At 41.1% G+C, this 61,304-nt stretch overlaps 3 protein-coding genes across 4 annotated transcripts; 2 read left to right on the top strand and 1 right to left on the bottom strand.

Moving 5' to 3' along the window:
* The first annotated feature begins 1,862 nt into the window (after positions 1-1,862).
* GRPEL2 (GrpE like 2, mitochondrial) lies at positions 1,863-13,677 on the top strand. The gene is made up of 4 exons (XM_036749757.1): positions 1,863-1,900; positions 2,122-2,275; positions 4,578-4,659; positions 9,042-13,677. Exons 1-4 carry the CDS (start codon positions 1,863-1,865, stop codon positions 9,395-9,397), a joined length of 630 nt encoding a protein of 209 aa, XP_036605652.1. The 3' UTR covers positions 9,398-13,677.
* A 2,890-nt stretch (positions 13,678-16,567) lies between these two features.
* On the top strand, positions 16,568-28,158 carry PCYOX1L (prenylcysteine oxidase 1 like). Of its 2 annotated transcripts, none has more exons than XM_036748238.1 (6): positions 16,568-16,791; positions 18,418-18,624; positions 20,446-20,620; positions 25,279-25,490; positions 25,706-25,846; positions 27,099-28,158. In XM_036748238.1, the coding sequence occupies exons 1-6, from the start codon at positions 16,713-16,715 to the stop codon at positions 27,758-27,760; spliced, it is 1,476 nt and encodes a 491-aa protein (XP_036604133.1). In that variant the 5' UTR covers positions 16,568-16,712; the 3' UTR covers positions 27,761-28,158. The 2 variants fall into 2 exon arrangements, with proteins under 2 accessions (XP_036604133.1, XP_036604134.1); XM_036748239.1 differs by lacking the exon at positions 16,568-16,791 and adding an exon at positions 17,102-17,219.
* Positions 28,159-34,270: 6,112 nt separating this feature from the next.
* On the bottom strand, positions 34,271-53,063 carry IL17B (interleukin 17B). The gene is made up of 4 exons (XM_036749756.1): positions 53,022-53,063; positions 52,207-52,290; positions 37,886-38,214; positions 34,271-34,517 (listed from the first exon to the last, which is right to left on the bottom strand). Exons 1-4 carry the CDS (start codon positions 53,061-53,063, stop codon positions 34,271-34,273), a joined length of 702 nt encoding a protein of 233 aa, XP_036605651.1.
* Positions 53,064-61,304: the final 8,241 nt, after the last annotated feature.

The following is a 61,304-nucleotide window of genomic DNA, read 5'->3' as shown; positions in this document are numbered from 1 at the left end:
CCCTCCTATTTAGTCATCCAAGCTAATGCCTAGCTGAGTAGGAATCTTTATAGCATTCCTGGAAAGTGAGATCTTCTAGCCATTTCCAGACCATACTGCCTGCACTTCAGCAATCCTCATACCCCCTGTCACAGAAATCTGGGGTGCTACCTCGGAGACACTGGGCTCTGCTAGGTGAGGTTTTTCCTTTTCTTACCCAAACCCAGGTCTCCATTTACTTGCTGGCTGTTCCCAAACCATTCTGTCGCAAGCGTGAATCATCCCCCACCTCAGTTACCCCCAGTTCTTTTTCATGTGTTGTTCCCCCAGTGGAATGTAAGCTCCTTGAGAACAAAAACTGACTTGTAGTACATAGTATGGGCTTAACAAATGCTTTATTATTCATTCATTTGGCCTCTGTTTAAAGATTTCCATTGTTAGGAAATTTTATTTGTTTTTAACTTGAGATAGTCTACCTCGCTGTACCATCAGTTCTCTCCTCTGGGGCCAAGCAAAACAACTCAAATGCTACCTTTCCATTCATTTTCTCATTTCTCAGTCACTTCCTGATCCCTTGCAATCTGGCTTCTGACCCCACTTGTCAATTAAAACTGTTCTCTTCCAGGTTACCAATGATCTCTTAAGTGCTTAATCCATTGCCCTGTTCTCAGCTGTCATCCTTGAAGAACTGTAGCTTTTGATAATTTTAGCCATCCCTTTCTCCTGAATAAACTTTTCTCCCTTGGATTCTTTGACACTGTGCTTTCTGGTTCTCCTACTTGTTTTACTCTCCCTACTTAGTCTCCTTCACTGAATTCTCCTGCCCACTAAATGTAGGCATCTCCACAAGGGTCTATCCTGGGCCCTTTTCTTTCTTACTCAGTGATCTCATTAGCTCCCCTGATTTCAATGATCATTTCTGTGATGATCAGTCTCAAATCTGTGTATTCAGTGATAATCTTTCCTGATAGCCAGTCCTTGAAGATCTTCACTTAGAATTCTTAAAGACATCTTGAACTCAACATGTTTCAAACAGAGCTCATTTCCCTCAAAATCTATCCCTCTTCTAAAGTTCCCCATTTGTATTGAGGATACCACCAACTTTCCAGTTACCAAAGTTCAGAACCTTGGGGTCATCCTTGACTTTTCCCACTCCTTCAACCCCCATATCCAGTTGCCAAATCTTCCCAGTTCTACCTCTACCACATCTCTCCTAGCTATTACTTTTCTACTCATATAGGTCCTGCCCTATGTTCAGACTCTTCTTGTCTTCTCAGGACACTTGCAGCAGCCTTTTAATTGGTCTTCCTGACTCTAGGCTCTCCCATCTTCAAACCACTCATCATATAACTCCCTTGTTTGGCATTTAAAGCCCTTTACAATATGTGTTTAACCTAACTTTTCAGCCTTATTATGCATTACTCCCCTTCATTTACTTTCTCTTCCACCCAAACTGACCTGATAGTGGCAACCCTATATAACATGCCATCTTTCCACTTATGTCAGTATGAAACATTCTCCTTATTTACCTGTACCACGTAGAACTCCTAGTTTCCTTCACTGCAAAGGTAAGGTACTACCTCCTACTTGATGCCTTTCCTGATTCTTATGCTTGTTAACACTTTCTCCCTCTCAAAATTACTTTGCATATATTTGTATATATGCTGTATCCCCTCAGGAGAATGTAAACTGGAGAGCAGTGACTTTAATTTTTGTCTTTGTCTCTGGGCCTAGCACAGTAGTTTGCACATAGTAGGTACTTAATAACTGTTTATAATTGAATCAAAACCCAGATGGCTTAAATATGGTTAAGGAGTACAGCTGCGCATTGTAGAATTGCATCATTATATTGAGACAGCAGCCCAAGAGAGAGTGGATAATCTATGAATTATGGAGCTGAGGTGGTCTATGGACCAAGAAGGTATAGGAAACATAATGCTTCAAAACGAAATTAAGTAATTTTAGTAATGGAGAAAAAACCCTAGGGCAAAGACAAGAATCTCTTCAACCAGTTTCAAATAAGGAGGGAGGCAAACAGTTCATCAAGTGCTTAGGCCCACCCAGGGCCAGGTCTTTCACACCCATCTCACCTTGGTTTTGACTCGTTGTTTGCTCTGTCCCTTTTCTGTGCATTCATGTCAGAGGCTGGACACCTGCCTTCAACACAGCTGCCCAGAGTAGTGCTGGAGAAGACTGTGGCTCTTCTGATCCTCCTGTTGAGCCAGACCACTTATTGGCAGAAGAAGCTCTGGAACACAAAGCCCGTCGACTGCAGAAGGAAGTCCGGGATTTAACTGTGAGTCTTAAGTAGGATACTGTTGTTATCCATTGTGAGCTGAATGAAGGTTTACTGCCTTTGCTCACCTTGATTTTGAGGCTTGCTTTTTGTTCTAATTAGCTGCTCACAGTTCTCTTTTAATGCCTAGAAGAGCCTTTTCTGGGATTTGAGCTATTTTGTGAGCTTTCAGCAAATCACTTCCCTTAACCTCAACTTTCCCATCTGTAAAATGGGGATAATAATCTTTGCCCTATTTATCTCACAGGCCTGTTGTGAGGATCCCATGAGATACGTAGGTAAGGTTCTCTAAGATCATTAAGTATTACGGAATCATAGGAGTCAAACTAAAAAGGGCCTTGGAGTTCCTCAAGTGCAACATCCTCATTTTATAGATTGGAAAAATAAGACTCTTAGAAGAGAGGTGACTTGGCCAGGTTTCGACCAGGTGTCCAATTACAGAACTAGGATTTGAGCCCAGCTCTTCTGACTCCAAATTCATGGCTTAGGCTGCTCTGCTGTTAGACTTGAGTCCCCTGTCGATTCCCATGGCCAGCCTTCTGGGCATCTTCCTGAGATACCAGAGTGTCTCATTGGTCTGAAGTCTTCAGCACAAAGAGGCTTAAAAAACTAGATCTTATTCTTTAAGTTTATCTGTATCATAAAAGCTTTTCTATATGGATAGTGGCAGGGGCCGGAGGTTGGGGTTTGAGAGGGAAGAGGGTTTAGAGGTAACATTCGTGTTTAGAGAAATACTATCCCACTCATACCTAATGACCCTGGGGCAGTGGGGATGGACCGAGGCTATCAGAATAGAAGTTGTTATTAACAAGCACATTTAGGAGTAAATTTTTACATAACCAGCCTTAACTTCTCAGTTATTTTTGTTACGACTCACCTTTCATTTCTCATGCACTTCTAAGGCATATTACCTATATGAACTCTGGCAGGGGTGAGGGAAGGATGATTTTATTTTTAATTAGGAGTTTATTCTATCCATGTGATCAAGTGCACTGGTCTTGGAATTAGTAAACTTAAGTTCTAGTCCTGATTCATATTCTTACTAACTATGGGCAGGCAGCTCGGCCAGCCTCTCAACCTCATCATCCTCATCTGTAAAATGGGGATATTATTTGTAATGACTATCTATCTCATAAGGCTTTTGGGAGAATTGAGATAAGATATATGTGAAGTACTTTCTAAACCTAAAGGGTTATACGAATTTCCAATATAATAATTATTACTACTACTACAAAAAAACCCTCAGTTTTGTTATGAGGAACACACTTTATAGATCTTAAATGCCATAGAAAAGATGCTATTGTAATCAGAAACTATTTTAACATTGCAGTTTTTTTCAAGATTATAGGATATAAAGCTAAAAAGGGATCTTAGAGTTCAGATGAAAATCTTCATTTTCCAGCTTAAATACCTTACCCATGATCATTCAAGTGTCAGGGAGACAGTGGTATAGTGGGAAGACGGGTGGTCTGGAAGTCAGGAGATCTGACCTGGAGGATAATATTCATTAATAATTGTATATAGCATTTCCAGTTTTGTGAAGTGCTTTATATTATGTCATTTGCTTTTCAACTTGATTTCAATTTTTGTTTTTGGGATAGGAATTATGGATATTATTTTTGCCATTTTAAAGATAAGAAAATTGAAACTCAGAGAAGTTAGTTATTTGCCCATAGACAAATAACAACCAAGTGTCAGAAATAGGATTTGAACCCAAGACTTCCTGATTCCAAGTCCTGGACTTCATGTACTACACCAAGGAAGATATGAATGAGTTTTGGGCTGCATGGGTGGAGAAAGTTTACACGTTGATATGATTATGGCTCTTCAAAGCAAGAATTAAACTTTGAATCCAAGTCAAGCCTCTCAGGTTGTAGCTCAACAATCCATTTTCAAAGGCTACACAAACATGAAGTGTTTGATTATGCTTTTGACAGGCCAGTTGGCTTCATCTCTTTTTGAAGTCCCAATGGTAAGAGGTAATTGAAATTGAAAGGTCTCTGCATCTGGGAAGTAGGGTAGGCACAGGATACCTGGTGAACTTGTAATCCGGTGGAAGCACAACCCTTAAAAGCCAGAGTGGGTTATTTTGAGCTTATTGGATAGACCAGTGTTGCCACCGCTTTAATCCTCTGACTTTGGAAGGCCCCACATATTGTAGCCATCACTCGTGGAGGAGACAGGGTTTGATGGCAGGGCTGCTAGGGGCGGTCGTTCATCCTGGGAAACAGTACATTTAGGCAGCATCTGACGGCAAAAGGGGCGCTTGTCTTTTGATCATTTTGATGTTCTCGTTGTGTAGGAAAGATACCAGAAAGCCCTGGCTGATTCTGAACATGTACGGAGGCGCACACAGAAATTTGTGGAAGACGCCAAGATATTTGGTAGGTGGCAGCATTGTGCATAATCATATACCTTTCTGTTTAGAGCAGCTCATTGGTTTTGCAATTCACGCAGAATAAAGTCAGTGAGGTTTTCTAGCAGACTGTATTGATCTAGGATTATTTCCATTCTACCATTTATGCTCTTTGTAATATTTGATTTGAAAAGAATTCTGGGCATCCTTAACTATAATCTCCCTGGATTTCATTGTGTAACATCTTATGGTTTTATTTTAGGTATGTGGTGTCATTTGTTCTTCTAACAGTTGATGATGACTAATTGCCACCCACTGTTTGAACAGAGTACGTGAACAGTCATTCCTCTTACTGATTAATCATGCCCCTTCTTTATACATTCAATGCACTTTAGCCCACACTTACCCCTCTAGCATCTTGTTTTATGTTCTACCACGAATCACTGTGCTATAATGGAAATGGTAACAGAAACATCTGGCTTCTTTTTGTAATTCTGCCAGACTACTTGCTGTGGTGACTTAGGGCAAATCACTTAGAACTTTAGAGCTAGAGAAGCAGGAAAAGGTAAACAAGAAAGAGAAATCATAAGGGACTTACTAAAGTTGAACTGTTTTGTTTACATTCCTACATGGAAAGATGATCTGTATGATTCATGAGACCTCAATGTCATAGTAGCTAAAAGGAATATGCACATATATATGTGTATACATATATATACGTGTGTGTGTCTATGTATGTATATATGTAGGTGTGTGTATATATATGTGTGTGTGTGTGTATATGTATGTATACACACACACACACAGAGGGCACAGGGTGAGTTGAATATGAAGGGATGATATCTAAAAAAATAAAATCAAATTAAGGGATAAGAGAGGAATATATTGAGAGAGGGAGAAAGGGAGAGATAGAATGGGGTAAACTATCTCGCATAAAAGTGGCAAGAAAAAGCACTTCTGTAGGAAGGGGAGAGGGGCAGGTGAGGGGGAATGAGTAAATCTTGCTCTCATTGGATTTGACCTGAGGAGGGAATACCATACACACTCAATTGGGTATCTTACCCCACAGGAAAGAAGGAGGAAGAAGATAAAAAAGGGGGGATGATAGAAGGGAGGGCAGACAGGGGGAGGAGGTAATCAAAAACAAACACTTTTGAAAAGGGACAGGGTCAAGGGAGAAAATTCAATAAAGGGGGATAGGTTAGGAAGGAGCAAAACATAGTTAATCTTTCACAACGTGAGTATAGTGGAAGGGTTTTACATAATGATACGCATGTGGCCTATGTTGAATTGCTTGCCTTCTTAGGGAGGGTGGGCAGGGAAGGAAGAGGGGAGAGAATTTGGAACTCAAAGTTTTAAAAACAGACATTCAAAAACAACAACAACAACAAAAAAGTTTTTGCATGCAACTAGGAAATAAGATACACAGGAAATGGGGCATAGAAATTTATCTTGCCCTACAAGAGAAGAAGGGAAAGGGGGATGGGAGGGGAGTGGGGTGACAGATGGGAGGGCAGACTGGGGAATGGTGCAACCAGAATATACGCCATCTTGGAGTGGGCAGGAGGGTAGAAATGGGGAGAAAATTTGTAATTCAAACTCTTGTGAAAATCAGTGCTGAAAACTAAATATATTAAATAAATTAAATAAAAAAAATCAGAAAAAAAATTTAAAAAAAAAGAACTTTAGAGCTAAAAAGTACCTCAGCAGTTACCAATCCGAATTACACCTGAATTATAATCCCCTCAACAGCATAGATATAGACACCTCCCATCTCACCCCCATTTTCCAATTCTGACTCTGAGAACAGTAATCAAATGAACATCACAATTCTTGGAAAGGATATGCCAACTATTTTACCTATAGTTCAGTGTTGATTCCTTTTGACTTCCAAAACAGTCTTCTCTAGCCACCAGTTCCTTGTATATGTTGTCTTGCCTATAAGCTGCTCAAGGGCAGGCAGGGACTGCCTTGCTTGCTTGTATTTTTATCCTAGTACTTGTCCTTATCCCTTGTCCTACAATGTTGAGATATTAATAAATATTTATTCATTCATTCATAGAGCATCCCACAAGTGAAGTTTTAGCTTCTACCTTAAGGTATCTAGTTATGGCAACTCATTACTAACTGCAAAGTAGCCTACTCTGCTTTTGGACAATTCTTCTTATTTGAAACGTTTTCTGTAAATTGAACTGAAATCGGCCTTCCTATAATTATTGCTCATTAGTCATAATTCAGACCTCTGGGACCAAGCAAAGCAAATTTGCTTCTTCTTTCTCAAGAACATCCTTTGGTTATATACCCCTATAAGTCTTCCCCTTTCAAGGCTAAACATCCCAATTATCTTCACCTGGGCCTTACGTGGTGTGGTTTATGGTCTGGAATTCCCTTAGTACTTTTCTTTGGCAGAGCTCCAATTTGTTAGTCACTTTTCCTAGAATGTGGCCCCCGTGACTGAACACGGTATTCCAGATGTGCTCTGACCGGGCCAGTGCACAGTTGGATTGACACATCTGTCACCTTGGACATTATCCTACTATTAATGCAGTCTAAGATCACATTAGCACTTTTTATAACTGGTATCAGATAAATGAGGGTTTTATACTAGATGATCTCTAATGTCCCTTCCAGCTTTAACAATCTTTGAATATAATAATGTGATGATAATAGGAAGCTTCAGTACCCTACTATCAGAATACCATAAATAAAAGTCACATCAAGATGAGCTTAATAGTTAGATGTGTTGAAAACTTAATGAAAAATTATAATATTGCTTTCTTTTCAGATTCATATTGAGTATTCACAACAGTTGATCGGTTTCATGGTCATAGTTGTCTGAGGCCAATTTAGGGCAAAGCATTTCACATGTGGAGTGTGTTGGTAATCAAAATGGGGTCTTAGCACGCAGTTCAACCAAGTGCCCTTAAAGAGTTTGACCTTTATTTCCTTGATTAAATTTGGATAGCTAAATTAATAGTTAAATAAATTCTAACAGAATTAAAAGTACAAATCAATATGATAAAAGATGCAAGTTTACACAGATATTTTATAAATATCTTACTAAATTGTACCTGAGTTAAATGATGAAATTCTAAAAAGAAAAGAATATCTAAATATTAAATCACAATTTGCGTAAAGTAGCTAAAGCCATACAATGCTTGAATTATCTGCATTTAAGGAAATTAGAAAAGGAATAAAATAATGAAGCAAAGAAAATGAAGATTATTAAGATCAGGGAAGAAAATAATGAGTTGGAAAACACAGGAGTTGAAATACTCTTTAAATTTCCTCATTTGTAAAATGGGGATTATGCCCATAATACTAACTTCACGGAGTTGTTGTAAGGTTCAGAAGAGATTTAATGTATATCTATATCTATATCAATCTATACACACAAACATATGCATATATACATATATGTATATACACACATACATATTTGTGTGTACATATGTATATATATATATATCTTGTAATACTTAAAATGTTATAAAAGGAAAGAAAGGGAAAATATTTTATTTATTAAATGTCTACTATATGCCAGCTATTGTTCTAAGTACTTTATAAATATTATCTCACTTGATCCTCTCAACAACCTCAGGAGATAGGCACTGTTATTGTCCCCATTTTACAACTGAAGAAACTGAGGCAGATAGTAGTTAAGTGACTTGCCCAGTGTCACACAGCTAGTTAATTGTGTGAAGGCAGATTTGAACCCAGGATTTCCTGATCCCAGTCCAGTGCTGTATCCCACTGTGCTACCTATCAACCAGCTATTATTGGTACTATTATTAGGCAAAGAGGCAATGAGAGAGCTGTCACCAGAGTCAGGAACACTTGAGTTCAAGTCCCATCTCTGTCACATATTGGTTTTGTGGTCCTGGGTAAGTCACTTAGTCTCTTACTGCTCCCAGGCATTCTGTTAGATTATAAATCGCAGGGAAGGTGCTCATCTGCATTGGTAGAGAGAGTTTTCCACCAAGAATTTTCTACACCAATAAAATCCCAGTTCTACTTTTAAAAAATAGCCAAAAAAATATTTTGATAGAGTGAATAAAGCACTAGATTTGAAACTCAGTCTGGGTCCTATGTCCTATGTCACTTATCCCCTGACGCATGTTGGTACTCCTTACTCTCTTTGGAGTTAGTTCCTTCCAATCTCTTATCAAAGAAATTACCCTGGATTTAGTATCAGAGTACTTGGGTTCAAAATCTGTTTCTATTACTTATTATCTTGGGTAAATCACTTAAACTCTTTGCCCTTAGTGTCTTGATCTGTAGAATGAGAGGGGTAGACTTGCTAACTTCTAAGACTACTTTCAACTCTAAACAGACTGGGTTCGGTGAGTGTGTAACCTTTAAGATAATCTAGTAAGTCTACATTTTGCCGTTTGTTTGATTGTTCCCCAGGGATCCAGAGTTTCTGCAAAGATTTGGTAGAGATCGCAGATATCTTGGAGAACGCCACCAAGCATAGCTCTGGGGAAGCAGAGCCAGGGGAGCAAAAGCCGACCTTCAAGAAGGTCTTCGAAGGACTCTCCCTCCTCCAGGCTAAGCTGCAGAGTGTGTTTGCTAAGCATGGTCTGGAGAAAATGACCCCCCTTGGTGACAAGTATGACCCATATGACCATGAGATCGTTTGTCACATACCAGCTGATGGGGTGCAGCCAGGCACAGTGACACTTGTTACCCAGGATGGCTACAAACTTCATGGTCGAACCATAAGACCTGCCCAAGTGGGCGTGGCTGTTGAGACACAGGAATGATGGGGTCTGGGACCAGGGTAAATTAACATTCTTCTTGCACAGAACATAGCCCCTTGGGTTTCTTTATTTATTACTCAGATTTGTATTATAATTGGGTTGTTTTGCCTGATCTATTTTGAGTTTAATCTATATAGCAGAAAAAACACATTCTTGATTTGGATTGAGAGTCTGAAGACATGCATTTTTATTTCATTTCTGACATATAAAGCTCTGTGACAATGATGAGTCATATTACTTCTGAGCTATAAAATGAGGGGTTTTCACTAAGCAATTTCTAAGGTACTTTGCAGCTTTAATTTTATGATCATATGGATAGAAATTCAATATTATGACTTTACTTGCTTTAATGTAACCTTTCCTTTGACTTCATCAGAAGCCCTGTCATTGACCTTCTTTAAAATATATGTTGAAGAAAGTTATTTATTAATAACGGTACACTGGTGTCTTTCAGGTGGAAAGACAGGATAATATGGTATGTGTTTCTAATTGAATTTAATTCTGTGATATGTCCCACTCCCACCTTTTCTTACTTCCCTATATTCCTTAATAGCAATTCAAAATTACCTTAATGGAAAGTATACTGGGCCAGGACTATGTAGACATGTTTGTTACATATTCTGCCTCTGTTATGTTGGCCTTGCATAATTCTCCTCCCCGGTGAGCCTCACCCATAAACTATGGTGGTCAGACCTTTAGATCTTTAAGATCACTGTTGGCTCTGATAGTATATATTCTAACCTATTGATCAGTTGATTAATTTTTCCCCTCATAATTGCTTTGGCCTGTTCTTCCCCCTTTTATTTCTGACAGTCTTCTCTAAGGTTCCTACCAGTGCTAATATTTCCATTTGATAAAAAAATAATACATGGATTTAGCTGAGTGAATTTTACCTGACTTTTACTTAATAATTCAGTAGATCTGTGATCTCATACAGGTGAATATTTCCTCCATTACTACAGATTTGCAACCCATAGCTTTCTGTTTTTAGTCATAAGACATTTAAAATTTTTTCCAAGTTTTCTTTTTTTATAAGTTTTTAATTGATATCTTCTGTTTTTAACATCATCATAATTTTCCCCAGTATTGCTTTCCCTTCCTCTCCCAGGTTGTCATCCCATGTAACAAATGATAATTTTAAAACAAAAAAAGAAAAAGAAAAAGAAGAGGGGAAAAAATCAGCACAACTGATCCATATATTGAAAAAATTTAAAAATGTGCAATGTATAATATCTTTGAAGCTCCCACCCCCATGGAGGGATGAGTTGGGAATGTCCTCTTGTGTCTCTTTCTTCAAGTCATGCTTGAGCTTTATAATTTTGTTACATTCACCTTTGATTTTTTTGCATGTGGTTGTTCTTATAATTTACATTGTTGTAGTTATCAAGTGTATTGTTTTCTTGACTCTACTTCGTTCACCCTGTATCAGGTCACATAGATCTTTTCATGCTTCTTTGTATTCATCACAGATACCATTTCTAACAGCACAATAATATTCTGTTACATTCATGTACCACAATTTGTTCGGCCATTCCCCATTTGATGGTCATCTACCTTGTTTCCAAATATTTTGGTGTATATGAAGACTTTTCTCAATGGAACTTGCCAAAATGGAAAGTTTCACAGTTCTATCAACAATGTATTTATTAGTACGCCTACTATTCCACAACCCCTCCAACATTGACTATTGCCATTTTTTGTCATTTTTGTCAGTGTACAGGACATAAGGTGAAACCTCAGACCAACGCATGTCTTTCAGAAGTTAATAATCATAATTATCTTAGAAAAGGTTGCAGGTTTTTTTTTCATTTCACTCATTTCATTGGGTTAAGATGCAGAAGGCAAACTTTTATGTGAGCTAGTCTACATCACTACCAGAGAAAATGTGGACTCAGTCCCTGAAAATATTGCAGCTGTGCTAAAAACCTCTTAGCATGGTTGAGGAATGCAAACCCAAAAGTTGGAAGGGACCTTAGAGGTCAGTTATTCCAACCCCTACTTGAAGCATGAATAGCCTGTTCAGTATCCCTAGCAAAGTGGTCATCCAGTCTCTATTGAATACCTCCAGTTACTTGGAACTCATCTCTTTACTTTTAGAACTGTCCTAAAACAGAGTGGGCTACCTCAGAGTAATAATTCAGGCAAAGGCTAGGTGGCCATGGAGTTTTTCAGGCAGAGCCTGTACTAGCACTATTGGGAATACTGTAAGGGGTTATGGGTTGGGCTAGATGCCCCCTGGGGCTCCTTCTACTTTTAAGCTTCTAAGTGCTTTTTTTTTTGGAAATAAGGTTCCTACTTGAACTTCTTTTACTATAGGTTTTCACAAACTTGTCCTGTTTCTGACCATTTCTCTTATGTCACTAAAGAACAGAATTAGATAATCAATCACAAGTCCTCTAGATTAGGCCAGGTCATGTGACCTGGATTCATGGAAGACATATCATGTGAGCCTAGTCGTAGGATTATGGGCTTCATTTCTTCAGCTTGGAATCACTTGTTGTGTAGCGATGATATGTCTAATCTGGACTTATATCTCTCCAAACTTAGCCTGCTTTTAACTAAAAATAATTTGTTGCAGTGTTGGGTCATAGGAAACTTATTTTTTTTTCTTTTTATGTAGTTTGTTCTTCCTTAAGGATATTAGATTGATAATACTAGTAACTCAGACTGAACAGTTCTGATCTCAAACATTTAAATCCGTTCTTACAGCCAACAGTAGTTACACTGCTTCTTTTTTCTTTGCATGAATTTCTGAGCATGTGACCCTCTGCCAACTACACCTTCTCTGCTGGATGGGGCCATTTCCACAATCTGTTCAAAGAATCATAGATATTTTGGATCTGAAGGGGCCCTAAAGCACATCTGATCCAGATCTCTCCTTTTCTAGAAGAGTAAATTAAGGCCAAGAAAAGTGAAATGACTTACTTAAGGTTAAACAGCTAATGAGTAGTGGAACAACGACTTGAACTCAGATCTTCTGATTTTTCCATGGTACCATTGGTGCCTTTATTTTGTCTTTAGATACAAGTTTCAGTATCTTTTGTGGCATTAAGACCTAATTTTTAAGGATAATATTGAAGGTAGAAGGTCTAGTGGTTAAGAAAAAAGTAGAAAAACAAACAGCAGTTCTGAGGATTAGCTGATTTGAGTTCCAGTCTGGCTTTACCATTAATTTTCTGTATAACCATTGGTAAGTCACTTCTAATTTTGACCTCAGTCTTCTCATCTGTGAAATGAAGGAGTTGAACTAATTATTAAGTACCCTTCTAGCTTAAAATGACTCTGATTTTAGATTTTTCCCTTCCTAAATGAACTTAGAATCATGAATGAGAATCCAGTATTTTTTCTCTTGTACTGTATAACAGTTTTTTCTCTTTATGATTTAGCAACTTGCAGTGAATGCCTCTATGCCTTAGGGAACTAGTGGTCATTTTACAGAATTGCAGATGTAGCTAGAGAGAAGTGAGAGTTGTGTAACTAACCTCCGCTTAAACCCAAGGATTTGCTTTGTAAAATGAAATTTTCTTACTTTTTTATGTTTTTGTTTTGCTATGATTTGACTTTTTCTCCCCATTATTTTAACTCTATGTGTGTCTTTTTCTTTCAAGTGTGTTTCTTATAAATAACATATTGGTAGATTCTGGTTAAAATCCAGTTTCGTTTGTTTTTCTTTAAACTAAAGGCAGAGGTAAGAGAATGGAGTTTTGGTTAATCAGGGTTCAGTTTTATAAAGCTTTCAATGTCAATAAAATTGACCTGGTTCCTTCCTACATTTATGAACCCTCTAGTCCCTGCCTTGAACAGAAATGTACATTTTAATCCTTTAGAGGCAAGAGCATTTTATAAGTGTTCTTAATTAATTATTTCCACAACATTGATAAGGTTTTTGGCCTTAGTGTGAAAATTGCTATATGAAAGTAGCAAACTCTTAGAGGCTGGGGAAAGGATGCTTAGGGGATTGAGTAGTTGGATTCTCAAGACCCCTTCCTTTATGATGACATTGTGCTTAGCCAGTGACCTGAGCATGCCACATAATTGGATGTGTTTAAAATAATTTCTGTAGTCAACATTAAGTTGCATGCTAAAGAATGTTCTTCCCTATTGATATTGATGATTATCATCATGGGATAAATGAAGCAGAATCTCAGAGTGAAAATCAAGGCATTAAATGTGCTCAGAATATCCTGAATAAAATCTGCCTTTAAATAATTTTGATGTTTATTCAATACCTAGAACTACTTTGATTTCTAAAATATTTTAAAAATAAATTTTATTTTTGTTGATTTTGTGTTCATATTATTTTCATTTCCCCTTTCCCCACCCAGAGATCGATCCATTGTAGCAAAGATTTTAAAAGAAAAGAAGGGAAAGGGACAGCTAGGTGGTGCAGTGCATAGGGCACTGGCCCTGGAGTCAGGAGGACATGAGTTCAAGTTCAGCCTCAGACACTTGACACTTACTAGCTGTATGAACCCTGTGTTAACCCCAATTGCCTCAGAAAAAAAGGGAGGGGGAGACAATTCAGTGAAACTAACCAAAGCATTATTTGTATCCCTGCTTTTCTTCAAAGAGGGACTATGCTTCTGTGAAGGTTTCATGTTTCAATATAGTAATGTACTTTCTATCTTACAATCTAGTAATGAGCATTCATTTACATAATAAGCTATTATCAAGTCAGTGAACATCTACTCAATTTCTGGATTTTTTGCTATAACCAGAAGGGCTGCTATTAATATGTATATGGAATCTCCCTTTCTGTATTGAATCTCCTTGATGTATATACCTTGCTGGAGGATCTTTAGGTTAAAGGGTTACCATGTATTTTGTAATTTCCTTTCTACTATCATGACCATTTTTGACATCTGTTAGATGTGATAAGTTGAGGTATAGTCAGTCAGTCAGTAATTATTAAGTGACTACTGATAGTTGCTTGGGTACTAAGCTAGAAGTCAGAAAGCTGGCTTTTAATTCTGGCATTCTCTGTTCCATTGACTTCTGTGACACTGCTATCTCTTAGTTATTTGCTTACCTGGCTCATCATCCTTTTCTCATCTACTAAAGATGAGTATCCCCTAGGATTCTGTCCTGGCCTATCAGCTTCTTGAGTTCATTCATTATCTATGAAGATTAACCTTGAGTCCACACACATACATAAATACACACACACACACACACACACACACACACACACACTCTCTCTCTTCCTCCATTCTAGTTGTGTATGAATAATGTCTGTTGGATATCTCCATCTGAATGTTCTATAGGCATCTCAAACACAAGTTGTCCAAAATGGAAGTCACGACACCATGATTCCAGTCAGTCAGGTTGGAAACCTTGAAACTAATCTCCCTCAAGCTCCATATTCAATCAGTTGCCAAGTCTTTTTTTTTAAAACTTCTAACATTTCATATTTCCCTCCATTTCTCCATTCACATATGCTTCTTCCTTCTTGAGTTCTTCTGACCTTCATCACTTCTCATCTGTACTATAACAAGTACTTTGACTAATGTCCTTCCTTCCAGTCTCCTCTCTCTGCACTCTATCCTCTACAAAGCTACAAAATTGATATTCCTAATACAGTGACCTGATCATGTCACCCTCTGCCCAACTCAAAAATCTTCAGTGACTCCCCATTGTTCTAGGATATATCCTAGATATCTTCAGCCTTGTATTTAGTTCTCTCTCTCTCTCTCTCTCTCTCTCTCTCTCTCTCTCCCTCTCTCCCTCTCTCCCTCCCTTCTCTCTTTCTCTTGAAACTACTTTGTTTATATTTAGCTGATACATGGTCAGTCTCCCCAGTAATATCATAAGCTCTTTGAGGGCAGGGATTGTTTTGCTTTTTAATCCCCAGCTCCTTGTGCATATTAGGTGCATTTATTTGAATTCATTGACTTGAAATCTCAGTGTTACTTTGGGCAAATCCCTTCCCTCTTTGGACCTGAGTTTTCTCCTCTGTAAAATAAAAAAAACCTGGTAAATCAAATTTCTCTTTATTCTGAGATACAGCCCCAATTGAATTTGTCCCTCCTGGGAATCCTGTCTTTGACAGCATTCAGGTGTAGCCACTCACCTAGGAACTCCCTTCCTTAGGACAAATTGTTTGTACTGCCTTGAACTTTTTTGTTTGTTCCCTTCTTTCTTCTTCTCTGAAAAGTAATTGGTTTTATCCTCGTCCCTTCCCAACCCCCCATTATTCTTCAATAAACAGGAGCCTTTCTTATCAACTACCTCCTAACTCCAGCGTATTCCTGAGATCTGCCCGTACTCAGACTACCCACTTTCTTTTAAGAGACCAGCATGGTGTCCCATCAAGGATAGGCTGCGAATCAACATTCATCACTAGACTGTGTCAGGGCTAACTCTATGCATCTTTTTATCTAGCTGCCCCTATTTTTGATCCTGGCTGTGTCAGATCCACTTTCGCCTGTCGTTCTTTTTCAGCTGGAAATCCCCGTGAATCATAGAAAGAGAAGGAATTGTAGAGAGTCAGCATGCTCAGCTCGAGTTTTGGCTTGAGAAGATGCTTTTGAAGTCAGGCTTCGCTATTCAGTGCCTTGGCTACTTCAGTCAACATGCTTAGTCCACCTCTCTGTGCCTCAGTTTCAATTCTGGCCTTTATTAAATACCACCTCTTTGCAAGGCATCTTGCTGAGCACCATAGCCCGAAAAGATAGTCTGGTCTCTGGGCCCACATATTTTACCGGCAAAGTGAGAGTGTTGGAATCTGTAAGACCTAGAGCTTAATCCTATGATTTTAAAGGCTTTGGATCCCCAGCTCTACGGACAGGGATCTAGAATTTAGGCCAAGGAGGAGACAATATCTGCCTCCTCGCCCACCCGGCCAAAGACCCTTCACAAGACACCCTGTCTCCCGCCCCCTACTCCCCGCCCTACTGACAGGACCAATCAGAGGCCCCGATCTCGAGGGATAGAAGGCGAGTTGGCCTGTAAGAAGCTTGGTGGGGGGCTGGGATTTTGGGGGGCTATAAGGCCAATGAAAGGTAGGGTCTCTGAGAGTCGTCAAGAAGGGTGACCAATGAGAAACCCGAAGCTAGGATGGGCGGGCATATGCGCCAATGGAAGTTGTGGGGCGGGGCCAGATCTAGCGAGCAGCCTATAGGTTTGGCCGTGTCAGTCTTTCCCTCCCCTCCCCCGCCACCACGCCCCCCTCTTCCTTTCAGGTAGGCTGCAGATAGCTGGGGCTGGCCACCGGTGTGCCGAGGCTGGGGAGCGGTGGGCTGCAGGGTCCTCCACCGGAGCTACGCTGCGCCGCCCGCCCGCTGCCCAGCCTAGGCCGGGCCCCGCCTCGAGCAGCCTCATGGCGGGCGCCGCCGTGCTTCTCATCACCCTGGTGGCCTCGGCTGCCGCATCTAGAGATACCCCGCCCAGGAAAATCGGTATCCTGCGAGAGCGCCGGGGGCGGATTAGCGGAGGCTGCGGGGGGTGGGGTGGGGGTAGGGGATGGAGGAGGACCAGGCCCGGAGGATGAGGGGGATCCTGGAGGAGGGCTAGGCCCTGGAGGATGGGGAAAGGCCATGCCATGAATGGCAGGAGGATGGGGAAGAACCCAAGCACGGAGGATGGGGAGGATGGAAGAGGACTGGTCCATTGATGAAGGGTACAATGGGGAAGTCTAGGCCATGCATAATGGGGAAGTCCAGGCCACGCATAAGAGAGCCCTTCTATGAGGAAGGCCCAGACCCCAAATGATGAGGAGGATGGTGAAGAAGGCCTGGATGAAGGCAAGGATGAAGGAGGTCTGATCCATGGATGAGGGATTCACGCAGGAGTCCTAGGCAAGGGGCTGAAGCTGAAATCGGGGAAGGTGGGGCCATAGGGATAGATACTGGGGGGAGCAGTAGGATAGGGATGCAGACTCAGGCAGATGGGGTAGTAAAGAGTGGGGCTGACATCCACGTAGAAGGTTTGGGAGCTGGGGAAGGACCAGCAGATGAATCCAGGAAGTGTCAAAGACTTCGAATGATCTGGTCTTTGTATACTTTGCCCTTCTGTAGCTTCTCTCCCACCCCCCACCCCTAGTTATTTCTACAAGGGTCTAGCAGAACTGCAATCTGTCTCTGCAGTTAGCCTTTCAGATACTTAAAGACAGTGCTTGCCCACACTATTCCAATAGGCTCCTTACTGAGTTGTCTGTCTGCCCCTAGTCTTTCTTCCTTCCACTCCATCCTTCACAACCTACCAAATTAAACTTGTTCATGAACTAAAGCATTGTCACTTAGGTAAAGTCACTCTCAAACCTCTTAAGTGGCTTTTCACTGCTTCCTGAATCAAGTCTAAACTCCTGATCTGCCTGCAACTCCTTCCCCAGTCTATCTCTAACCCACCTTTTCAACCTCATCTTGCACTGTTACTTTTCACACTTCACATTCTTGCCACACTGAACTCCTTGCCACTCTCTCATGCTGTCCTAGCCTTTTCCTCCCCTTTTAACTTTCAAATTTTGTGATTCCATCTCTGTCAATTATAATCCTTCCTGTTTTTCAAAGCCCCACTCCGGGTACTAGCTCCTATATGATTTCTATCCCAAGCCCCTCAACTGAAAGGAATCTCTCAGATCTCCTAAAACTTTTTGGTCCTCTTTTTTGAACTTATATTATCTCAAGTTGTGTTAGAGTTATCTGTGTCCTTTCCTTACTATTAGACTATGGGAATCCAAGAATCTGGAATTAGAAAAGACCTTAGATAACATCTGGGCTAAAAATTTTTTTAACACAAATGGAAACTGAGGTTTATATAACTTGGAGATTCAAATCCAGATCCTTTAATTACAAATCTAATGCTATGATAATAAGCTTTCTGAATTTAGAATTCATGTTGTCTTAGCTCTCCATCTCTTCCTGCTTAGCCTAGCACAAGGCTTTGTACATAGTCAGTATTTAATAAATGGTTATTGAATGAATAAGTGATTTAAAGCAAAAGTTCTTGTTTGCTTGTGGACTTTTCCCTTTCATCATTGCCCTGTGTTCCTTTGTGTCCTCATCTCTCTTTCTGCTTTCTAACAGCGGTCGTGGGAGCTGGAATTGGGGGCTCAGCAGCAGCCCATTTCCTTCAGCAGCTATTTGGGCCACGGGTACAGATTGATGTGTATGAGAAGGGCACTGTTGGAGGCCGCCTGGCTACCATCACTGTCAACAAACAGCAATATGAAAGTGGTGGTGCATCATTCAATTCCTTCAGCTTGCACATGCAGGACTTTGTCAAACTCCTGGGTAAGCAAGGCCTACAGCAGGTGCATAGGGATGCCAGGGGAAGGGGAAGCATAGGTTCAGGAACTAAAAGGACACTTAGAAATCCTTTAGTCTCTAGACGGTATTCAAACCTAGATCTTCTTACTCTAAATCTGATGTGCTTTGAGCTGAACCTCTGATATTTCTCCCAGCTCTGAAGACCCTATAATTCTCTAAATTAATAGGCTGCTGGCCAGTTATCTTACATGATAAGAAACATTCTTTTCTCCAGGTTGTGTAATGGGAAAGGCTACTTGGCGTAATTATTAAGGATAGTCTTTGTTTTAATCATTGAGTCCATGAGAAATCTGCCCTGACCCCTACATTAGCCTTAGTCTTAACCTCTTAGTGTGCTGAGTAGCCCTCTAAGGCTTACAGAGAAAGTGCCGATCAAAATTGGAAGAAGGGGTTTCCTCATCTAGCAGTTCCTTACACCAGTGAAATCACAGGCCTAGTCTTTGTCTCTCTTCCTAGGTGATAGCTGATCCAAGTCTTAGACCTGGTCTCGGAAGAATTTGATGTTCCAGCTTATTATTGGGTCTTAGGGCCAAGGGGGTATACCCACACCCTCAAGTTGGTCCTGAAACCTTGGCAGATAGGCCCTGAATCTCCCCAGCTAAGGATGGTGGGACAGGCATGAATTTTCAAAGGCCAGCGTATTCATATAATATTGTCCTTGAGACTTAGATCCTGGGTGCCATGATGGTATCACTGACTCTATTATGTGATCATCAGCAAAGCCTACTACTAGACCAGAGTTAACCCTTAAAGTGATTCTACTGAATAAAAGCACAGACTCTTTCTTTGGCTTCTCCCTCACTCCATTCCCTCCTTTTCCCAAAAGACTTATCAGGCCATAATCCGACCCTTGAGCAATAATAGATCTTTAAGGTTTATGGTGCTCTTGCCTCACAACACCTCTGAGGTGGTTATTGCACATAATTATATGAGGAATCTAGGAGCAAGAGAGGGAAAAGGTTTTGCCCATGATCACACAGTAAGTACTGGAACCCAATTTTGAACTCAGGTCTCCTTATTCTGAATGTGATTCTCTTTATATCACTCTAAACAGCGTAAACAGATTTGGGATTGTAAACTTGGACATGCCAGAATTGGTTGAAAGAAATGAAGGAGAGTTTAGTCTGGAGAACTGACTTAAGTCAAAGGGCTTGATCTCTACCTTCAAGTATTTGAAAGGTGATTATTCTACTTGAATCCAGAGTCCAGAACTGAGGCAGTTAGGTAGCACAGTGATTAAAGTATAAATTCGGAGTCATGAAGACCCGAGTTTGAATCTGACCTCAGACACTTAATAGCTGTGTGTCCCTGGGCAAATCACTTAATCTCTTTGCCTCTGTTGCCTCATTTTTAAAATGGGGATAATATGAATATCATTTCCTTCCTGGGAAGGATTAAATGAGATAACATATATAAAGCACTTTGAAAACCTTAAAGCGCTATATGAATGCTAGCTATTACTATAAGTTGTAGGGAGATAAATTTTGGCTTTAATATGAAGGTAAGCAGTGTTAAAGTGGAATGGACAGTTTGGGGAAGGTTTTCAAGCAGAGGCTGGATATCCACAAGCCAAAAGAAAGGATCCTTGTTTACGTAGTAGTTGAATGAGATACCCTCTGAACTCACTTCAAGCTTTAAGAGTCTTTCATTTTTTGAAAACTCCTCAAAGCCCTTCAGAGATTTTTGCTTATGTCCACATTGAAAATTCTCATCATCGTCAGGTTGGATTCTTCCAACTTTGGACCATCTCTGAATAGGAACTGAGCAACTTCCGTGTTTTCTCAGGTCTGAAACAGCGGCGGGAGGTCGCAGGGAAGAGTGCCATATTTGGTGGCGAGCAGCTTATTCTGGAAGAGACAGATTGGTACCTGTTAAACCTTTTCCGAGTCTGGTGGCACTATGGCATCAGCTTCCTGCGGCTGCAGATGTGGGTAGAGGAAGTCATGGAAAAGTTTATGAGGTGTGGCCCTGTGGAGAACTCGGTGAGAACATTCCATTTTAAATAGATTGGCCAGAGATGGGTTGAGTGAGAGCCAGTTCAGCTGTTCAAAGGCATATAGAAGTACCTGCATTAGCACAGATATTACAAAGGAGGCCTAGAATGACAATTGCTAATTTTGTGAGGTGGTAGTCATGATACAATGGGAAAAAAACCCCAAAAAACCACTGATTGTGGAGTAGTAGGACTTTAGTACAAAACCTGGCTCTGCTGCTTACTACCTGATTGACACTGGGAAAGTCACTTAGCTTCTCTGGGCCTTAGTTTCTCCATCTGTAACATGAGGTTGTACTGGATCACCTCTGAAGTCCCTGAAAACTTGAAAACATATTAGCTTATATTTTGTGTGTTTAGCCGAGGCTATATACCCAGGACTGTGATGGGCCTACTACGTAGGGGCTATAAAAGAAGTTTAATTATGATAATAGTAATTATAATTCCTATTTTTATAGTGTTTTGCCTTTACAAATCTCTTTCCTCACAACAGCCCTGTGAGTTAGGCTGTATAAGTAGTATTATTGTCATCTTACAAATGGGTTAACTGTGGCACAGAGAGAGTCAGTGACTTCCTATGAATCACATGGCAAAGTGGTAGAGCTAGAAGCCCAGGAGTGTTTGCTGTCCTCAAATAGCTTACAGTTTACCATATTGGTTTAAATATAGACCATATTTTTTTCTTTTCTTTTTGTGTATCTACCTTGTTAAAAATTTAAGTATGGCCTATAATAACTCAATCAACAAGCATTTTTTTAAATACTCTTTCATGGATATCTTTTGTTTTTATAGTCTAAATTTCCCCTTGTGTGCCTCTGCAAAGAAGTAGGGGGAGGTATCTTCTCATACCTCTTCTTTGGGACCAAGCCTTTTATTTATAATTTTCAACATTCATTTTTAATTTTTTCTTGGTTGTTCTTTCCATTTCCATTTCAGAACATTTATTAAGTGCCTACTGTGTACCAGGTACTATGCTAGGTGGTGGAGGCACCAAGACAAGAATGAAACAATCCTTACTTTTTAAGGAACTTAGATTGGAACTAGGGACACATATGTAGAATAAATATACTTTTGTACATTTTTTACATTCTACATATGTAGAATAAATATGTTTTGTACATTTCTCCTTTCAAATAGCCCTTATTTTTAGGTTTATGTTCTGTATTTCATTCGTCGAACATTCACTCAGATTAGATTGTAGAGCCGTAACCAGAAGGGACTTTGAAAGTCTCATTTAGTCCAACCTGCATTTTATGAATGAGGAAACTGAACCCCATAGTGACTAAGTGACTTAAGATCGTGGAATTTCAAAACCTCAGTCTTCTCATGTGTAAAATGGGGATAATACAATAATCGTTGTACTACCTCCTTCAGAGAGGTGTTTTGAAAAAAAGTGCATTATAAATCACAAAGAACTAGAGCAGCGTGGCCTATTGTTATTATTAGAACTTTGGAAGAGGGCGTTGTATCTAGTGGGTAGCTAGGAAAGGAGAAGGTAGCACTTGATTCGGATTTAGAAGGATGTCTACTACTTTGATAGACACATGTAGTTGAAGTTAGGGGAGGGAATGTAGTGTATTGCAGGTTATGGGAATGGAATGAACAGCAGAACAGATTTATGCAAGTAGAAGACTGGCAAACAGCGAGTTTAGTTTGGCTGGAGCGTAGGCTACATCTGAGGCAAAAGTAAAGTTGAAATGGGGCTAGATTGCTGAAGACCTTGAATGCCAAGATGAGGAGCTTAATATTATTTTATCAGCGGTGGGAGAGGGGAGAGGAAGGGGATCATTTAAGGCTTTTGAGTAAATAACATCGTGTAAGGGATATGTGTTGGGAAGACTACTGTGTAAGTGTGTTTGTAGGACTTAGAACTGTGCTTAGAAGGATGGCTAAGGTTTTGATAGAGATGGCTGGAAAGAGGAGTAGAGTAGAGAAACTGGTTCATTCGAGATGAAGGGAATAATATAAGCAACGGAATAGACTCAAAAAAGTATAAGATGTGTTTGGGGAAAAAGCAAGCTCAATTTAACTGGAGCCCTTGAGATCATATAGTCTGGGCCTGTCATTTTGTAGATGAGAAGACTTATTAGAGAGGAGAAACTGGAGGCAAGGAACCTAGTTATGTGTTAGTCAACAGACATTTATTAAACCCCTCCTCTGTGCCAGGCGCTGTGAGAAGTGGTGGGGATACAAAGAAAGACAAAAAACAGCATCCATACTTAAGGAGGTCATAATCTAATTGGGGAAGGCCACACATAAAACAAAGCAGAAAAGGGTGTGGTTGAAGGCTCAGGGACATGCTGAAATCTTGTAGCCGGGTCATGTCCTGGGCCCCCTCCTTAAGTGGAAGATCAGGAAAGAGGTCTCCTCTATTCACCTTCCACCTGCTTCAGTTAGAGAGAGAGGGGGGCTGCAAGGGCGAGGAGTACTGAGCAGGTGTGAGTTTTAGAGTTGATTCCATCTTGCAGGAAAATGAGTTCCTGGAGGCAATGATGAAGTCCAAGAGAAAAGCCAGGGAGGAAATATTTGCAGTTAGTTGCTTGCTATGATCCCTAGCTACCTTAGAGACTCAGCTCAAGCTTCATCTTCTTGCAGGAAAAGCCTTTGTTTATGCTGAAATCCCTACAAAGTATCAGTACAGAAGGACTCTCTTTTTAATAACATAAAATGTATCTATCTAAAGCCAAAAGCAAGCATCACACGCAATACACTAGAATCTTTTCCAGTAAACATGGGAGCAAAGCAAGGATTCCCGCTTTTCCACTGTTATTTGATGCAGTTCTGGAAATGCTAGCATTATCAGTAAGACGAGAGAAAGAAATTAAATGTATACAGCTAGATTAATAGGAGATAAAACCATGCCTATTTGTTGATAATGTGGTGGTATGCTTGAAAATTCCTAGGAAATCAGCAAAGATACTGAGACTATTAATTAACAGCATCATCAAAGTTGCAAGCTACAAAATAAACCCTTAAAAATCAACTGCATTTCTTTATAAGGATAACAGAATCTAAGAATAAACAATAGAAAGGGAAATCATTCCAAATAACTGTAAAATGCAAAAAGTATCTGGGGATTAGACTACCAAAACACATGGATTCAATGACAAAGTCCTCCTTTAATAAATAAAGAACAACTTAAATGTCAATTAAATTAATTGCTCATGGCTAGGCTTTGCCAATATAATAAAAATGGCAAAGCTAACAAAATTAATTTATACTTTTAATGCTATACCAATAGAATATAAAAGAAATACTTTATAGAACTTTATAAAATAATAAAATTCATTTGGGAAATGAAAGATCTAGAATCAAGGGAAATGATGAAAATAAATATAAATGAAGGGGCAATAGCACTTCTAGACCTCAGACTGTATTATAAAACAGTGTTCAGACCATACAAGGGAGAATCAGAAACAGTGGAACCCAATATCCTGGTGTTTTATAAACAGAAAAACTGGGAAAACTAGAAAGCAGTCTGCCAGAAATGAGACTTAGAGTAATACCTTATACCGTCTTCCACAATACATTCTAAATGGATATGTGGCATTAATATGAAAGATCATACTGTTAAAAAATTTAGGAGAGAAGCAGATCCTATAGCACTCAGAGCACTGGGTAGAAGATAAATTCTTAATCAAACAAGGGATAGAAGCAATTTCAAAAGATTAAATGAAACCGAAAGCTTTTGCACAGATAAAATTAATGCACCTAGGATAAGGGAAGCAATCAAGTGGGAAAAAGTCTTTGTCTCAAGCTTCATTTTCTACATGAAGGTGATTCCCTGATCCCCACCCACTCCCAGCTATTAGTGCCCTTCTTCTCCAGACCACCTTGTATGCATTTTGTGTATGTGTGTGTATATATACATATACACAAATGTATATATATGTGTATATATATAAATATGTATGTATATATGTGTGTGTGTGTGTGTATGTCTTTGTGTATGTGTATATATGTGTGTATGTAGGTGTATTACACGTGTTGTGTCTCCCCTGTTAGAATGACATCCTTGAAGGCAGGGATGGTCTCACTTTTGCTTTTGCTTCCTCAGTGCTTGGCACATAGGTCCTTTAAAAATACTTGTTGATTGGTTGATTGAGGGACCTAAGTTATTATTAAACATATGATGATAAGTATTTGAACCATGGTGATGGTTACAGGTTTGATATGCAGAAAATAAGGTGATTAATAGTAAGGTTTTAATGGCTGATATTTACATAGCATTTTAAAGTTTGAAAAGCACTGTACATTTTCTCATTTGATCTTCATTGCAGCCCTGTGAAGTAAGTAATACAAGTACTGTTCTCTCCATTTTACACATGAGGAAACTGAGGCTGAAAGAGGGGAAATGGCTTGTCCAGCATTACACAGCTAGTAAGTTGTGGAGCTGAGATTCAAACCCAGGTCTCTGGTTTCCAAACCCAGTGTTCTTTCTGTGACACTGCCTCACACTGACTTTCTTCCCAAGTCCTCTGCATCCAGGAGTTAGAGGGGGGCCCATACGTCTTCTCCTCCTGCCCGGTAGACCCCCTCGCATGGCAGCGTGGCTCAGCAGTGCTTCTGTCTGGGATGTACTCACAAGCCTAAGCCCTAGTTGGGGGGCTCTTCTTTTCTTTCAGAGTATATAAGTACCAGGCCCATGGCTATGCCTTTTCAGGAGTGGAGGAGCTGCTGTACTCAGTGGGTGAATATACCTTTATCAACATGACCCAGCGCTCTGTGGCGGAATGTCTGCTTGAAGTAGGAGTCACCCAGCGCTTCATTGATGAAGTGATCACGGCTCTGTTGCGTGCCAGTTATGGGCAGTCTGCAACGATGGCAGCCTTTGCAGGTGAGCCTCAGGCCTTCAGCTTGTCCCTCTTTTCCTGTGCCAGTATCTTTCAAATGGAAGGCCTTCCTTGACTTTTCTAAGGGGATCTTCTGCTCACTTTTCAGGAACCATAGTAGACAGTGTTTGATGAATTCAGCATTTATTAAGAAATTAGCCTCTCCACCCTATTGGCCCTCAGAGTTAAATGACCACATCTCTCTCTCATTTTCCTCCAGGAGCGATGTCACTTGCTGGAATACAAGGGAACCTATGGGCTGTGGAAGGGGGCAATAAGCTAGTATGTTCAGGCTTGCTGAAGCTGACTAAGGCCAACGTGATACACGCGAGAGTGACCTCTGTGGCCTTGCACAACACGGGTGAGTGGCCAAGAAAACAAAGGGAGGAAATAGACAGCATTGAAGAGCACTGAGCTGCCAATTTGGCCTGGGCAAATGGAAAGGTCACTGTAGTGTCTCAGAGACTTTGACACTTTTGCCTCTTGGATCCCTAAACCCTATTTTGTGAGTAGTTAGGGAAACACAGTAGAAGGCAACTGCAGTAGTGATTTCCAACACCAGAGGGCGCTGTCTTTAGGGAGTCTTGCTTCTAGCCACAGGATCATGCATTGTTAGAACAGGGGACCTTTGAAATCTTAGACCAAACCCTTCATTTTACAGATGTGGAAATTGAGGCCCTGAAAAGGGAAGTGACTTGCCCAGGGTCCCACAGCCTGTTAGTGGCAGTGTCAGAACTAACATTGTGAGGTCTTGGCCCCTAGTACATGCCTTTTTCCACCGCACCTTTTTCTCTGCTGCATTCCTTGGGAAATCATTCACTGGCTTCATCTTCTCTGGAGTGGCATTGGCCTTGCCCAGGATCCTAAGGCAGAGAATAATGTTGTTGTGCTCCTTGGAAAATCAGGGGGAGTTACTACTGGGGTTTGAGAAGGTGAGGGTGATTGAAAAATGGGGGTAGGGTGGGTTGGGAGGAGTTGGACCCTGTAAAGAAGAACATTTTGATAGGGAATTCTTCAGGGTCACTAATGAAAATGAGTGCTGCTAGAGCTAACCTGACCAGGTCAGTTTTAATGGTTAGCGGTCACTCTCCAGTGAAGCGATGCTAATCCTGTCCACTTGTACAGTGTGTAATCTGTGCTTCTCAGGATGTTTTCATATACACCATATGATCTGATCCTACACACTCTGTGAGGCAGAAAGGACAGGTAGTACCTTCACTGAGAAAATCACCGGGAGGTGAAGTGATTTGTACAGCCACGCAGCAAATGAAGGAAAAAATTGGGATAATAACTAATATTTGTGTAGTATCTTACATTTTACAAAGAATCTTACATACATCATTTCTCTTGAACTTCACGACTCCCTGGTGAAGCAGCTCTGAATATAGGTATTATTCTTCTCATTTACAAATGAGAAAACTGAGTCCCAAAAAGGTTAAGTGACTTGTCCAGGGTTATAGCAAATGAGTCAGACAGCATGCGAACCCAGATCTCCTGATTCCAAGTCAGGTATCTGGTATTTTATCATAGGCTCCAGCAGACATGTAGGCATGGGAAGTAAGTAGGAACCAAGAGATAAATTGACCTTTGTTCTTTCTTATCTCTCTCCTCAGAAGGGAGAGCCCTTTATCAGGTGTGGTATGAGAAGGAGGATAAGATGCATTCGGACTTCTATGATATAGTGGTCATTGCTACTCCCCTCTATGTGGGCAGTGACAGCAACATCACCTTTGACGGCTTTCAGCCTCCCTTTGAAGAGTTTGTTGGTTCCTTCCAGTCCACCGTCACCTCACTGGTCCATGGCTACCTCAACTCCTCTTACTTTGGCTTTCCCGACCCCAAGCTCTTCCCTTTTGCCAGCATTCTTTCTACAGATGCCCCCAACCTCTTCTTCTCTGCGCTCGACAACATGTGCCCTGTGAACATCTCAGCTACCTTCCGAAGGAAACAGCCGCAGGAGGCGGCCATTTGGCGAGTTCTGTCCCCCCAACCCCTGGAACGTCCCCAGCTGAAGAGCCTTTTCCGTTCCTATTACTCAGTCCAGACAGCCCAATGGCAGGCCTATCCACATTATGGTTCCCGTATGGCTACACCACTGTTTGCCCTCCATGACCAGCTCTTCTACCTCAATGCCCTAGAGTGGGTAGCCAGTTCTGTAGAAATAAGTGCTGTGGCAGCTAAAAATGTGGCCCTCTTGGCCTACAACCGCTGGTACCAAGACCTGGATAAGATTGATCAGAAGGACTTGATACACAAAATTAAGACTGAATTGTGAGAACTACTAGAAGAAAGGGAGATGGGTAGGAGTCTGTGGAATTTCATTCATTCATCTGACAAACATTGATTAAGCACTTGCTTCATGTGGAGTCCTGTACGCTAGAGGCTTAATGTGATCAGATGTGGATAAAACAGGGCCTCTGTCCTCATCGAGCTTAAAGTACCCTGTAATGATGGTTTTTTGATCCTAAATAAGTGATAGCTTCTAAAGCAATGGGAAATCTGTGTCCCACGCACTTGATATGTCTTGTGTGACCCTTGCTCTCTCCTCTATCAGACCTTTCTGCTTGCCTTTCATGGATTTTGGGGGGTAGTTGCCTTCAGGGGAAGGGGGAGTGGAGGCAAAATCACACCTCTTTTATTTATTTAATTTTAAATAAAAACCAGTCTTCTAAATCTGCCATTGACTTAACTCCTGGTTTCCTGACTGAAGGGTAAAGTAAGAGTTGGGGACAGGGTTGGAGATAGTGGTAGGAAGAGTATAGTAACATAGATTTAGCCCTATACCTGACCTTACAGATCACCTAATTCAGTATTTCTTAACCTTTTTTGTCTCATGGACCCATTTGGCAGTCTGGTGAAGCCTATAGACCCCTTCTTAGAATAACTGACCATATTGAAATAGTTATAAATTTTTTTTTTTTAAAAACCAAGTTTATAGATCCCTGGTTAACCCTGTATATATTCCGACCCCCTAATTTTACAGATGAGAGAACCAAGACTCAGATTGCAATTGATCCTGAGCTCTGGCGGTTTCTACCAAGTTGGAAAGGCTCTGACTATGGTGTTAGAAACAAATGGTGTCATCATGGAGGGAGGGAGGGATAGAATTTGGAACCCAAAACTTTTAAAAAAAAGTTTGAAAAAATTGTTTTAACATGTAATTGAGGGAAAAATATTAACTGTATTATTTATAATAAAATAATTATAATAAAATATTAAATATAAAATATAATTTAAAAAGAAACAAATGGTGTCCAGTTATCAAGTACAAGACTAGCTAAGTTAATAAAGGGCTGTGTCCAGCTGGTTGACGCCTAGGTGATGAATTCTTTGACCATGAAACAAAAGTACAAAATGACCCTCGGTCTTGTCCTGCTTTTGCAGAGGTGGAAAAAGGGGGCAAGGGATGCTGAAGTCATCTGCTTTTTAGACTACAGATGGTTTAACTCTTGATACTCTAAATGTGAGATCTTTGTCCAACTATTGGAGTGATGTGCTGCTGAAACAACTATACCCATAAACATGGACAGTCTCGTAAAAGAAGCCAGAAGGGTAGTGTGAAAATAGTTATGGTTTCTCCTTGTGAAAGCAAATAAGTAGTGTTCAGAAGACAAGAAGAGGGAGAAAGGAAAGAAGGAACAAGGGAGGAAGGAAGGAAATAAGCATTTATTAACAGTTTACTATGTGCCAGGGGCTGTGCTAAACTTGTCCTTGTCCTCAAGGAATTTATAGTCTAATGAGGGAGAATAACACAAAAAAGGGCTGTGGGAGAGGGGGCGTATGAAGGTACTTAGGTGCTTGGGAGGGGAATTAAGGGCAGCCTGGACCTCTCCACAAAAGGAGGCCCAGGAGGAACTTGACAATGAGAGAAAGGGGCCAGGAATATTCCAGGGTAGTCTGAGATTCCAGGATAAGGAAGCCCCAGGAAAGTTCCAGAATGAGAGCAGCAGAGACATAGTTTTGAAGTCCAGAAGCCAGAAACAAGCTGGGAAGGAAATGAGGTATGAACAATGGGAAGAAATTGAAGAGAGGCCTATCTCTCCTTCCTGTCTCTGGGGAAGCAGGCCTTGGTTCCTGTCAAGACTTCAACAAGGTGAGTTCTCCTTGGCTCTCCTGAGAGAAAGAAGCCATACCCCACTTTGGCAGCAAAGATAGAGACACGAGATAGGCGTTGGTGAGAAACAGTTATGTGGGGTTTTTTGTTAATGTTGAGTGAAGGGAAGGCAGGTGTGTGCAGAATGAATAGAATGGGGGTAAATGGAGATCGGCATATGTTCTCTGTAGCTAGAGGCACACTCCAAGTTAGGGCTAATTTAAACTTCAGCAAGATGGAACAAGTTCTGCCTGAAAAAGAGATCACCGCCTTTAGAGCTGGCAGACGATTGAGGGGGCATCAAACCCAACCCCTGCCTTTACAGATGAGGAAACAGATTCAGGGTGGTTAAGTGACTTGTTTACAAGTTTAAGGAGGTAACCTTTACAAGCAGCAGTGCTAGATATGAACCCAGGGCCATCAACTCTAAATCCAGTGCTTTTCCTACTATGTTGTTCTGACATCTATTTGCTCTGTGGCTATTTGAAAATGGACACATGGATCACAAAATAGGCTACACTTTTTTCCTAAATCTTATCAGTACAATCCTAGGATGATCTGTACTTGAACTCTTAGAAAACAGTAATAAAAATGGACAAGATCAAATCACCTGCATTTGCATTGAAAGAAAAGCAACAGGGACCACACTAAAAAACAAACAAACAAACAAAAAAACTACAAAACGTTTTGCAACAAGCTTTTTTAATAGAGTACTTCGGGGTAATGAGGTTTTTGCTATTTTCACTTAAGTCCTCCTCCCATGTATTTGGGAATTTTTTTTATTTCCTTTTATTAATTTTTATTATTATCTAGAGATGGGAGGGAATCAGGGCTCTTTCTCCTAGTTCAGAGGTTGTTGAGTTGACTGACACCTGTCTCATGGGATGTGAAAATTTATTTAATTATAAGATAAGCCAGAAAAAGGATCTCAACTGTCCCCAACTCCTTAGTTATCTTGGTGGCTGCTGATGTGTACATCTTCCCCCTCAATCAGCCCATTGTGTACCCTCTAAATGTAATTTAATCTGTAACCTGACTTAGTTTAACTAGGTTTATTTCCTCAAGGAATGTATGAGATTATGATTCTGTTTAATTCAGCTTTTATAACATTGAAGGAAGCATAGGATTGTGAATCTGTCTTTTTTAAAAGCTTTTATGGCAAAAGAATGTATGAAATTGCAATATGTAAAAGAATTATTTCTCTGTCACTGATGGTCTATTTGGTCTATAGGAGGCCTTGCTAGGATCCTAGTCATTGTTCAAGATTACATTTCTACCTCTGGTAACTGTGATTAAGATAATAAAAACAAGACAAAAAATAATAATAAATTAAATTAAATCAGAAATAGATTTTTTTAACCTCTAAAATATCTGTGTTATGGTAGATCTAGTTCAGTAGTAATTACCTACCACATGAGCTCAAAAAAGAGATATTTCTCCCATAATACATACCTTAACATGGCATGGAAGTAACCCTGGGGTTCTGAAAACTCTGCCAGGAGAACAAAGGTTTCTGCAAAGTTCTGACAAGCTAGCAAGGCTTCAGGTATGGGCCAGGCCTGTCACTGGAGGCCTACCCTAGTGAAGTACAAAAAGCCTGATGTAATAATCAAAGAATCAGTGTCAAGGGGTTGTCTTTATTTTTTGGGGGGGGGTCATAGTAACTCCCAGTACGCTGTCTGGGAAGGATGCCATCTGCATCAATGGAGGAAGTACCTATAGTCATATAATCAGGCCCTTGAAATATTAAAATCTTTTGAGTGGCTATACACATTACACATAAGCATTTTATATATGTACATACATTTTCGTTGTTTTTCAGTCATGTGTGAGTCTTTGTGCCCCTTTTGGGGGGTTTTCTTGGCAAAGATACTGGAGTGGTTTGTCATTTCCTTCTCCAGCTCATTTTACAGATAAGGGAACTGAGGCAGCAGGGTTAAGTGACTTGTCCAGTGTCACCCAGCTAGTAAGTATCTAAGGCTGGATTTGAATTCAGGTCTTCCTGACTCCAAGCCCAGCATTTTGTCTGCTGTGTCACCTAGCTGCCCCTTACCTATTTGTGCACATATATAGTAGAGAGAGCTGCCTTCTGAGTTAGGAAGACTTGAGTTTGAAGCCTGCCTCTCACACATTCTGACTGTGTGGCCCTGAGCAAATCTCACAACCTCTCAGGCAACTTTGGAGCACGAAGTTGCAGAGCCAGCAAAGATTCTCTTTAGTAAATAAAGATAGTTACCTCATCAGAAGTTTCCTACACCATAAAATCACAGGTATGATGTCCAGCTATATAATTTGTGTATGTATGTGTGCAAAGACACAGCTATGGTTAACCTTTCTTCCAGGGATTGGTACATAGTAGGTGCTTAATAAATATTGCTTGATTGTTCTCATCATGAGCATCGTTATCATCATTATCTTCATAATGATAGCTAGCTGCTATCTAATGCTTTAAAACTGGTGAAGCACTTTACATAGGGTAACTAATTTTATCCTTACAATGACTCTGAGAGGTAGGGACTATCATTATTCACACTTAACAGATGTGAAAACTGAGGCTTAGAGAGGTTGGATGACTTGCCCAGGGTCAAGAAGTTCCGTTCGTCATTTATTTTAAGGTCATATGGTATCTACTTATTGCTTGGAAAAACTTGTGGCCCAAATACCAGGATTTTATTGCATTGTTTTACAGAGAAAAGAAGGGTTGGAAACAACACGTCTGGAATGTGCTTAAGCACTGGTGTTTCCTGTGGCTGGTCACCATATTTTGCCTGCACTCACACACAAGATTCAGCTGTTCTGCAGAGTGTAGTAGGGGTAGGTCCCTTGAGGACAACTAAGACTAGGTGGCATATAAAATCTCAGATTTGGAAGGCTCCTTAGAGGTTATGATTTTGGTTATCATATCCAGTCGTGACAGGGAGATCACTTTTGTTGGATAGTTCTTATTATTAGCAAGTTCTACCTTATATTGAGGCAAAATCTACCTTTTTTTTTTTACTTTTACCCATTGTTTGTGGTTCTGTGCTGTGGGGCCAGAGGTTCCATTGCTTGAGATGACAAGTACGATTCCTCTGGCTCCTGCCCAATACTTTGGCACCCAGATTATATTCAGTTCTTTATGGGGCCTCCCTTTTCCAGGCCCATCTTAAAAGGTCTAGGCATGCACCAAACCTCCATGATATCTCTGATTGTTACATTTATCTCACATAGGCCTGATTAGAGTTATGTATGTGTGTATGTATGTTTGTATGTATGTATGTATGTATTTATAAATATAGGTACATACAGATATATAATATATAGATATGGATATCTATACATATGCATATATGTATGTATATATAGAAAAAGATTAGATACAGATCTCTAGATATCTATATAAACATACACACAAATATGTATATGTACATCTATACACATATGTGTATATAGAAAGATTATAGATATCTAGGTATGCACATATACATACACGTGTGTGTACACCTAGAAAGATTTCTATCTGTATCTATATCCCTATCCCTTTCTCTATTTCTATTTCTATCTCTATTTATCTTTCTCTCTATTGAATTATAAACTTCATAAGAGCAAAGTCTGTGTCATATCTATCTGTGTATTCCCAGAGGCCTTTCAAATAGTATATAATTAATAGATGTTTATTGAATTAGGGAACAATGTGGAGGTCACACCTGCTCTACAGAATTCCCAGTCCAAGCTCCAACAATCTGTAACCCAAGCACAAGGCTGACCACAAAGAGCTACAGATTAAGCAGGTTATGGTCTTCCTTTCTGCAAAAGGTTCTGCTAAGTCAGTCAATTAATCTACAAGCATTTTATTAAGCGCTTGCTGTGTGCTAGGAACTAGGGGTGGGGTTACAAAGAAAAGAAAATGTAAAAATAGTCCTTACCCTCAAAAAAGCTTAAAACTAATTCCCTGCCCCACTCCCTCCTTCCCCCCACTCCCCACACACACATACATTTCTCTTTCCTTTACCCTAATGGAGTGTTGAGCTGGACAGGGCAAAGCCCTGGAGGTGGGGAGGAGGAGGGGAGAGGGAGCAGGATAGGGGAATACTTTACCTTCACTCAATTTTATTTATACTTTTATCCGTACTCAGCTCAACTCAGTTCACCTCTGTGAAGCCTTCCATGATGTCACTGCTTGTTACTCCACCTAAAAACATTCTCTTGGTCCTCCAGCTTTCTTAGAGTATTTTGCATTTCTTATTTTCTCACATCCCACTCTACCTTGTGTTATGTTAGAGTGTAAGTTCCTTGAGGTCAGAGACTGTATTATTTTCTTTTCTCTTACTTCCCTCCCTCCCCACTTTTTCCTAAGTCTAGTCTTTATTAAGCTCAGGTTTTCTTTTTTAAAGAAAGACTTGTCATTTTTTGACATGCATTTATTATCTTTCCCTTCCTCTCCCCCACCAATTAAACAATTGAAAAAGCTCCTCATGACAAATGTTCGTAGTCCAGCAAAACAAATTCGCTTGTTGGTCATGTCCAAAAACCTATAAGACTGTATCACCTTCCATCTTCATATCCAAATATAAGGCTTTGTATGCAGTAAGAATTTAATAAATATTTGTTGAATCAAATTGAATTGTGGGAGCAACAGTGCTAAAGGCAGCCCTGCTGTGGTTCGACATCCGTCATCAGAGAGGAGAGAGAGCGCCGTTCTCTGGGCCGTGCTTAGAAAATACAGGTGCAGCCCACAGCGATAGTCTCCATGACAGGCCTTGGGGCACAGGCCTTCTGCTGCCTCCAGCCAGCCCGGGGAAACAAGGAGCAGAGGTGGCGACGAACTGGGATCTGGCTGTAAATAGGGACGCTCACCATGGTTCGGTCCTCCTGCATCGTGAAGGGATTGATACAGCCTAGGCAAAGGCAGCGGGCCTCGGGGAGGTCCACAGGGATTCGAGCTGGGTCATGATTCAGGCTGCAGGAGAGATTTGGGAGGGAGGCTCACAGAGAAGGAGCTGATTCACCAAGTCCTCCCTTGTCCCCTTGGCCCAGAGGTGAGGGCTAAGGCTAAGATCCAAGGCCCTCGCCCTCTGGTCACCTCTCCCCAGTCCCCATGTTGGTGTAGCATAAAGAACCTTTGACTAAACATAATAAATAAAATAATTCTCTGAAATACTATCTTCTATTTAAAAATTAACATTACAGTATCAAAGTGTTTGCAGACTCATAGAATCTCAGAGATAGAAGCAGATATCAGAGGCAATGTAGTGTGGCTCTGCGTAGGCCTCCTCTGGACATCCCCTTGGTAAGTGTTCACCCAGCCTCTACTCGAACGCCCTTAGTGATGGGAAACTCATCATCTTTAGAGACTGTTCTAATTCCAAGTTTCTCCTTATATGGAGCTGAAATTTGCCCTTCTGCAACTTGCCCCACTGCTCCCGTTCTGTGCTCTAGGGCCAAGCAGAATCAATTCTGTATCTCTTTTGCATCATTCCCCTCTCTGTAATTGCTTGATGATGGTGGTCACGTTCCCCCACTAAATCTGCTCTTCTCCAAACCAAACATCCCAATTTCCTCAACCTAAAGTAATAACAGCTAACATTAATATGGTCCTTTAAGGTTTGCAAAAGCGCTTTAATTCAAATAACCCATTTGATCCTCATAACAACTTTACTAAATAGGTGCTGTCATTATCCCTGTTTTACAGATAAGGAAACTGAGACAGGCAAATGTAAAGTGACTTGCCTAGGGTCATGCAGGTAGTAAATGTGTCAGTCATATCTTCCTGTTGCCAGAGTCAGGATTATGAAGGTGGCGTCTCCATTCCATAAGTTTTTAAAAAAATATATTTATTTATATAGTTTTAGTTTTCAACATTCACTTTTATAAGGTTTTGAGTTTTATATTTTCTCCTCCTCCTTCCCCTCTGCCTCCCTAAGGATGTGTGTAATCTGATATAGGCTATACATTTGCAATTAGTTTAATACTTTTTTCCATGACATCTTAGTACCTTCCAAATAGACAGCCATGGAATAATGAGAAGAACCTTGAACTTGGAGTTGGAAGACCAGGTTCAAGTCTCAGTTCTAGTATTTATTAGCTGTGTAAGCCACTCCAGCAAGTTACTTTCTTTTTTTGAACCTCAGTTTTATCACCTGTGAAATGGGAAAAATGATGCAGGGACCATCTATCTTGAAGAGATCATGTGTATAACTGTTAGCTACGATTATTATTATGGAGGCATAAGCAGAGAGTCACAAGGGTCCTCTGGAGGCTATGCTTCAAGCCCATATAGTCAGAAGAAACTCAAGTGAACGGCAGTGAACGAAAAACTCTTCAGTCAGTTTCTGTACACAGCTAGATTTTGACTCCAGGTTCTTTTTATGATTCTTTTTATGAAAAGTTCTTACGACAACAACAGCAATAATAAATAACAGCTTAATTTACATAGGGATTTCAAGTGCTTTACGTGCTTTGTCTCATTTGGTTCTCACAACAACTCTGTGACTTCATCGGTATAAGGAGCTAGAGAGGAAACTCCCTTTACCAAAGCATGTCACCAAATGTTCAGCAAGTTAGTTGGGGTCTCAGGCTCAGGGCACTTAGAAGTTAAGTGACTTTTCCAAGGTCACACAGCCAATATACATCAAAGATGGGTCTTGAAGCTCACTACAGCCAAACAGCACGTCATTATTACCTCCATTTGGTGGATGGGAAGAAAGAGACTCATAAAAGTGGTTTCTTGTCCAGGTGTGTATAGTCGGTAGGGGACAAAGCCTGAATTAGAACCTAGATCTTCTAAATACAAGGTCGGCACTCTCTACATTACAAGTTCTCTTTCTATTATTACCTTCACTTGATTTTATTCAGTTTATTCAGGCTCAGGTCAATTGTCACTGGCTGCATTTGTCCTTCGTTTTGGAAGAGGACCATGACGTCAGGGAGATGATGACACGACTGGCAGTTGACTTTGATTTGAGTGAGGGAGGGCTATGCAGGGTCACCAGCCTCACTTTCTCCTCCAGAGCCATCTGGGTCCAGTGACCAGATATTCATCAGGACGATTGGAGATGACCCAGGATGCAATGGAAGACCCTGGCCCTTTTAGGCTAAGGCCTTCTCATTTACTCATTTAGAGTGAGGTAAGGGCCATTCAATGAATAGTCTGCTTTAAGAAGTGAGTCAAGGGATGGCCGCTTTAGTCAGAAAAAAAGATTAAAAAAAAAAAAAGTAAAGCTGGGAGGGGAAGACCCTCAGAGTTGTTGTTCCAGAAAGGAACAGTTACCATTGACATTGACTGTAAGGCAGGAGGGCCCAAAAATATAGCCATTAAGTGGAGCTTGGGCAGGGCCTATTGAGGTCCAATCTATTAGCTTCAGAGTGAACTGGGTTTCAACCTGGTTAACGTCCTCAACTTTATTTTGTTTTTGCTGTGGGAGAGCAACCTGAGAATTGTAACGGACCCTAGAAATAATCTGGTCTAATATTCTTTGCCACGTGAATATATATTGGTGAAAACAACACTAGATTTGAAATAGAAAACCTAGATTCAAATCTTGGCTTTGCTACTTATTACCTCCTTGACTTTGGGCCTCAGTTTCTATATCAGTAAAATGAGGAGGGGGCAGTTAGGTGGCACAGTGGATAGAATGCCAAGCCTGGAATCAGGAAGACCTGAGTTCAAATCCAGCCTCAGACACTTACTAGCTGTGCGTGACCCTGGGCAAGTCACTTAACCCTATTTGCCTCAGCTTCCTCATGTACAAAATGAGCTAGAGAAGGAAATGGCAAAACCATTTCAGTATCTTTACCAAGAAAACCTCCAAAAGAGGTCCTGAAGAGTTAGACATGACTGAAGATGACAAAACAGCAGCACAAAGATAAGGAGGATGGGCTTTGTTGCTTTCTTACCCTATATCCTATGATCCTACGCACCCTTCGGCAGCTATGAGTTTCTATCCTAGTTCTAACGTCACCTTTGTGTCCTTGAGCAAGTAACTTTTCTTCTGTGAAGCTCCATTCTCTTTTTTGTAATAATATTTGCCCAACCTATCCCATAGGGTTGTTGTGAGGAAAGTGCTTTGTTCATCTTAATATCCTATAGGAACACAAGGTGGAGCACAGTACAGTGGAGAAAGGGCTGGACTTGGATGCAAGATACTAGGCTTCATGATGACAACCATGTTGTCTTGACTAAAGCACACCCCCTCCCTGGGCCTCAGTTTCCTCATCTGTAAAACGAAGGGTTTAAATTAGATAAACTGAAAGGTGTCTATTGGCTCTGCCGTTCCAAGATTCTATTATCACTCATCCCTTGTTCTGGGGACCAGATCCTGAACTCACCTGTATGCCCATGGGGACAGGCTCCTCTTGTTGGACATCCACAACTGCAGGTTGACCTCACATTTGCCTTTGGATGGCTCTGAGCTGTTCCTCAGCTGGGTCACCATCTCCTGAATGCTCCTCTCATATTCTTCCATTAAGGCAAACACCTTCTCCCCCGGCAGCTTCACCCTTTGGACCAAGTCTAAGGGTCCCTGAGCCATTGAGGGAAGAACTTTTGGCCTCGCTGCCCCTTTCCTCTTTCCTTTGGGGTTCTGGAGTTTGGTCTTTGGCTGCCCTGGGACACCCAGTGTCAGGGAGAGAAAGATGGAGACAGCAAGGAGTCCAAGCTAAAGAAAGAGCCCATAGGAGTGTTACAATCTAATTTGGCTTAGCAGAGAGCTAAGTCGAGGACCACACTCCTGAACCTTTGTGTGGCCAAGGAGCAAGAGGCAATCCATGGTCCCATAGCCCTGACCATGCAAGGCAGCCCAGGGAGAAAAAGGTTCCATATTGTCTAGAACCTTCTCCCCTAACTGCCTGCTGCAGTGTTCAGGCCTCCCTTTGCCCTTCCCCACCCATCCATAAACACACCTTGTACCACCCATTCACACCTACCCACCCATCCCCATTCCCACTCACAGGTTTCTACACATAATAGTACACATTCCCTCCTTCCACTAAAACCACTCACACTTATCTTCCACCAACAGTCAACCACCCTACCTCACTTATACCTTTCTTCAGTTCCCTACTACTTCACACACACCTATCCATTCACATTTACCCCCACTCCCTCACCTCTATCTTAAAATACATAGGATTGCAAAGAAAAACAGTTATATTGAGATAATTATCAAAATATTAAAGAGTTGTTCTGGAATCACGGGATTTTCGAGTTTAGGGTTGGAAGGAACTGTTGAAATTTCCTAGTCCATTCTCCTCATTTTACAAATGAGGAAACTGAGGCCAAGAGAGGGGAGGTAGTGTCTTCCCAAAAGCCACATAGACGGTAAGTGGTAAAGTCAGGATCTTACTTAATTCTGTACTTCTGTTAGTGATATGTCGTCTTCCCATTCATCGCCACTGCTGTTGTGTAGTCCAAATCTTCATGACTCCATTTGGGGTTTTCTTGGCAGAGACACTGGAGAGGTTTGCTATTTCCTTCTCCAGGTCGTTTTACAGATAAGGAAACTGAGGCAAACAGGGTCAACTGACTTAACCAGCTATAAGTATCTAAAGCCAGATTGGAACTCAAGAAGATGGGTTTTCCTGACTCCAGAGCCAGCACTCTATTCACTTCACCACCTACCTGCCCTACTGCCCAGTCATCTAGACTCAAAACTTCATGTAATCATTGACTCTTTCCTCTCCTTCATCAATGCTTCCAAAGGGTTTCCTAATCCTAAGGATTCTATCTCCAAAATATCTCTTGCATTTATCCCTTCCTCTTCAATCATTGTCACCTATTTCCATACCTCATTATCTGTCACCTGGACTATTATGGAAGTTTCCTATTAGCCTCCCTTCCATTATTGTCTTCCCTTCCTAGCCCAGCCTTCACACAGCTACTACCTTTATCTTTCCCCAACTCAGAAACATTCCGTTGCCCTTTATTGCCTATAAGATAAATGCTAACTCCTTTGGGGTCCTCCATAATCTAGGTCCAAATAACCCTGCCAGCACTATTTTACTTTATGCCCCTAGAAACACTCTAAATTCCAAGCAAATTGCATTACCATTTAATCTCTGAGCTTTTACTGCTATTTCTTGCCTCTGTACATTTGCTGGCTCTCTCTCATGCCTGAAATGTACTTTCTCCTTATTTCCACCTATTGGAATCCTGCCCTTCCTTGAAGGCTCAGTTTAAATGCCAATTCCTCCATGAAGCCTTTCCTAATTCCTTCCAGATGAAAGTAATCTCTACCTTCTTGAACTTTCCGAAGGTATTTTGTTTGGATCTCTTTTTTATCTATAATCCCTCCTGTCCCCTGCCCTCATTCCATTTTAACATGTGTTACAGAATCGCAGTTTCTCAGATTTGGACAATACCTCAAGAACGATTTAGTTTGAAGAAAACCTGAACAGGGAATTCCCAGTTTTTGAAGCCCTCCAGTGAGGGAGGTCACTTCATGTCCAATCAGCTGTCACACCAGCTTTTTAGTATATACCACCTTCTCTCTTCTGACACTGCCAACATCCTAAAGCACAAGTTTGGTCATGGCAACCCAACCATTCCATAAACTCCAGTGGCTCCATATTATGTCTAGGATCAAATATAAAATCCTCTATTTGACCTTTAAAGCCCTTCATAACACAGCCTTTTCCTTCCTCTCCAATCTTCTTACATATTAATTTTCTCCATGTATTTTATAATCCAATGACACTCACCTCCTTGCTATTCCTTGTCACTGTACAACCCTTCCTCTTCTCTTGCTCTGGGAACAGTAATCAACTCAATACCATGATAGTTTCTGGAAATGGCCCATCATCAGATTGCTCTATGGCTCCACTCACCTTCCCTACAACTTTACCTTTCCTTCTTTGGTTACCACACTCCCTATTAGAATGTAAATTCCTTGATGACAGAGACTGTCTCTTCTATTTATGCCCCCAGGGCTTAGCATAATGCCTGACACACAGCAAACACTTAACAAATGCTTTTAAATTAAATGACCAATTAATTAATGTTCCTGAAGGCAGAGATAATAAAAATGAAACCAGCTAGCATTTTATAGCACTTTAAGGTGCGTTATCTCATTGGCTCCTCACAACAATCCTAGGAAGTAGGGGCTATCATTATCCCCAGTTTTATAGATGAGGAAACTGAGACAAATAGGCGTGAAGTTACTTGTCTAGGATCATATTGAGAGTGAATGTGTGGGGCAGGATGATGTCATTCTTCATTTCTGTTTCCTTTGCTTAGTAAATTGAATTGAAATCAAAGCTCTGATGTGTACTTTTAATTGCCAGTTTGTACCTAATTCCTTCCCTAAGCAATGCTTATGGCTATAACTGTGATAATCTTATATAGATTATTACTTATATATTGCTATATATCTATATATGATTATTACAATAATAGCTATGAGCATTGCTTAGGGGAGGAATATGATTTTATATCTATGTCTATATATGATTATTACTATATATCGATGATTATTATAGTAATAGATATGAGCATTGCTTAGGGGAGGAATATAATTTTATATCTATATCTATATATGATTATTACTATGTATCTATATATGATTATTACAGTAACAGTTATGAGCATTGCTTGGGGAGGAATATGATTTTATATCTATGTCTATATATGATTATTACTGTATATCTATATATGATTATTACAGTAATCACTATGAGCATTGCTTAGGGGAGGAATATGATTTTATATCCATGTCTATATATGATTATTACTATATATCGATGATTATTATAGTAATAGATATGAGCATTGCTTGGGGGAGGAATATGATTTTATATCTATATCTATATATGATTATTACTATGCATCTATATATGATTATTACAGTAACAGTTATGAGCATTGCTTAGGGAAGGAATATGATTTTATATCTATATCTATATGTGATTAATACAATTACAATTATGAGCATTGCTTAGGGAGGAATTTTATGCATACATACATACATACATATATGTATATCTGTGTATAGGTTTGTGTGTGTGTACACACAGTCACACACACGTACATATATACTAGCAATTTCTATAGTACATGAACATTCATTAGAACGTGAGCTCCTTGAAGGCAGGAACTGGTCTTTCTCTGTGCGTATGGAGTGTTTAGCACAGGCCTGCTCAACATATGGCTGTAAGGGCAAGCAAAGTGGGACTTTTTGTTGTCTTTTGTTTTGGAGTGCTTCTCAGCACTAAGGCAATGGAATGCCTTTGATTGAGTCCTGCCTTTGTTTGTAGAAAGGCCCACACCCTTTTGCTAATTAGGTCATGGGAGGTGTGAAACCTTTGAGAGGTGTGAAGTGCTCTGACCCTGAAGAAGTGTATATATACTCTGAGGTTAGCATTTTGCTTTGAGGCTCACTCATTAGAAGAGTGTTGGTGTGGAGACTCTGGGTAGCTGTTAAGGAGCACCGCCCCCCCCCCCTGCCCCCACCAGCCTTGAAAACCCAGATGTTGGTGCTTCTCTCTCTGGTAGCTATGTATGTATAGCTTTGGTCAGACAGCTGACCTGAGCAAGAAGCCTGTCTGTTCTGTTGATCTGTGTTATTTGCTCTGTTTATATTTTCTCTGTTCGTAATTTCAGTTTACATTTGCTCTGAAGTTCAGGGTGCTGACTTTTTCCCCTGAAGTAAGTGAATTTTATATATATATATATATATATATGTTTAGTTAAAGTGAGATTGTAAACTCCTTAAAGTTGTTTTCCTTAGAAAAGCAGATCAAAGAACCCATGCTAGCAGCCCTCCTGTGTGCTGGTGTTATTGGTCTTACACAGCCACAGTAGGGGCAAGTAGCATTATTGTTACAATGGTCCATGGGCCACTTGAAGCCCACCAAAGTATTTCAGGCAGCCCTTGAAAAATGTAGAGTTTCCACTCCACACTCTCCTGTTTGTCATGTGACCGGAGGCAACCAACTATCATCAGTCTATCTCTAGTCTAACTTATCTGTGGCCCCAAGAAGTTTAGCCTATTTTAATTTTGTCCCTACTTTCTGCCAAGTTGTGCAGGTCTGGTTTAGCCACAGTGCCTGGCACAGAGTACATATTCAATAATTGCTTATTCATTGACTGTCAAATTTTATATATTTGAGAGTCAGAGTGGTATAGCAAAAGAACCCTGGATTCAGAGTAAAAATCAAATCAAAACAAAAAGAAACAGAAAACATCCCCACAGCTTAGCTTTGAGTCCTGGCTTTCACCTTTAAGACATATGACCCTTATGACTTTGACCCTGACAACCCATATGATTTTTGGTGTGTGACTTAACCACACTGGGTTTCAGTTTCCTTATCTGTCAAATGAGGACACTGAAGTAGATGGTCTCTTATGGTCCCCTAGCAATAAGACTGCATAACTCTGCAGGACCACATAGACTCCTTCCTGTCTACCATATGAAAGGGTCTTGTAGGGAGTAAAGAAATAGTTATGTTTTCATGTTGTCAGTACTGTAAACAAGCCAGCCCTGTTACTGTGGCAAAGGAGATTAAAAATGGCTGCTGGCTGGAAGCCAACAAATGTCTACAGCACTAGGCTCAGCTCCGAGGGTGGGAGGGAGGCTTTGAGAATGCACTGTTGTTAGTAAGCCCGTTAGCTCAAGGACTTGGGGGGCGGGGGGAGAGACAGGACAAAGGGGCAATACAACAAGGAGACTTAGCAGATCACAGGAATGAATGACCAGGTCAAGATGACCAGAGAATGAATGGATTCATCAACACGCATGGGCAGTAAGACTGTTACCTGGACAACAGAGGTGCTCCCCTACTGGAGAGAGGATTGAGCATGTGTAGGACTCTGCATGCAACGGGGGCAAGCGATCCAGGACTAATGTTTGAGTGACATTTGAGAATGGGTGTGGGAGGGGCACTTTGGGCAAGCATCATGGGCATGGGAAGAGAGTGGGATTTGGTTTACGGAATTTGTTATCCTGTTTTGGGAGAAAGAGTTGAGCTCAGACGACACTTTCAATTCTCATAGCCTCTAGCCAGACGGGTGCAGGTTCAAGGAAAGTAGATCAATCCAGGTTTCCTTTATATTTCTCCTGTAACTCCCATTGGCTACAATGGGGCTCAGGGGTAGGGTCTGGGAGCTATGGTTGGAGTTGGTGCAGTTGGCAATAAGGAAGTTGAGTGATTGCTGGTCTTTTGGGAGCTGATTATATGGTGGGTTCAAGATGCTCTAGAAGAGAGGGCAATAATAATAGGAATCCAAATTACAGATGGGGAAAAGGGAGATTTACAACCTACTTTAAAATAGTTAACATGTCGGGCAGATACTTGTTCCTGGGAAAAGAAGATTGTTCTTCCATTAAAGAGGAATAAGAAAGCTTAGTCGATAAACATTATAGCAGAGCTGTAATTGGAAATCAATGCCTAGGGCAAATAACATGAAACAAGCCCTTAAATCAGCTTTTTAAAAATAACGTTGAATTTGGCTGAGTTGTGACACTGAGATACTTCCTGCTATGGGGAGGAGCTTACCTAAATAGAATTTGGACTATGCTTCCTAATTTAATTAGTTATTTTTGCTAACTAGATATAAGAATTAATTATTTCTGTATTGCTGAATGTCTGTTTCCTGGGACAAAGTCCTGGTTGCTTTATCCTAGTTAGAACCCTTCATTGCAGTCTTTATAACATGAGCAATAAGAGGAAAGGAATCTGCAAAAAGGAAGGTGAGGGTGGTACTCCAGCAGATTTTGATGCCCCAGATCACTGAAAATGAGGAACAGATGCATATTAAAAGGAAAAATGGGATCAAGAGCTAGGTGGGCTACCCTTTAAGCAAGATAAGGAAGCTTGAAAGTAAACTGGTGAAACACGAGAGTTAACAAAGGAACAATTGTGAGTTAAATCCAGAGCTGGGGGCAGAGACTGCAAGATATCGGGCTTTCATTCAATGCCATATTATCTGTGACCATGGGAATATTAAAGATTATGGAAAGAATTACAGGATGCCTAGGAGAAACAGGAGAAAGGAGCTTATGTTTATGATGGAACAGCATTACAGAATAAATAATGAATTGTATTGCTGACTTCTCTGCAGGGAAGAAAGTCTGAGATACCTGGCAAAGGTAAGCCTGAAGGAGTTTCATGGGAAACTGTTTCACTTGGATCCCTGAAGACAGGATGACAAATCTTTTCCTCTAAGAGAGCTCTTGGGGAATATTCTATGATAATCCCAGAAAGGGAGACAGGAGAAAAAATAGTTGATAAGTCTATCTCAGGGAAAGCTCCAGGTCTGAGGTCCCAGAGCAAACGACTGAGGCCAAGAGATAGCTTAAAATTTTGACATGGTCAAGCCAAGCTAAGTTAAGGTGGGTAAAGGCCTTGGAATCCTGCTGGGGTTGGAGAAGCACAGAAAGGAGAGCAGAAACTTGGACCAGCCAGTGCTGCTTTGCCATGAATTTTGTTTGGCATGCTGCCCACTACAAATGGGTGTGTGTGTGTGTGTGTGTGTGTGTGTGTGTATGTGCATGTGTGTGTGTGTGTGCGCGCCTTATCCACAAGACACAGAGAAGAGTCTGTATCACCAGTCAAAGCCCATTGGGGACTGAGGAGAGGAGCAGGTAGGCAGGAGTCAAATAGGGTTGCAAAGAGTAGAAGAAAGGAGACATTTTCCAAAGTGGTGAGCAGCCCTGAAAAAAGGAGGAAGTCTTCCCCAAACTGCACCAAGTTCTATTTCATGTAATTATCGGGTCATAGGTTTAGAACTGGAGGAAAACTTAAGAGTCCACTGAGGCTGCTACCTTCTCTTTTTTAAAATACTGTTGAGGAAACTGAGGCCCAGAGTCAGCATTCAATAAATACTTGGATTATAAGATTTTAGCTGCCTTATATCCCGACTCTTAAATCCAATACCTAGAGTCACAAAACTAGTAAGTAACTGAAGCTGGACTTAAACCCAAGTCTTCCTGACTTCAGTACTGTAGCCAAGGAAAAGTCTGCAAATGTTTAATATCCTTCAAGAAATGATAACTTTGAAAGCTGTTCAATATTAAATGTATCTGTGGGTGTTCAGATACGTGTGTATGTGAATATGATTTAAATGTATGTGCAATGGTATGTTAGAGAATATTTTGGGAAAAGTACTTTTTAAAAAAAGTTTCAATGTACAAAAGACCTTGGGTAATGGTGGGAAATTATGTAGGGTTCTGACTGAGTACATGGGCAGAAGTAGATAACCATAGGATAAAAAAATCTACAAAATTCCATCAGGACTTGAATGAAAAAAAAATGGTGGTCATGGGAAGGGAAGCGATGATTCATATGATTAATAAATTCAGAGGTCCGTGGATTTTGGCAATTAGTAAGTTGACTTTTAGATCACTACTTTCTCATACTTGGCCCGCATAGGATGATAAATTTCATCCCTTAGTTAACTGTAGTGGTACTACATAAATTTGTGGATCAGTATATGAACTGTAAATAAACTTTTTCTATAGATTATTTATTTGGTCTTATTAGTTGGAATTCTTTACAGGTATGATTTTGTTAAATGTGGATTAAGTAGAATGAAATTTTAATGATATTTCTAGAAATTGAAATTTCATATGATCCTAATTGGATATAATTAATAGGCTCATAGATTTAGATCAATATCTTGCCCAACCCCCTCATTTTATAAACGAAGAAACTGAGGCCCAGAGAGGTGACTCAGCCTGTGTCTCACAGGTAGCAATTGCAAAACTATGTTTTGAATCCAGGTCCTCTGAGTCCAAATCCAGGTCTTTCCCTGCTTCATCATAGAGTAGCTCATTGTTAGATTAACATTGACATCAGTGGAATGGAGGTTAAGCTGCTGATGGGAAAAAGGAGTCCTCCTTGTGGGAAATGGTATGTCTCTTGTCATCTTCTCTGGTGGATCTTCTATCTCGCATGGACTATTTACTTGGGGAACCAGGCATTAACAATCTGGACATAGATAATGTGCCATAGAGGAAGGATAGCTGGACTTGGATTGAATCTGGGCTTGAATCTCATCTTTGACACTTGTGCAACCATGGGGTTTCTCCCATTACCCCTTTGGGCCTCAGTTTCCTCCACTATGAAGTGTGAATAATAATGCCTGAAGCTCCTATTTCAAAGGGATATTGAGAAGAGGTAAGATATGTGAAGTGCTCCACAGACATTAAAGCACAGTATGAGGTTCAGGACTTTTTTTTTTGTTGTATGAATTGGGAATTCAAATAGTATTTGTCCATAAGCTCTTTTGTAAGCATCTGATAAGTTGTTTTTGAAACAAACCTGAGTTGTCTTTTGGTTGTTTCAATTGTATCCAACTCTTTGTGACCCATTTGGAGTTTTCTTGGCAGAGATACTAGAATGGTTTTGCCATTTCCTTCTCCAGCTCGTTTTACAGATGAGGAAACTGAGGCCAACAGGATTAAGTGACTTGCCCAGGGTCACAGAGCTAGTAACTGTCTGAGGTCACATTTGAACTTAGGAAGATGAGTCTTCCTGATTCTAGGCCCAGTGCACTATCCATTGCCTCACCTACTGGCTCTACAAACCTGAGTAGGTATATTTTAAAACAATATTATAAGAGGCAGCTAGGTGGTACAGTGGATAGAACACCGGCCCTGGAGTCAGGAGGATCTGAGTTCAAATCTAGCCTCAGATACTAATCTAGCCTCAGATACTAGCTCTGTGATTCTATGATTACTTAACTTGCCATAAAACAAAACAAATATTATAGAAACACTGGCACTAATGTGAAGGTAGGTTGGGGATGGTGGAAGGTGGAGAGTCAAGGCAAACAATACACCCAAAGTGAAGAGATCATATGAAATAAGACTGGGGAGAATTGTCATTGTAGTACATAGGGACCATTCAGCCATGATCATAAAAGAATTATACTGGAGGAGAAGTGATGATTGTCCTGAGTAGCTAATGAGATAGAAGCCAGTTTAATGGCAGATGAGATAACACCAGAGGGCTTTTGATATTGACTAAGCACAAGATATTGACATTTGATATTGACACACCACAAGAAGTAAATTAATAGACTTAAGGTTATTGGATAGAGACAGATGTTCATTTCTACATTCCCAAAGAGAGGGAGAATATATTCCGTAGGTAGTTACATGGATTTAAAGTATAGAAGCATGTCTTGGCACAGCGCATGAACGGTTTTAGTGACCAGTCTTAGAGACCATGAGAACTGGCTGTTTCATTATCTGGAGTGTGTCAGAGATGATGGTTTGTATTGGTAATTAAGGTGGGACTATTTTTTTTTCTGTTTTCTCTTTTAGAATGCTAAAGTAATCAGATGCCTTTGATTAAGAGTTGCTAGGTGCTAAGCCCCTGGCCCACACCCTTTTGCTGATTAGGTGTGAAGCTTTCAGGCCCTGAACAGGGTATATAAACTCAGAGGTTTGCATTTTGTTTGTGGCTCTCACTCACTGGAAGAGTATTGGTGTGGAGAGTCTGGATAGCTGCTGGAGCCCCGCCCCCCTCCCCGGTTTTGAAGAAAGCCCAGATGTTGGTGCTTATCTTTTCGATATCTATGTATGTGATGTCTTGATCAGACAAAGCCTGTGTGTTGAATTGTGTTATTTGATCTGTTGATATTTTATGTTTGTAATTTCTGTTTGTATTTGCTCTGAAGTTCAGGGTGCTGGCTTTTCCCCCTGAACTAAGTGAATGATATATGCATGTTTGATTAAAGTGAGATTGTTAACCCCTTAAAGTTACTTTCCTTAGGAATAGCAGATCGAAGAACCTATGCTGGCAGTTCTTGTTGCTGGCCTTATTGGGTCTTATACCTCAGTAGCAATGCAAGCAACATTGTTGTTACAAGGTTTTGCAAGAATCTCCAAATTCTTTTAGACTTGTGGACAGGATGTAGTGAGGATAACCTTGATTAGGTAATCGCATTAAAGGAGTGGATGATATTGGCCTAATCCCTAACTCCCTAGGTAGGGATGAAAGTTTCTCTTGGTGGTAGGTAGGGAAGGAGTATGTGGCTACTCAACACTTGGTAATTCTCTTCTGTGGGGCATTCGCCACTCCTTGCTTTCCATGCAAGGGAAATGGAAGACCTTTTGGAGATCCTGGAAAAGAAAATGCCACATTCTACCATGCAAAGTCATCTGGGCAAATTGGGAACCATATCCTGATGATAAAGTTCTGGACATGGTCAGAGCTGGCACAGAGAGACTTGGGTACAAATAGGACAGAGTTAGATGCCTTTGTATTCACTTTGTATTTTGTGTTTGCTTATACGTGTACCTGTTGTTTCCCCCAACAGAATATAAGCCCCTCGAAGATAGGGACTGTTTCATTTTTGCTTTTGTATTCCTTGTGCCTTATATGGTGCCTGGCACAAAATAAGTGTTTGGTAAAGGCTTGCTGATTGATTTATTGATTGGTATGCTACTCAGATATTTGGAAGGAGAATGTCTTGGATATAATAGGCCCAGACATGATCTCTTGTAGACCATTTGAGAAGGTTCCTATATGGAAACGTATAATCTGTTGCTGTTTAGTTGTTTCAGTCATGTCTGACTCTTTGTGACCCCATTTGGAGTTTTTTTGGGAAAGATACTGAAATGGTTTGCCATTTCCTGCTTTAACTCCTTTTATAGATGAAGAACTGAGGCAAACAGGGTTAAGTGACTCGCCCAGGGTCACACAGTTAGCAAGTGTCTGAGGCTAGATTTGAACTGAAGAAGGTGAGCCTTGTTGACTTCAGGCCTGGTGTCCTATCCACTGTGCCACCTAGTTGCCCAGTTACATGTGTGTCATAGCATAAAAAGTGGACCTTCTTCTACTCTTGGTGAGAAGGTCGGATAACTAACTTCTCTTTCCAATACAGGTACAGCAACTCAGGTTCCAAAACTCAGAAATAAGGGTTGCAAATGGAGAATGAATGCTGTGTGAAATGCTGAGAAAAGTGGGTCATGTACTAGTGGGACTTTTCCTATTTGGACTATGGACCTGGGGTGGGGATATTATTGCTTCCCCTTTTGTGCTTGGTTTACACAAAACTTCATGGTGGAAAGGGCAACTGTAATGATGACTTTTGCTATTAATGGGGGGAAGAATCACTGGGGTATCAGGTGCTTGTTACAGAGTCATTTAAAGAATAGCAGGTTGATCCCAACAGTAGGTTGGGATCCAGCAAGGCAAGGACAAATTGAAGACTTGTTTAAATAAGTTAGTGCAATAAAATATGGGGGTAGTGTTAGGATGGACTGAGGATCCCTTGGGCAGATAGGGGGTTATAGTATTAAGACAGGATCAATAGTAATTATAGATAGCATTTACATAACACTTTAAGGTTTGCAAAGCAGTTTACAAACATTATCTCATTTAGTCCTTCCAACAACCCTGAGAGGCAGGCGCTCATTTTACAGATGATGAAACTGAGGCAGGCAAATGTTAAGTGACTTGTTCAGGGTCACACAGCTGGTAAGTGCTTGCAGCAGGATTGTGAATTTGGGCCTTCCCAGACTTAGGTCCAGTACTCTATCTATTGCATAACCAAACTGCCTCTTAGGATGAGTCCACAGGAGGCTTTCCTTGGAAGGCACATTCTAAGTTTGCCCTCATGGCTCCTGTCTTCCCCATTTAAAGGAAATATCAATAGAAGGCCAAGAAATAGGCCTACAATTCCAGTAGGAATGTTATGGGTGACAGAGTAGCCCAACTCTCTAGTACTACAACTTGAATTGAGCATGTTGAAATCTATGCAAATACTTGTTAATTATATTATAATGATACAAATGGCCACAGATGTGGGACATCAGGATCATTACTGAATGACATTTGAAGAGGGAGTGAGGGAGGAGCACCTCAGTAAGATGGAAATCAGAGAAGAGTGAGATGTGGCTTACTGAATATGGGGAAGGGGAGGGGAAGACAGGCTCTTTGTGGACATCAAGTTCTTTCCTATAGCTTTTAGCTGGAGATCTGTGGGCTCAATAAAATACCTAGGTAAATCCAGGCTTAGAGGAAACCACCGTGAGGGAGTGGGGGGAGGGGAATGGGAAGCATCCTAGATCAGGGGTAGGAAACTGCAGCCTCAAGGCCACATGTGGCCTTCTAGATCCTTGGATCTGCCCTTTTGACTGAGTCCAAGTTTTATAGAACAAATCTTTTTATTAGGGGGATTTGTTCTGTGAAGTTTGGATTCAGTCAAAGGGCCCACTTGAGGACCTAGAGGGCCATGTGTGGCCTCAAGACTGCAAGTTCCCCACCCCTGTCCTTAATCATGTCCTGATAGACACTCTGGCTGGAAAGAGCATTTTCACCTGGAATTGTCCAGTGTTGTTTACCTACACGTCTGTAAATACGCCTTTCTCCTTCTACAATCAATGGCTAACTCGTTCCTCCCTTCTCACCATGGACTCTGGAACAGAAATCTTTATAGTTTGGTAGAATTGACAAAGGCAGGTATTCGAATTGCTGACATACTAATTGCAATAGCAATATAATAATAATATTAGTCCACCCGTGGGTGTTTTGTTATTGAGTTGTTTCCAGTCATATCCAACTCTTCTTGGCAAAGAAACTGGAGCGGTTTGCCATGGCCTTCCCCAGCTCATTTTACAGATGAGGAAACTGAGGCAAGCAGTGACTTGCCCAACTGATGTGAAGATGAGTCTTCCAAATTCTAAGCCTGGCACTCTATCTACTGTGCCACCCTGCTACCTTTGAAGAAATACTAGGACCCATTAAAAAACGAGTAGAAAGAAACAACGGCTTGTTCCAGGTAACACTGTGTCACTGGTAGAATCTAGACTAGCACCCAGGTCTCTTGATCACCCCATGTTCTCTTCTTTACACAACACTGTCTCCTCTACTTTGCCAGTGTAACACTAACCACCTAAAGTGAAATAGGAAGCAGTCAGCCAAGCTTTTAGGTGTTTGGTTCATATGCTGCTTTTTGGGAAGAGCCAGGTGATCAGAAAGATTTTGCCAGGTATCACCCAGATGTTGTATCCTTTAGATGTGGCCTCAAAGGGGGGAGTTTCAGCCCTAGGAGAGTAGAAGATGCTTTGTGCCTGTAATCATGAGAGATCTGGGTTTAATCCTGCCTCAGATAACTTGATAGCTGTGTGACCCTAGGCAGGTCATTCACCTTTCCTGAGCCTTATTCCCCTTACCTGTAAAACAGGGATAGTAAATACTTGTGAAGAAAGCACTTTGCAAACCTCAACGTGTCATACAGCACAACTGTGCTATTGTCAGATTAAGAGACTGAAAGGCACCTTAGAGATCATCCAGGCTGACTTCTCCATTTTACAGATGAGGAAACTGAGGCCCAGAAAGGAAAAGTGACTGGCCTAAGACCACACAGCTTGTGTGACAAGTCACAGAATTTGAACCCACATTCTCTCACTCCATATCCATTTCTTTGAATCTGCACCCTGAGGACCATGATCCAACCCTTGTAACAGTCAGCCACTGGCAAATGTTATAAAACTAGGTTCTGTTCCTTGGCCTGAGGGACCTCCCAGGAATGAAGGGAGAAGAGGGGGACTAGTGAAAGAATGTTTCTCTGATGGACTGTACTTCCAGGCCAAGCAGCCCCAGCCATGCAACAATAAGAAAGAAATAACTGAACCCCAAGATCCCTAAATGGTGGGAAGGAGAGAGAAGCAGAAAGGTGGGGGTGGGGGACAGCCACGTACCAGAGTGTGAGCTGAAGGCATTGTAGGGAACCAGTCGATGACAGCAGCAGCAGCAGCAGCAACGGCAGGGATGTCTCTCTTGGACTGGCAGAGAGAGGATGGAACAAGGCAATTATAGATAAAAAGGGGTGTGTTTGTGGGGACTGGGGGGTGGGATGGTTCAGAGCCTCAGCCCCTGGCCATGTCTGGCCTAGATTCGTGTTGGCGAGGGAGGGGGGCCGTGGGCAGCCTCGGAACCTGCCCAAGGTGCTGCCCGGGCTGTTGACAAAAGGACAATGTCCTGTGTGTCTGGTGGAGCCTGGCTGGACAGCATCTCTGCTCTTGGCCTGTGGCCACCTGACCACCAGCACCCACAGCTCAGGCTGAGACAATCAGGTTCCCTGGATGGACTTTGGGGGAGGGGGAAGGTTGGGGAGGTGCGGTCAGAAGAGCAAACGTCCTCAGCAGTTTCTTTGGCTGCAGCTGGAGCCCAGCCTAATCTCACAGGGAAACAGCTCCTGAGCTCTGCAAAGAAACCATGTTTTCAACAAGAATCAGGAGGGTTGTGCTCTAACTCCAGCTCTGCTACTAACCTATTCTGTGGCCTTGGGCAAGTCACTTCCCATTTCTTGGCCTTAATTTATCTAAATGTAAAATGAAAGATCTGGAAGAGACAGTTCCTGACATCTCCTGCAGCTCTAACACTCAATGTCCTATGTTCTAAGATGACTTCACCAAGATGCCTTCACCCCTGACATCCTACATTCCATATTCTACTATCTATTTCAGCTCTCACATTCTATATTCTGTGTCCTAAAGTCAATCTTAGCTCTTACCTTCTCTGTTCTGTGTTCTAAGGCCCATAACAGCCCTGACATACTGTGTTCTGTGTTTCAAGGCCCATCTCAGCTGTGGCATTCTAGATAGGATAGAGAGTGTATCCTTCTATTCAGAAGAAATAGAAAGTATTTCTTAAAATTGGAGAAATATGGAAGTGGCATGGTTATCCAAAGACTTCAAGGAGTGCAATTGTTCTAGAAGAAAGTTCCTAACCTGTGATATGTAAGCATGCCAGGAGGAGGGCCTCCAGGGTTGTGAGGTGGAATTCAATGATTGCTTGAAGGAACTCTTCCAGGCCAGCAAGTCTGGGACAGGGTGGGGTGGTAATGGAGAGGAGATGAGGATAGCTGCCTTAACATATTCCTATGGTAGAGGGATCGACCTTGTTCTGCTAGGCCCTGGAAGAAAGAATTAGTAACAATGGGCGAAAGTTGCAGAGAAGCAGATTTAAGCTTGAGGTAAGAAAAAAATCCTAATAAATAGAACCATCTAAAAGTGAAATGTATAGTTTCCCCCTTACTGCAAATCTTCAACCAAAGGGTGGATGACCATGTGTCAGGGATGTTACAGAGAGGATTCTTGCCCAGGTACTGATTTGACTACATGGGCCACAGATTTAGTGTTCAGAGGTAGGTGCCATTCTCGTCCCAATTTACAATTGAGGAAACTGAGGCAGACAGAGTGACTTACCCAGGGTCACATACACTAGTAAGCGTTGTATGCTAGATTTGAACTCAGGTCTTCTGACACCAAGTCGAGCACTCTATCCACTGCCCCACTCAGCCACCTCTTGTTTAGGTAAGTTTATAAAACACTCTCCTTATTGTAGTTATAAGGAAGACGATGCAAATGTTATTGCGTCCATTTTACAGACTGGGAAACTGAAGGTCAGGAAAAAGTGAAATGACTCATTCTGGATCCCATAAGCTAACCACTGGCAGAGGAGGGAAGCTCTGACATTCTGTGTTCTGTGTTCTAACCCTTGAACCCAGACCTTCTGCCTGCTGGGCCAGGTCTCTTCTTATGGTACCAGCCTCCCAACAAGGCTCTTCTGTGAGCAAGGCCTGGGGGGTCTGGCAGAAGGAAGGCAGGAAACAGATCTGGGGAGGCGGCTCTTCATGCCCTCCCCTAAGTGGGTGACAATCTGGGAGAGCGAGGGGAGGGGCAAGGAGGTTGTGCCTCAAGACATGTTTTCAGAGTCGTCTTCCTTACAAAGTTTCCAGTGATAGAACTGAGCCCTGCTTGGTATTTGACCAAATATGGTGGTATTTCCCCATATCCTCCTGCCCTTGCCAGCTCCTCAGTCATGTAGTGCAAACCTCCCCTGGACCCATCCATCTTGTGACATTCCAAAGCGGTTCTTGTCCTACAAATGAGCTTCACTTTCCTGCCTTCTTGCCTTTCCTATAAATAACCCTGGGCGGGGGTTGGCAGGACCAGAGAGCTGTGGGACTTTGTCCTCAGCCTCCTGCCTCTTCATCCCTCTTTCTATTCCTTATTATCGAGCAGGAGCACAGGGATCTATCTGGTCCCTCCTGTCACTAAGGAGTCTGAGGACTTTGCCCCTCTAGGTCTCTGATCCTATATGATCCCCATGATCAACTCGTTCACAGTGATACACAGGTGACTTTCTAGTTGAGTCATTATGAAAGACCTCATTCCAGTCCCAAATTTGGAATCGATTGCGTGGCATGGGAGATACTGGCACAGGACTGCCCAGCATGGAGTGTGTTCTATGAGCAAAGTAGAATTTCAGCAGCTCAAAAGAAACATGAGATGTACAAATTTAGAGATATCTCCATCCCAAATGTTCATATGGACTATTTGTGCCTGAATTGTGGTAGAACCTTCTGGGCTCGTATTGGTCAGATCAGCTGCAGTCGGACACGCTGTACCTTGACTCCAACATAGTGATGTCATTTTGGTCCTCTTCGAGAACAAAGGACAACAACCAACCAAAGACCTCATTGAAGCTCATAAAGTAGAAAGGGTGTTAGAACACAAAATGTAGAGTATTAGAGTTGGAAGGAGACTCAGAACATCGAACATAGAATGAATGTCAGAGCTGGAAGTAGCCTTAGAAGTTAGAATATAGACTGACAGAGCTGGAAGAGGTTTTAGAATATGGAATATTAGCTCTGATATTGACCTTAGAACATAGGACATGGAATATCAGAGGTGGAAGGGGTCTTAGAACATAGAACATACACTGTCAAAGCTAGAAAATGCCTTAAAACAGATTGTCAAAGTAGGAAGTAGCCTTAGAACATGGAATATCAGAGCTATATACCAGATAGATCCCCTGTGTTCCCCAGACCTTAGACCACAGAACACAGGGTTTCAGAACAGGAAGGTGCTTTAGAACATAGAATGTCAGAGCTAGAAGTAGCCTTAGAACTTAGAATATAGATGTCAGATGCCTTAGAACAGAATATCAGAACAGGAAGACCCTTAGAATGTCAGAGCTGAAGGTGACTTGAGAACATAAAACATAGAATGTCAAAGCTGGAAAGTATTTAAAACACAAAGCATATAATTTTAGAACTGTGAGAGACCTTAAAAGACAAAACATAGAATGCCAAAGCTAGAAAAGACTTCAGATCATGGAAGACAACAGAAGTAGGAAGTGGAACTTTGTCTCTGGAGCCCACTCAGGGCTCTTTCTGTGGCAGCGCTTATTCTTCCACACCACAAGACAAGGCTGGTCTTGCAGAAAGTTTGACACAGACAAGGCTTGCTTTAGGTGCTTCTGGCTTCTCTTTGCAAACATCCTTTGCTCCAATGAAGTCAGAAGATCTCAAAGTTGGAGAGGAGTCCCAGGGGCCATCCACTCTCACACATACCGGGAATCTCCTTACATCTCCCTCCGCAGACCTCTAGTGACAGGAAATTCACTGTTGGCTAAAGCAGTTCATTCTTACATGTTAAGAAGTTTGTCCTCAAATCAAGTTGAAATCTGCCTCTAGAACTTACATCATTGTTTGTACTTCTTCTCCTTGGGGATTGGCAGAACAAGTTTGGGCAGAGTGCCAGGCCTGGGGTCAAGAAGATTCTTCTTCCTGAGTTCAAATCTGGTCTTAGACACTTACTAGCTGTGTGACCCTTGGGCAAGTCACTTCACTCTGTTTACCTCAGTTTCCTCATCTATAAAATGAGCTGGAGAAGGAAATGGCAAACCACTCCAGTATCTTTGCCAAGAAAATCCCAGAAAGGGTCACGAAGAGTCAGACATGACTGAAAAATGACTGAATTGAATAATAACAAGTCTAAACTCTTTTCCACAAGATAATTTTTCAAGTATTTAAAGAAACAGCTTATGTTGCCCTTCTTTCTCCTACCACGCCTTCTCTTCTCCAGCTAAAACATCATCATTTCTTCAACTAATTCTCATATGGGTTAGTCTTGAGGCCCTTCTCCATTCTACTCACTCTCCTCTGGAGGTTCTCCAGTTAATCAGTATCTTTCCCAAAATGTGCCACATAGCCAATCTGCTGCCAGATCCACTTAAGTCGACCTCCAAACAAGTTGTCTCACATTTTTCCTATCCACTTCCACTACAACCACTCTGGTACAGACTCACATCACTTCTCATTCAAACTAATGTGATACCTTATTAAAAGCTCTAAAAGTCTCTCCTTGGATCATTCTACATTCTACCTGGATAACTGTACCTGAATTGCTTCTCAGATCATATTACTCCTCAGGAACTTTCAATGGCTCTCTGTTGCCTCTGAGATAACATCCTGTCTCCTCAGGTTGGTCCTCAAGGCCCTTCACACCTCTAAGTCCTCATCTCTATTTTTACCATTTTTTTCCTTCTGTTCTCCAACACAAACCCTCACTTCTAGACAGCCCACTTTGCTTGCTATCCATCAAACACAGGACCACAGGTATCGAGCTGGAAAGGACTTGAGAGGTCATCGTCTCCAATACTTTCACTCTACAGATGAGGACACTGAGATTCAGGGAACCTAAAGGACCAGCCCAAATTTACACAGGTATCATGCTTCAGAGGGATGCCAAGTGCTTTTCTGCCTCTATTCCTTTCTTTACATTTTGGTAAAAAAGAAAAGGCATTGGCTCTGGAATTAGGATTAATCACATTTTACTTCTGATTATTTTTTCTTTTGATGATTTGGTTCAAAATATCTCCTGTGCTTTAATTACATTAATTTTTTTTATTAATTTTTTTTTAGTTTACAACACTCAGTTCCACAAGTTTTTGAGTTCCAAATTTTCTCCCCTCCCCAAGATGGCATGTAATCTGATATAGGTTCTACATATACCCTCACGTTAAACTTATTTTCCCAATAATCAAGTTGTAAAGAAGAGTTATAACCAATGAAATGAACCATGAGAAAGATGTAACAAAATCAAAAAGAAAAGAAAAGAAAAGAATAAAAAAAGAAAAGAAAAGAGAGAGAGAGCAAATAGTTTGCTTCAATCTGCATTCAGACTCCATAATTCCTTCTCAGGATGTGGATAGCCTTTTCCATCATGAGTCTTTTAGAGCTGTCTTAGAACCTTGCGTTGTTGAGAAGAGCCAAGTCTATCAAAGTTAGTCATCACAGAAGCAATGTGTCTGTGGTTGTGTACGATGTTCTCCTGGTTCTGTTCCCTTCACTTATCATCTGATCATATAAGAATCTCCAGGTTCTTATCAAGTCTATCTGCTCCTCATTTCTTATAGCACAACAGTATTCCATTACATTCATAAACCACAACTTGTTCAGCCATTCCCCAATTGATGGGCATCGCCTTCATTTCCAATTCTTTGCCACCACAAAAAGAGCTGCTATAAATGTTTTTGTACATATGGGTCCTTTTCCCCCTTGTGTGATCTCTTTAGGATATAGCCCTAGATTTACTTCTGATTGTAATTACTGCCTAAGTTACCTTGAGCAAATCCAAGGCCTTCTTTGGGCCTTAGTTTTCTCATCTGAAACATGAGTGATTAGGACAAGATAACCTCTGGGGTTCTGTCCGGCCCTAGAGCCAGCATCCTCTGAAATGTCATCTGGCCTTCAAGCTTGCCCGTGCAGGAATCTTTGATATTGAAAGTGATGTCTCCCATCTTCGGGCCCAACGGCACTTTGTTGTCACCTTTCCTATTATCCTGATCCTGCTCCAGCTGGAGGAGGACTAGAGGTCATCTAGCTCCTCTTTCACTCCCCAGAACTCTCTACTCACATTTTAGAAAAAGTGAAACTGAGCTCTAGAGAAGTGAGTATGACTTGCCCCAGATTACAGAGCCCGGCCTCCAATCCTGGTCTTCTGACACTGTTCGGTGTTTTTTTTTTCCACTACTACAGATCTGTCTCTTTTCAGTCTGAGTGTGGGTTTATTTCTGATCTCCTCTACTAAAGGATGGTGGCGGGAGTGTGTGGGGGGATATCTAGGTGGCAAAGTGGTTGGAGCACTGTGTTTGGAATCAGGAAGACTCATCTTCCTGAGTTCAGATCTGGCCTCAGACACTTACTAGCTATGTGACCCTAGGCAAACCCTGTTTGCCTCAGTTTCCTCATCTGTAAAATGAGCTGGAGAAGAAAATAGCAAACCCCTCCGACATCTTTGCCAAGAAATCCCCAAATGGGGTCACAGAGAGTTGGACACAACTGAACAACATCCACAAACTAAATGATGGACTACCTCCAAACAGTAAGTAGTTCTTATGCAGTTTTATCTTCTCCACAAGGGCCTTAAACGAACACAGAAGGCACCAGTAATTATCGAATGAACAAGATCAGCAACCTGTTGAAGTATCAGGGACATTAGGTTGATGATGATGGTAGGAGGCCTTGTTTGTCCACCAGGTGGCGATGCTGTAAAGTCAGGTTCCTAGCTCTAGAACTCATTTTCTGCCGCTGGACTTTTGCTCACACAGCTCCCCACCCTCACCCCCCAATCCAACACTCAGAATCATAAGATCATAGACCCAAAGCTGGAAGGGACCTTAGAGACTGTTTAGTCTTCTAATTTTATGGATGTGGTCCAGGGAAGTTCATGGATTTGGCCAAGGGTCATCTGGGTTGTAAGTTCAGAGCCAGAATTTAATGGAAGGTCCTCTGATTCCAGAGACTGATCGTTTCTACTGTCCTAGGCTGCCTCAGTTCACTTTTAGGAATCCTACCTAGTCTTCAAGGCTCAATTCAAAAGCAAGCCTCTTCCACTGGAGGTCCTTCCTGGCAGCAATGATTCTTCTTTCTGGTTTTGTAGAGTAGTTTGTCTGTACCTTTTGTGTACTTAGCACATTTCGTAATAATAATAATAATGGTGAACATTTACATGATCTTTTACATTCATTATTTCAAATGAACCTCACAAAGTCCCTATGGCACAATCCATCATCCACACCACAATCAAAGTGATCTCCCTGAAGTGCAGATCTGAATATGTTACCTCTCCTCCTGTCCAATGACCTCTAATGGCTCCCTATTGCCTCCAGCATCAGATGTAAAAGTAAGGTCCTTGAGAACTGAGACTGCCTTTTGCCTCTTTTTTGTATCCCCAGTGCTTAGCACAGTACCTGGCACATGGTAGGTGCTTAATACATATTAATTGAATTGAATTGTTTGACATTTAAAGCCCTTTACAACCTGGCTTCTTCTTCTTCTCTTTCTCCCTCCTCCTCCTCCTCCTCCTCCTCCTCCTCCTTCTTCTTCTTCTTCCTCTTCTTCCTCCTCCTCCTCCTCCTCCTCTTCCTTCTTCTTCTTCTTCTTCTTCTTCTTCTTCTTCTCTTCTTCTTCTTCTTCTTCTTCTTTTCCTTACTTCTTCTCCTCCTCACTCCTCCTCCTCCTTCCTCTCTTCCATCTTCCTCTTCATCCTCCTCCTTCTCCTTTTTTATCTTTTTCTTCTTCTTCTTCTTCTTCTTCTCTTCTTCTTCTTCTTCTTCTTCTTCTTCTTATTCTCCTTTCTCTTTCTCCTTTCTCCTTCTCCTTCTCCTTCTCATTCTCCTTCTCCTTCTCCTTCTCCTTCTCCTTATCCTTCTCCTTCCTCTTCTCCTTCTCCTTCCTTCCTCCTTCTCCTCTCCTTCTTCTTCTTCTCTCTTCTTCTCCTTCTTCTCCTTCTTCTCCTTCTTCTCCTTCTTTCTTCTTCTTCTTCTCTTCTTCTTCTTCTTCTTCTTCTTCTTCTTCTTCTTCTTCTTCTTCTTCTTCTTCTTCTTCTTCTTCTTCTTCACTTTCCCAGTCATTTTACACTTAACTTTATTCCAATTTGCTCTTTAATACATCTGTCATACCTGTTGTTTCTCACATATGACATTCAATCTCTAGACTCAGTACTTTTGCACTGGTTCACCCCCCCATGCCTGGAATGCTCTCCTTCATCACTTCTGATTTCTTCAGCTTCTCTAGCTTCCTTTAAAACTCAGCTCACATTCCAATTTTTATAGGAGAACTTTTCTGTTGCCCTTCTTCCCCAACTACTAGTTCCTTCCCTCTGAAATTATCTTCCATTACAGAAGTTCACAAACTTATTTGGCCTACCACCCCCTTTTAAAAAATTACTCAACACCCCTCTGGAAATCTACTTTCTTTAACCCTTTAATGATTTTTTTAAAAAATTTGAACCATTTCAAAAAATATAATATATATATATATATATGTAAAAATGAAGCATCTTAAATTTAATGATTTATAGTAAATTTGTGGGGTTTTTTCTTGAATTGAAATTTTGATGATGCAATATTGGGTCATATAACCGTATAGTATTGTATTGTAAACAAGTCATTACGCACACATATTCCTGCCCATGCATGCTGGACTTCTAGACAATGAGCTACACACTTGCCTGCCAACGCTTGCTTGTTAAAACCTGTCTGTGGACTTGACCACTGATTGGTTATAACTTGCATTTTGTGTGTTTATTTGGAAAATAATGTAATCACTATGGCTTTAACTCTGTTACACAACAGATGAAACACGTTCAAGTGGTTCTTCAAAATTTTCTTCATTTTCCTTATGCTTCTACCACCCCTTTATTTTTATTCAACACCTCCCAATTGCACCCTGGGTTACTACTACCCCACCCCACCTCCGATATTGTTCCAGGGGTCAGTATCACCCACTTTGGGAACCTACAGGGTATAGTTTTTGTATGTACATAGTTATTTGCACGTTACCTCCCCATTAGAGTATAAGCTCCTTGAGGGTAAGGGTCATATTTTTGCCTTCCTTTGGATCCTCAGGGCTTGGCACTGTGTCTGATGCATAGCAGATACTTAATAAATGCTTGTTGAATGATTGGCTGATAGATGAGGACAACACCTACCTCCCAGGGTT

The sequence above is a fragment of the Trichosurus vulpecula genome, chromosome 3 (genome assembly GCF_011100635.1).
Source record: "Trichosurus vulpecula isolate mTriVul1 chromosome 3, mTriVul1.pri, whole genome shotgun sequence".
Lineage (NCBI taxonomy): Eukaryota > Metazoa > Chordata > Mammalia > Diprotodontia > Phalangeridae > Trichosurus > Trichosurus vulpecula.
The sequence above is the reverse complement of the archived record's forward strand: the minus strand, read 5'-3'. Positions and strand labels throughout refer to the sequence as shown.

What these genes read in the sequence shown, in the direction of transcription:
- GRPEL2 (XM_036749757.1), top strand. Translation starts at nt 1,863, where the DNA reads ATGAATTATGGAGCTGAGGTGGTCTATGGACCAAGAAG. An exon ending in GTGGTCTATGGACCAAGAAG is followed by an intron (nt 1,901 to 2,121) that starts GTATAGGAAACA and finishes CATTCATGTCAG; the next exon opens with AGGCTGGACACCTGCCTTCA. An exon ending in GGAAGACGCCAAGATATTTG is followed by an intron (nt 4,660 to 9,041) that starts GTAGGTGGCAGC and finishes ATTGTTCCCCAG; the next exon opens with GGATCCAGAGTTTCTGCAAA.
- PCYOX1L (XM_036748238.1), top strand. Translation starts at nt 16,713, where the DNA reads ATGGCGGGCGCCGCCGTGCTTCTCATCACCCTGGTGGCCTCGGCTGCC. An exon ending in TACCCCGCCCAGGAAAATCG is followed by an intron (nt 16,792 to 18,417) that starts GTATCCTGCGAG and finishes GCTTTCTAACAG; the next exon opens with CGGTCGTGGGAGCTGGAATT. An exon ending in GGACTTTGTCAAACTCCTGG is followed by an intron (nt 18,625 to 20,445) that starts GTAAGCAAGGCC and finishes GTGTTTTCTCAG; the next exon opens with GTCTGAAACAGCGGCGGGAG.
- IL17B (XM_036749756.1), bottom strand. Translation starts at nt 53,063, where the DNA reads ATGTCAGGGCTGTTATGGGCCTTAGAACACAGAACAGAGAAG. An exon ending in TGCCTTCAGCTCACACTCTG is followed by an intron (nt 38,215 to 52,206) that starts GTACGTGGCTGT and finishes CTCTTTCTTTAG; the next exon opens with CTTGGACTCCTTGCTGTCTC. An exon ending in CTGTCCCCATGGGCATACAG is followed by an intron (nt 34,518 to 37,885) that starts GTGAGTTCAGGA and finishes TCTCTCCTGCAG; the next exon opens with CCTGAATCATGACCCAGCTC.